This window comes from Glycine max, chromosome 7 (assembly GCF_000004515.6).
Source record: "Glycine max cultivar Williams 82 chromosome 7, Glycine_max_v4.0, whole genome shotgun sequence".
Taxonomy (NCBI): domain Eukaryota; kingdom Viridiplantae; phylum Streptophyta; class Magnoliopsida; order Fabales; family Fabaceae; genus Glycine; species Glycine max.
In genome coordinates, this window is record NC_038243.2 from 17,490,126 (window position 1) to 17,562,214 (window position 72,089).

Consider the following 72,089-nt stretch of genomic DNA (forward strand, 5'->3'; position numbering starts at 1 on the left):
ATTATGACTTTTGAAATTTAAGACTCTCTTAGGGGACTCAAAGGTCGCACCTAATCATTGATTCGCGATGGAGGGATATGATCCAATGGTCAAGAAGGACACATCCCTTGGCTTCCAAGAGGTTCTAGAAGCCTATATAAAGGAGGGAGATTTTTCTTGTAAGGGGTTCAAGGAATGTTTTCTTTTAAGAGTTACCAAACAAGGGAAATCTAAGATTCTCTGGAAAATTAAAATTTTTCCCCTACCAAACACGGTCATTAAGAGTTAGCTTGGACTACATTAAAATGGCTATAAAGAACTACTATTTGCACACTCCTTTTATACTAATAAACTCCTGTTTATTTATTTTGCAAAACATCCCTAAAAATACACTCCCTTTGTTCACTCCTTGGAAGTTTCTTTTTGTCAAATCCTTGTTGTGGGGTCAAGCAAAGCGCAGCAAAACACACCCTCTAGAAGGAGGAAGACTTTTTTCAAGGTAACCTAGTCATGGTTGTTGGCTGCCTTGATGCTTTGGTGTTGTGACTCCTTGGTGAGGTTGTTGCTCGTAGTTGTGAATCACCATCTTGAAACGGATGAATGATCGTTAGCTTGGTTAGGGTTGCTATTGATTGGCAGTATTGGGCATGATGTTAGACATTGGGCATGGTCACTTTGAGTTGTTGTGAGTGGAAGTAGGTGAAGACAAGGCTGTATTGATCGGTGCCTATTTTTCTATTGAATGAGTCTTTATTTTTGACAAAATCAAAGGTATAAAATGACTTGTCGAAATAAGATTTAAGGGAGCATCGTTCACCATCCTTTAGTGAATGAGGGGTGTACAAAGTGAAGCCAACCATGGTGAATCCAAACTGGCTGGGGAAGGGCCTGAACGAGAGTGTATTTTGTGGAAAATTTTTGGGAAATATAATTAAAGGGGATTGCATTAGAAGAAGGGGGTGCAAATAGCCATTGTCATGGCTAGGCTATTTATCAAGTTGTCCAATACAATGCGAACATGCAATGAGCCCAATATTCCAATCTGAAGGAACAACTATATGCCTAATTTCTAAAACGGAAAAAAAAAAAAAATTCACAGATCCTTAGCAACTTTTGCTCATTCCCAAACTCCACTTCAAATTATCGGGTCTAGTCTTTTAGAAGTTAAACTGAAAGAAGTAATAAAGTATTTGAAAACGTTGTGATGGGAACATAGGCATCAGTAATTCCATACAGATCTCTGCATTTTTTTAAAAGAAATAAAATAAAATTATCATATTAGTCCTAATTATCAAAAAGAAAAGCAAAAGACCTCAAACAGAAAAAATATTGAACTAGAATTCAAAATCTATCAAGCTTAGTTAGTTGAACATGAAATTTAAACTAATTCCTATTCGAAGTGTAAATCACATTCCAACTCTCACCACACCAAGAAGGCTATACAAAACGAATATCTATGCATCTATAACTAGCAGATGAGATAAATGAAAGTGGAAGCAGAGAACAAAATTCTCATACAATTATAAGACAAGAATGAACACACACGAACATGCTTCGGACTATTTTCCGAGATTGGTAAAATGTGCATAACACAAGCAAAACACGCATGAAGGATGATAATAACTCGTGCAAGAACAACATGCAAAGACTAAAAATCATTCGAAAGTAGAAGTCTCAAGATCAAATATTTCCATGGCACATAATTCTAATTTGAAGACAAGTTAATTGTTCAATTTATTGGAGCACTATAAGAAACCTAAGTGACTGCTTTAGGCCAATCTCAGGCAAGAAAAGTGATTAATGTCCCAAACAACAGAACTAACAACATAAGGTAACTTTCCAAATTGATTGTGCTACGTTCAAGAAAAAACCCAATGAGTCAACGATAGTAATAATTTGAGTCAAGGTTTCTCACAACACCTCCTAGACATTTCAATTTCAAGATTTAATTGTAAAAGGGTTGTACTAAGAAGATAACTTACAGCAACGGTGACTCCACTACACTAATTAAATAGGACAAGACCAAACCAAACACATGCAAGGAGCTGAGGAATAATCATGGAACATCATGCTTATACGTTAAATTCAATCTTTCAACTATATATATACAAGATAAAGTGGAATTAATGTATTGAAGATGACTTCTGATACAATTCTATCCTCCAAGGGCATTGGATAAAAGACTCTAAGAAGATTGGGCCAGAGATGCAAGAGAAGACCTTAGGATTCTCATGAGCCTTAGGGTAGATTTCGGACGCATAAACTAAGTATGAGCTCACTTATCTTTGTACATACTAGATTAAGGTTTCATTATTTTTGGACCTTATATTTAGAGCTTCATAATGTAGGTAGGGTACCCTAGAAATGTAGGATTTTGCAGCCCTTGTATCTTAGGGCACCTAGACTATAGTTTTTGTATTAGGGGTAGTTTTGTAATTTCACATGCGTTAAGTGAATATTTGATGTGTGTTGGGAAATAAATTTAATTGAATTGGGAGATCTCCATGTGGAGCTTGTAGGCCTCAGATCTTCTTCATCAATGGAGTCATGTGCTTCTTGAAGTTTAATGGCAGCAGAATGAAGAAGGAATAAAGATGATTGAAGACACAACTTCAAGGAGAAGATGAGTCAAGAAGAAACTCACCACCATAGGAAGCCATGGATAAGACAGCTTGAAGGTAGGAGAAGATGAGTGGAGAGAAAGGGAGAAAAGAAGCACGGAATTTTGTGCCTCAAAAGAAGTCTGAACTTTGAAGTGTAATTCTCAAATTATCAAAGTTGAAAAAATGCACACACATGACCTCTATTTATAGTCCAAGTGTTACACAAAATTGGAGAAAAATTTGAATTTCTATTCAAATTTTACTTGAATTTGAAATTGAATTTGTGGAGCCAAATTCTGGAGTCAAAATTTCACTAATTATGATTAGTGAATTTTAGCTATGACTCAACCCACTAATCCAAGATCAATTCCAAGATTTTTCACTAAGTGTGCTTAGGTGTCATGAGATATGTAAAGCATGAAGGACACGCACAAAGTATGACTATATGATGTGACAATGGGGTGTAGCAAGCAAATGCTCACCTCCCCCTCTAAAATTTAATTGGATTGGGTTTCTCCCAATTCCATTAAATTTATTTCCCAACACACACATCAAATATTAACTTAATGTATGTGAAATTACAAAACTACCCCTAATACAAAAACTATAGTCTAGGTGCCCTAAAATACAAGGGCTGAAAAATCTGACATTTCTAGGGTACCCTACCTATATTATGGAGCCCTAAATACAAGACCCAAAAATAATGAAACTTTAATCTAATATGTACAAAGATAAGTGGATTCATACTTAGCCCATGGGCCCGAAATCTACCCTACGGCTCATGAGAACCCTAGAGTCTTCTCTTACATCTTTGGCTCAATCTTCTTAGAGTCTTCTATCCAATGCCCTTAGAGGGTAGGATTGCATCAACTTCAAAATTGCAAGCTCCTTGGAAACTTGCTCCATGGTAGGGCGAGAACGAGGACTTTCGTCAAGCAAGCATTTGTTAAGGGAGGCGATCGTCTAACTTGCCCATCAATGAAGGAATATCAAGTGTTTATGCCATGGCATTTGATGAAGATGTCAATGATGAAGAAATTATAAAATCTCCAGGGTGCTCTCCAAATAGTATTTCCAACGCTAACACCCCAAAGCTATACACATCACATTTTTCATTTACTTCCATTGTGTATGCAAGTTCTGTAGAAAAATTAATAGATATCATGTATAAAATAACATTCGTGAAACAAACAAGAAAATGTTGATAACTATATTACATGATTATTTGGTAGAAGACTGTCAAAGAAGTAAAAAAGGAATTAACCTCGAGCAGCATATCCAAAAGTGCCTACAAATGAGCTCCAACTGGATGAATTAGAACAAAGAAGCTTAGTTGTTCCAAAATCTAAAGTGCCTACAAATGAGCTCCAATTGGATGAATTAGGAAAAAGAAGCTTAGTTGATCCAAAATCTGAGACATCAGCCACATACTCCAAGTCTAAAGTAATATTCTTGGTTGTTATACCTCGATGAACAATTGGAGGTGAACAGTCATAATGCTCATAGCATAAAGCATTTTGCTACACCTTTAATGACATTAATCCTCCTATTCCAATCAAATGCAATTAATTGTTCATCATCTTTTAAAATATTATCTACACTTCCCTTTTCCAAGAACTCGTACACCAAAAATGAGAATTGTGGATGAGAACAAAACCTATATAACATCACAATGCTATGATGTCGAATTTCTATCAAACCTTGAATTTCACTTGTGAAAGTTTTAATATTGGACATTTCTCCATTTTGTACAGAATGGAGTTTCTTCACAGCAACAACTTGACTTGTGTGCAATTCTGCTTTGAAAACACTTCCTTGTCCTCCAACCCTAATGAGATGTTTATCATGAAAATCTTACGTGGCTTCAACTATGTTCTCGTATACCATTTTTCCATAAAAACTCCATATTGCAAATCAATTTTGTTCTAGTGATTCTGCATCATGGTTTTCCTTTGTCTTTGAATTTTGACAAAGATGATATGAGATTCCAAAGGCAAATAATGCTAGTATTAAAGTAACCAAATCAATGGGTAAAAATACCAATATGCCTTTGTTAGTTTTATGCTTTTGAGATTTGCCACTTGATGTTGAGCATGGGTCTGAGTCAAATATATTTGTTAAGACTATTGGCAAGTGCACCAAATTGTCACAAGTAGTAAAGTTAAAATAAAAGTTTGAGTGTCAAATCCACATGAACTTTGTTTGTACTTAGGTAGATGAATATATAATTTTCAAGCAATAAATAAATTGATTTAAAAGGTTGTGAAGAAAACAGTAAAATAAATTGAATTAAAAAAAATTAAAATAAACAAGGAAGAAAAAAAAACATAAAAGTAAATTACTTAATTACAATAGAAACGATCAGAGAAGCCAATATTATTGTAAAAGGAAATTCAGAAGATGAGAATGTTGGGAACTTAGCGTACTAGAGCTATTCTTTGATGTAATATTAATGATTTTTATCTATTTATAATTATTTCAATTTACACTTGCATCTACTTATATACTCTAACTAAGATCTCTCAAGTGAAAAAGCCTAATTTATCTATTTTCTCTCTCAAATCCCTTTGCAGAGGTAAAACAGTAAATTGCATTAAGAATAGAGATGTATAATAGGCTAAAAAAAATCAACCTATCTCTAGTGATGAATTTATTTAGATACCTTTTCTCAATTCTATTAAAAAATAACGCTTCCCAACGCTACCCCTAAAACTTATCATGCAAATGGGTGATCAGGTCACGAGCAATATAATTATGCACAAGAAAGGATAATGCAAAAGGTAATATTATTAAGTAGATAGGAAGAGAAATTACATAAAAAATAGTTGGCTACCAAGTTCCCAACAAAAGAGATGTTTAGCCTCTCATTAGCATATGAGGCTTTACAATTACAAGAAAGGAATATTTAGTAAAGGAGGAAATTAAGAAAAGGGAATGGAGGGAAGGAATGACTCCTACTGATTTCTTTTCTAACTTCTGGCCTTTGCCTTCTTTAAGGAATTGAATTCACTTGAATTTTTTGTGTGTTTTTTTTCCTTCTTCTCTCTCATTCTTTTACATATGCAGATCAACTTAGTTTTCGCTCAACCTTCGCGCTAAGCACGTTTGTGTGCTTAACGAGTATGACAGTATTCATCCTAAGCGCATGTCTCGTGCTAAGCGCACTATTAACTCATTAAAAGGTGCACCAAGTTGTCACAAGTAATAAAGTAAAATGAAAGTTTGAGTGTTGAGTGCACAGGAACTTTGTTTGTACTTAGATTGGTGTAAACCTAATTTTTAAGCAATAGACAAAGTAGAAGAGATAAGGAATTGTAAGTGAAATAAAGAGAAAAAGTAGAAGAGAAACAAACAATAATTTGAGTGTGAAAGGTGAATTCAGAATGAAAATGTGTTGGGGCCTAGCATATCAAACTACTTGTGATGCAATGTTAATAATTTTTCTCTATCTAATATTATCCCAATTTTTACCTACATTTACTCTGATATTCTAACCCTGATTTCTCAAGTAAAAGAGTCTAATTTATCTATTTTTTTCCCAAATTCCTTTGCAAAGATAAAACAATAAATTGCATTAAGAATAGAGATGCATGGATAGGCTAAACAAGCTCATTTTATTCCTAGACATGATTTCATTTGTATGCTCTTTCCCAGTTCTTTAGAAAATAAACACTTTCCAATGCCTACTTCCTAAACAGATGCATGGATATGGGTGATTAGACCACAATCAATAACAATAGAGCACATAAAATAACAAAAAAATTGGCATTACATTTAATAGATAGTAGGGATATATTACATTACAAGAAGTTGGCCGCTAGGCTCCCAATAATGGAGGGTTTAGCCTCTCATTACCATGAGAGACTTTACACTTTAGGGGTTGATGGGAATAGAAGAAGAAGAGGGATGAATAAGGGAAGAGAAGGGAAGAATGGATCTAGAAAAAGGGTTTCCCCTATTTGAGATACTCAGGCTTTGGGTGTATTTAGTAATTAGCTCTGAGTCTCGGTGTTTTTTTCTCCTTTGTTTCCTACTCCATTTATAGGCCTTAGTTAGCTTAAAATTCACGCGACCTTACGCTAAGCGCGACATCTGGGCTTAACGAGTATAACGGTGATCACACGCTTAGCGTGGGATTCGTGCTAAGTGCACCTTCAGGTTTCTTCGTGGGCCTTCTTCGCGCTAAGCTTGGGCTAGCCGCTGAGCGGAGAGTCGCGCTAGGCCTATCTTGCGCGCTAAGCAGGATGTTCCAACTTCAACTTCTTCTTCAAGGCTTTTTCTTCAAGTTTCTACATCAATTTACCTCCAAAGCACTTGTAATTTTCCTTCTTTTGAATGCTGCTCATCAAGAATTAAAATGATATTAAAATCCTCATTATTCTATTAAAAACAACAGTAAAGTAGAGGAAATCTAACTATTCTTCTCTAATTTGACTATCAATTAAACCTAAATTTCCTAGTTATCATGTGCCTTCACTTTCCTCAATTAGTATGCTTTCCCAAATTAGCCCTGCTTCCTAACGCTAAGCGTGTTGTGCCCATTGAGCTTGTGCATCGTGCTAAGCTCTTGGGACGCAGTAAGCACATATCTTCAATCACCAATTTGCTCTTTTGGGATTTACTTTACTTTTATGCTCCAATTATTCACTAAGCATCATAAATTCATCAACTTTTAATATTTTCTTCACAAAAACTTAAATGATGTTAAAATTTCAATTATTTGCACAAAAAGGAAGAAATAAGAGAGAAAAATTACTAATTCTTGTATAATTTAATCCTAAAATATACCTATACATAACTGTTATCAACATTGTCACATAAGCCTTTATTATCTCTCAATACTTTAATTGATGCATTATTAAAGGTTGGAATGTTTGGAAGTAAACCCTTTAATTGGTTGTAGGATATATCAACTGATATCAAGCTTAGAATCTCATCAAGACTGGAGAGATCACCTGAAAGATTATTGTGTGAGAGATTCGACGTTTCTAATCGGTTCAACTCTCTAAGCATGGGTGGTATTATTCCACTCAAAATTTCTCCTGAGGTCAAGACTTTGGAGATGCTTTAATTCACCAAACTTAGATGAAATACTTCCCTTAAATTCATTGTGGCTTAAATTCAAATGTAATAAATTGACCAAATTCCAAGGTTGCAAGATCTTTCAATGATGCTATTTGTACAGGGACATTCCCTAAAAGATTATTGCTATTGAGAGACAGATTGAACGAGTAGGTCAATTTACCTAAATCTTCTGGAATGCCTCTTGTGAGATGGTTTGAAGATAGCTGAAGTACATGTAAATTGGTTGCATGACTTAGTCCTTGTGGAATACTGCCTGATAGATTATTTTTGGAGATTTTAAAGCATGTAAGATTATAGCAGTTTCCCTATTTTGGGGAAAGATGGCCATAAAAGTTACTTTCACTCAGGTCTATGTATTCCAAATTTGGATAGCTAGACACCAAAATCATGTTATATTTCCAATCAGATGGTTTCTTGCAAGCCCAACTCTTTTAAGGCTGGAACAATTCTTCAAACTATGTGGTATTAGGCCAATGAAAAAGTTATTATTAGCAATAAACTTTGTCAATTTTCCACAAATGCAAATGTTATGAGGCAAATGACCTATGAAATTATTGTTAAATAATTGCATATTTTCTGTAGAAGCAAAGCTTCATGGTGAATCAAAGGTGATTCAAAGGTGTTTTGATGATAACAATGATGATGACAAAGGTGATGACAAAAAGCATAAAGATCAATCAAAGAACAACTCAAGAAAATCAAGAACAATTCAAGAGTTCAAGAATCAAGAAGAAAGCCTAGAATCAAGAATCAAGATTCAAGGTTCAAGATCTCAAGAATCAAGATAAAGATTCAAGAATGAAGAAAAGACTCAATCAAGATAAGTATTAAAAAGTTTTTCAAAACTTTGAATAGCACATGAGTTTTTGACAAAACATTTACCAAAGAGTTTTTACTCTCTCGTAATCGATTACCATATTGTTGTAATTGATTACCCGTAGCAAAATGAGTTTGAAAAAGTTTTCAAACTGAATTTACAACGTTCCAATTATTTTCAAAAAGTTGTAATCGATTACAATGTTTTGGTAATCGATTACCAGTGCCCTTGAACGTTGAAATTCAAATTCAAATGTGAAGAGTCACATCCTTTCACTTAAAAGCCTTGTGTAATCGATTACACTAATTTGGTAATCGATTACTAGTGACTGTTTCTGATAAATCAAAAGATGTAACTCTTCCAAAAGGTTTTTGACTTTTTCAAATTGGTTTTAAGTTTTTCTAAAAGTTATAACTCTTCTAAATGATCTTCTTGACCAGACATGAAGAGTCTATAAAAGCAAGACTTTGTTTTGCATTTCAATCAATCTTGAATACTTTTCCAATCATTTCATAACAATCCTTTACAAGCCTTGAATCTCTTTGAACTTCTTCTTCTTCTTTGTACCAAAAGCTTTCTGAAGTTTTCTGGTTTTCTAAACCTTGAAAACTTGTGCTATTCATCTTTTCATTCTCTTCTCCCTTTGCCAAAAAGAATTCGCCAAGGACTAACCGCCTGAATTCTTTTTGTGTCTCTCTTCTCTCTTTTCCAAAAGAACGAAGGACTAACCGCCTGAATTCTCTTGTGTCTCCCTTCTCCCTCATCAAAGAATTCAAAATGACACAGTCTGAGAATTCTTTTAATTCTTCCCTTTCCCTAATACAAAAGTGTTCAAAGGACTAACCGCCTGAGAATTCTTTTGTATCCCCATTCACAAAGTATCAAAGGTTTAACAGCCTGAGATCTTTGTCTCAACACATTGGAGGGTACATCCTTTGTGGTACAAGTAGAGGGTACATCTACTTAGGTTTGACTGAGAACAAGAGAGGGTACATCTCTTGTGGATCAATTCTAGTGGAGGGTACATCCACTAGGGTTTCAAAGAGAACAAGGGAGGGTACATCCCTTGTGGATCTTTGCTGGTAAAAGGATTTTTACAAGGTTGAAAGAAATCTCAAGGACCGCACGTCGCTTGGGGACTGGATGTAGGCACGGGTTGTTGCCGAACCAGTATAAAAACTCTTGTGTGTTTTTTTCCTTCTTCCCTACTCTTTTACTTTCCGCTATGCATTTAATTTCCGCTTTTACTTTCTGTTAAGTTTCTCTTCTACTCTTTATTCTCTTAACAATTTAGTAAAAGCCTTAAAAGAATAATTTTTTAATTAGTAAAGGTTTAGGAATAATTAATTCAACCCCCCCTTCTTAATTATTCTGAGGCCACTCGATCCAACAAGTGGTATCAGAGCAGGTTTCTTCTAGAATGGCCTCCTCAAATCCCTTGTTTCCTGAAGGAAATTCCATTCACAAACCACCCATTTTCAATGGTGAAGGTTACCATTATTGGAAAACCCGCATGCATATATTCATTGAAGCCATAGATCTAAATATATGGGAAGCAATAGAATTAGGACCACATATACCCACTATAGTAGATGTAAGCACAAACACTACAACCCAAAAACCTAGAGATCAATGGACAAAAGAAGATAGAAGAAAAATCCAGTATGATCTCAAAGCCAAAAATATCATCACTTCAGCCCTAGGGATAGATGAGTACTTTAGAGTGTCAAATTGTACTAATGCCAAGGATATGTGGGATACTCTCCAGTTAACCCATGAAGGAACCACAGATGTAAAAGGGTCTAGAATAAATACCCTTACCCATGAATATGAGTTATTTAGGATGAACCCAAATGAAAATATCCATAGTTTGCAAAAGAGATTTACACATATAATAAACCATCTTGCATCTTTAGGAAAAGTCTTTCCCAATGAAGATTTAATTAATAAAATCTTAAGATGTTTAAGTAGGGAATGGCAGCCAAAGGTAACTGCTATTTCTGAAAGCAAAGATCTATCTTCCATGTCTCTTGCCACTTTATTTGGTAAATTGCAGGAACACGAGATGGAACTTCAACGCCTCAATCAGAATGAAGAAAATGACAAAAAGAAGAGAAGCATAGCCCTTAAAGCCTCATCTTCAATACAAGAAGAAAACGAAGAAGAAGATTCAGATGATGAAGAAGATTTTTCTTTCTTTGTTAAGAAATTTCAGAAATTCATCAAGAAAAGAAGAATTGACAGGCGTCAGAATTTTAATAATGGAAGAAAATCACAAGATGATTCTCAAGTCCTTATGTGCTACAAATGCAATCAAATTGGTCACATCAAGGCCAACTGTCCGTCAAATGAAGAATGGTCGGAGAAAAGTGAAAAGAAAAGCTTTGACGAAAGAAGAACTAAGAAAGCATACATTGCATGGGATGACAATGATTCATCCGATGGTTCAGAAAAGGAGATTAATCTTCTAACCAAAGATTATGAAAGTGACGAGAACATCTCTCAAGGATGAAAAACAAGGAGAAAAAGAATGATCATCATCTTTGAAGATCTAGACACTTCAATCCTGAAAAAGGTAATATCAAAACCATTATCTTATTAAAATTTCTCTTAAAGTTGAAATTTTTATTCAAACAATTTGATTATGATGACTAACAATTCTTTATTTGTTTGTCTTTTGATTTTTTGAAATCATGAGTATATTTGCTTGATTGATTTCATCCTATTTGCATGAAATATTCATTCATTTATTTAAGTAAAATCAATATTCTTCATACTTGTGTTTTGATTGTTTTTTGTTTTTGATAAAATTGATTATCTTCATGTTTTAAATATTTTTGCATGACATGATATGTAAATTACATGATTGAAAATTATTCATAAAGTATTTTCAAATATAGTATTTTCAAATATAGTTTTCAAAACTTCTTCTCTCCTAGAAAGCCTTCTGTTTTTGTTTTCTGGCTAAAATAACCACTGGTAATCGATTACCATAATAGTGTAATCGATTACAAGCAGTTATTTCTGGCAAAGTTGCTCTCTGGTAATCGATTACCATATTTGTGTAATCGATTACGACGTGTCCCTGCACCTATATATTCAAATTTCAAATTATAAAACCTGCAACCTTTCACTCTCTCGAAAACCCTCGCCCCCAATTTTTCTTCCAGCCATATCTCACTCAATTCTTGTCCAAATCAGTCCCCGCAAAGCCCAAACTTCATCTTTTTTCAATCTCTTTCATTTGAACCGATTAAAATACTGAAAAAACTCTTCAAATGGCGGAACCATCTAAAAAGCGAAAAGGAACTTCGAGTCGGAGTCAGCGGCATTCCGGGTCACAGGAAGCCCCAATTCCTCCCTCCATTCCCTCTGGATCATTATTCTCATCAGAGGAACAACGTATACAGTACACAAACCTCTTTTCGTCTCGTTTCATTATAGACCCAAAATTCATAGATATGGAGTTCTTCTGAAATGAGAATTTTGAATGCTTACAAGCATTTGAAAACTTCAATCTTATTCCATTCATGTATCTGAAATTACCTGTCTATTCTGAATTAGTCAAAGCTTTCTATTCTATTTTAGAAATTCATGAAGGTATTCTAATGTCTGAAATCTATGGGATTAAGATGGTCATTGACCAATCCCTATTTTATGATTTAACAAAATTGCCTAGTGAAGGTGTACCTTTTGAGGGTGCACTGATTGATGAATGGAAATTCAATTTCTCTATGCATGATGCTCGCCGGTTGGTTTGCACCAACCAAGCGGATATGACCGGAAGGCTTCTTGCCGGTTCATTGGCTTTCGAAAGCCGCATCCTCCATTACCTTATCGTTCGCATCTTACTCCCTAGATCTTTAAACCTTGCTCAGGTTTCTGAAGAAGATCTCATTGTCATGTGGGCCTTTCATAAAGGTTTACAAATTGATTGGGCACACCTTGTTAGATATCGCATGCATAAGGCATTGTGATTGAATGCCTCATTGCTTTATCCTCATCTTGTTACCTTTTTCCTTCAACACTTCAACATCCCTCTTGATTCTGAACCTTATGCTCCAATCAAGAGATCATTCCTTATAGGCACTTCAGTCATAGCATCCTTTGGTTATATAAAGGAGCATGATGGCTCTTGGGTTAAGAAGGGTGCTAGAAATTTTGGTGAAGAAGGAAATGAAGAAGAAGATTCATCTCTTCTTTCAAAGATTATGGAAAGGTTTGATGGTCTTCAAACCTTTATTGGTGAAAGGTTTGATACTTTGGAATTGCAAGTGGATATGCGCTTCAATGAAATGGAGTCAAGAATGACAAAGGTTGAAGAAGATGTATCTTACATTTGTTCAAGCTTCGATCTTCCACCACCGCTGCCACCATCATCTTAGACTTATATTTTAATATTAGTACTTTGATTTTCAGCCTTGTATTTTGGCTATATTAGTATGGTATTTGAACAATTTACTATTTCCTTATTTGCATGGTATGTTTGGACCAATATTAAGTATGTTATTTGACTATGTGGAGTTTATAATTAATCTATGCATGGTTGTTTTCTTCATGGTTTTATGGTTCTTGCTTCTTGCTTCATGATTTGGTTGATATTTTTTATGAACATTGTATGGATGTTTAAATTAAATTTGTTTGATACGCACTTTGGCTTTTTGTTGATTCCAAAGGGGGAGAGAAATGGGATTAAATCAAGAATTCACATGAGTAATCAACTTATTTTTAAGATAAGCATAAATTCAAAAACAAAGGGGGAGAATTTATGAGAGTGATCGACTAGGAAAAAGTGTGTGTGTGTTTCTTGATTTCAGAAGTTGTCATCGTCAAAAAGGGGGAGATTGTAGAAGCAAAGATTCATGGTGAATCAAAGGTGATTCAAAGGTGTTTTGATGATAACAATGATGATGACAAAGGTGATGACAAAAAGTTCAAAGATCAATCAAAGAACAACTCAAGAGAATCAAGAACAATTCAAGAGTTCAAGAATCAAGAAGAATTCAAGACTCAAGAAGAAAGCCTAGAATCAAGAATCAAGATTCAAGGTTCAAGATCTCAAGAATCAAGATAAAGATTCAAGAATGAAGAAAAGACTCAATCAAGATAAGTATTAAAAAGTTTTTTCAAAACTTTGAATAGCACATGATTTTTTGACAAAACCTTTACCAAAGATTTTTTACTCTCTGGTAATCGATTACCATATTGTTGTAATCGATTACTCGTAGCAAAATGAGTTTGAAAAAGTTTTCAAACTGAATTTACAGCGTTCCAATTATTTTCAAAAAGCTGTAATCGATTACAATGTTTTGGTAATCAATTACCAGTGCCCTTGAATGTTGAAATTCAAATTCAAATGTGAAGAGTCACATCCTTTCACTTAAAAGCCTTGTGTAATCGATTACACTAATTTGGTAATCGATTACTAGTGACTATTTCTGATAAATCAAAAGATGTAACTCTTCAAAAAGGTTTTTGACTTTTTCAAATTGGTTTTAAGTTTTTCTAAAAGTTATAACTCTTCTAAATGATCTTCTTGACCAGACATGAAGAGTCTATAAAAGCAAGGCTTTGTTTTGCATTTCAATCAATCTTGAATACTTTTCCAATCATTTCATAACAATCCTTTACAAGCCTTGAATCTCTTTGAACTTCTTCTTCTTCTTTGTACCAAAAGCTTTCTGAAGTTTTCTGGTTTTCTAAACCTTGAAAACTTGTGCTATTCATCTTTTCATTCTCTTCTCCCTTTGCCAAAAAGAATTCGCCAAGGACTAACCGCCTGAATTCTTTTTGTGTCTCTCTTCTCTCTTTTCCAAAAGAACGAAGGACTAACCGCCTGAATTCTCTTGTATCTCCCTTCTCCCTTGTAAAAAAATTCAAAATGACACAGTCTGAGAATTCTTTTAATTCTTCCCTTTCCCTAATACAAAAGTGTTCAAAGGACTAACCGCCTGAGAATTCTTTTGTATCCCCATTCACAAAGTATCAAAGGTTTAACAGCTTGAGATCTTTGTCTCAACACATTGGAGGGTACATCCTTTGTGGTACAAGTAGAGGGTACATCTACTTGGGTTTGACTGAGAACAAGAGAGGGTACATCTTTTGTGGATCAGTTCTAGTGGAGGATACATCCCTTGTGGATCTTTGCTTGTAAAAGGATTTTTACAAGGTTGAAAGAAATCTTAAGGACCGTAGGTCGCTTGGGGACTGGATGTAGGCACGGGTTGTTGCCGAACCAGTATAAAAACTCTTGTGTGTTTTTTTCCTTCTTCCCTACTCTTTTACTTTCCGCTGTGCATTTAATTTCCTCTTTTACTTTCTGTTAAGTTTCTCTTCTACTCCTTATTCTCTTAACAATTTAGTAAAAGCCTTAAAAGAGTAATTTTTTAATTAGTAAAGGTTTAGAAATAATTAATTCAACCCCGCCTTCTTAATTATTCTGAGGCCACTCGATCCAACATTTTCAAGGTTGTTAAGCTTGTTCATTTCAACCGGCATGCTTCTGCTTAGCTTATTTGAGAACAAACGAAGTCGGATGAGCTTTCTCAAGTTACACTACTAAAAAAAGATTTTTTAACATCGTTAGATTTAAGTCGGTTTTTAAAAACCAAGGTAGACAAATGAACGGTGGTATTTTTGAAATTAAATTCAACGTTTTAAAAGCGGTTAGGTAGAAACCATAGTTGATAAAAAGTATATGCGATTACAAGGTCATTTTTTTACTAGTGACCGTCTTTGATTTCAAATTAAATAATAAATTAAATTTTTAATTTTTGGCCTTCCTCCGTCCATTGCGCTTCTTAGGGAAAACCAAAAGTCCCAAACCCTCCGTCCTTCTAACCTCCGTCCATAGCTCTTCACTCTCACTCCAACCCTCCATGGAAGACCCCTCAGATTCCCCACCACCACCACCATCACAAACACCCCTAAACTAAGCGCCACCTCAATGTCTTACACCAAATCCACCACCAAACCCTAATTTACTTCTCTCTTCTTCACCCCATGCACCACCACCCCACCAACCTACTACATCCTTATAGACATCCCTCACCGCCCTCCCCTTTCAAATCCTGGTCGCGGTGGGCCCCAGCGGCGCCAGAAAATCCACCCTCCTCGACATCCTCTCCGCCTGCACCTTCCCCTCCCACGACACTCTCCTCCTCAACTCCACTCCTCTTGTCCCCTCCACCTTCCGCAAACTCTCCTCCCTCCAACACGACCACTGCCTCCCTCTCCTCACCGTCTCTGGAACCTTCCTCTTCATCGTGGTCTTTTATAAATAGTGTAACACACAGTAGGGGACAGAACACATATCCACTTGAAAGGGTTAGGTTTCGGGAGAAAAAGCAATCCACTCAAAGGTAACTCTTCTCTTCTTTCCGTTCCCCTTTCGATTTCGCTTCCTTTTCAATTCGATTTGTATTTGCAATTTTGAGTTTTTGATTTTCCAGTTTCAATAAAGGAGCGTTTTAATAAAGTAGATATGGAAGGTAATTCCCCCTTTCTTTTTGAGATCCGATAAGAAATTTCCGTAATCAATTTGTGAGGAACTAATTGTCAGGTTTCCTTGGCATATAAGCAATGACTTTAACCTTAGTTGATTTATATTAACATTAATTTTTTGATTGATTGATCGTATAATTCTTTCACACATTGAATAGAAATTAAAATCCAAATTGAATTAATTTCAGTTCATCCTAATCAAATTGTTTTGTTATTTAATTATTGAATGAATAGAAGCAGGCAGATGTAAACTCACTGCTTTTGTTGCTGGGGTTACTGTTCCATTTGCTTCCATTGCTATTCAAGTACACCTTAGGAGGAGGCAATCATTCTATAGTCACTAGCACTCTTCAGTTGTTAAGAGCAAGCAACGTTGTTATGCTTCTAGCATACTTTGCTTACATCTTCTTCCAATTGAAAACCCATCGAAAATTGTTTGATGCACTAGAGGTGATGATGATTATTGATAATTTGGCATTTACTGTTTAGGCATAATTTATTTATGTTTCATTTTTACTGCATATAATTATTACATCATATTTGTAGATTAGAGAAGTAATTTATTGTCACAATGTCAACATTTAACTTTCCAATTAATAGTTATGAAGCTATATTTTAATACTTTACCTTTTGAAATGCAATTGTCACTTTAGAGAAGTCAAATTTTAGAATTAGTTACCTGAATCCATGCACAATCTTCCTCTCATAGGGATTTCTTGCACACTTCATGAATATATTGTGTCAATTGGAATGTTATAAAAAAATTTGAATGTTTTATCAGTTTACTAAGTTTTGAAATGATTAATGGTTTGTGGCAGATGTTCATTGAGGAAGTCATTGAACTTGTGGAACTGAACCCACTAAAGCATGAAATTGTTGGATTGCCAGGTGTTAACGGACTATCGACAGAGCAACGCAAAAGGTTGACTATTTCTGTTGAGCTAGTGGCTAATCCTTAATCCTGCCTAGGTTAGCTTTGCTATTCTTAGCCGGTCCCAAGCCCGGATAAAAGGAGAGGGTTGTGTTAGGCTTTCGACAGCCAACGTAAAACTTTGTCGAATCTCTATGACATGGATCAATTACGTAATAATGTGAATGCTAGGTCGTTGCCCGGAAGCAACGCGCTGTATGGCTCGAGTACAGTGTCAAAAGAGCAAGGGCCGCTGCATCGCCGCCCGGATGTAGTGAAAAGTAAGCAAGGGTTCCCACATTTTCGTGAACGGGTGTGGGTAAAGAAGCTAGTTCATGACAGGAGGATTCGCTTTGGTACATGGAATATAGGCACACTTACTGGAAAATCTATGGAAATAGTGGATGTTATGGTGAGGAGGAAGATCAATTTTATGTGCCTACAAGAAACTAAGTGGACAGGTGAAAAAGCGAAAGAATTAGACAACTCGGGATTTAAGCTGTGGTATACGGGAAAAATCAGATCAAGAAATGGGGTAGGGATTATTGTGGACAAGGAGTGGAAGAAGGATGTCGTAGATGTAAGAAGAGTAGGAGATCGTATCATAGCCTTAAAATTGGTAGTGGGACAGGACACCTTTAATGTTATTAGTGGGTACGCACCTCAGGTTGGGTTAGCAGAACACTTTAAGGTAAAATTTTGGGAGGATCTAGAAGGGGTACTTCAGGATATACCCCAAGGAGAGAAAGTTTTCCTAGGAGGGGATCTCAATGGACATGTAGGTAGCGTGGATAGAGGTTTTGAGGGGGTGCATGGGGGTTTTGGCCTAGGGGAGATGAATGGGGAGGGTAAATCCATCTTGGAGTTTTCGGAGGCTTTGGATCTTTCTATAGCCAATACATGGTTTAAGAAAAGAGAGGAACATCTTATCACTTACAAAAGTGGGGGGACATGTTCTCAGATAGATTTCTTCCTTATCAGGAAGTCTGATAGGAAGTATTGCTTGAACTGTAAAGTTATCCCGGGAGAGAGCTTGACTACCCAACATAGAGTTTTGGTTATGGATGTAAGAATTAGAGATAGGGCAAAGAGAAGAAGTCCTATGGCAGCACCAAGGATCAAATGGTGGCACTTGAAGGGTGAGAAACAAGGAATCTTCCAACAAAAGATATGGGAGGGATGGGGTGGACAATCACAAGGAAGTGCAAATGATATGTGGAACAAGACGTCCCAAGAGATTATTAAAGTGGCTAAAGAGACGTTGGGTGAATCTAGAGGTTTTGGACCTAGGGGTAAAGAATCGTGGTGGTGGAATGAAAGTGTTCAGAGCAAAGTTAGAGTAAAAAAGGAGTGTTTCAAGGAGTGGTCTAGGTGTAGAAATTCTGAAACTTGGGATAAGTATAAGATAGCTAGAAATGAAACCAAAAAGGCGGTGAGTGAGGCAAGAGCCCAAGCTTTTGACGGACTATACCAAGCTCTAGGAACCAGGGACGGAGAAAGATCTATATATAGGCTTACTAAGGGTAGAGAGAGGAAGACTAGAGATTTGGATCACGTAAAGTGTGTTAAGGATGAAGAAGGCAAAGTCTTAGTGCATGAAAAAGATATCAAGGAAAGGTGGAAGGTGTATTTCCACAACTTATTTAATGATGGATATGGATATGACTCTAGCAGTCTAGACACAAGAGAAGAGGACCGGAACTATAAGTATTATCGTCGGATTCAGAAACAGGAAGTAAAGGAAGCGTTGAAAAGAATGAGTAACGGTAAGGCGGTGGGGCCAGACAACATACCTATTGAAGTGTGGAAAACTCTTGGAGATAGAGGTCTTGAGTGGCTCACCAAACTCTTTAATGAAATTATGAGGTCAAAACGCATGCCGGAGGAATGGAGGAGAAACACGTTAGTGCCAATCTATAAGAACAAGGGGGATATACAAAATTGTGCAAATTATAGGGGAATCAAGCTCATGAGTCATACCATGAAATTATGGGAAAGAGTGATCGAACGGAGATTAAGAAAGGAGACTCAAGTTACTGAGAATCAATTTGGTTTCATGCCGGGAAGGTCGACCATGGAAGCGATTTATTTATTACGGCGGGTGATGGAGCAATATCGCATGGACCAACAAGACTTGCACTTGATTTTTATTGACTTGGAGAAAGCGTATGATAGAGTGCCTAGAGAGATTTTGTGGAAAGCTCTAGAGAAGAAAAGGGTTAGGGTTGCATATATTCAAGCTATCCAAGATATGTATGATAGGGTATCGACTAGTGTTAGGACACAGGGTGGAGAGTCAGACGATTTTCCCATCACAATTGGTTTGCATCAAGGGTCAACCCTTAGCCCCTACCTTTTTACCTTAATTCTGGATGTCCTCACGGAACAAATCCAAGAGATAGCGCCGAGATGCATGCTTTTTGCAGATGACATAGTCCTCCTTGGAGAGTCGAGGGAGGAGTTGAATGAGAGGTTGAAAACTTGGAGACGAGCTCTAGAAACACATGGCTTTCGCCTAAGCAGAAGCAAATCAGAGTATATTGAATGTAAGTTCAACAAAAGTAGGAGGGTATCTAACTCAGAGGTGAAAATAGGAGACCATATTATCCCTCAAGTCACACGGTTTAAATATCTTGGTCTGTAATACAAGATGATGGAGAAATTGAAGGGGATGTGAATCATCGCATTCAAGCAGGATGGATGAAATGGAGAAAAGCATCGGGGGTGTTATGTGATGCAAAGGTACCGATCAAGCTAAAGGGAAAGTTTTATCGGACTGCGGTAAGACCGGCGATTTTGTACGGAACAGAATGTTGGGCGGTCAAGAGCCAACATGAGACTAAAGTAGGTGTAGCGGAGATGAGGATGTTGCGGTGGATGTGTGGTAAGACTCGACAGGATAAAATTAGAAACGGAGCTATTAGAGAGAGGGTTGGAGTAGCGCCTATTGTAGAGAAGATGGTGGAAAATAGACTTAGGTGGTTTGGGCATGTAGAGAGAAGACCGGTAGACTCTGTAGTGAGGAGAGTAGACCAGATGGAGAGAAGGCAAACAATTCGAGGCAGAGGAAGACCCAAAAAGACTATAAGAGAGGTTATCAAGAAGGATCTCGAACTTAATGATTTGGATAGAAGTATGGTACTTGATAGAACATTATGGCGGAAGTTGATCCATGTAGCCGACCCCACCTAGTGGGATAAGGCGTTGTTGTTGTTGTTGTTGTAGTGGCTAATCCTTCTATCATATTCATGGATGAGCCAACTTCTGGGCTAGATGCAAGAGTTGCTGCTGTTGTTATGAGGGCTATCGGGAAAATAGTGGACACTGGAAGAACAGTTGTCTGCACCATCCATCAGCCAAGCATTGATATATTTGAATCTTTTGATGAGGTAAATATGCAGAGTAAAAAATTGTGACATCTTTATTCTCTTCTACTAACAAGTTTCTAATTTTTATTGTCAACTAAATGCAACTTTTTCTAATGAAATGAGGAGGACAAGAGATATATGTGGGGCCACTTCGACATCATTCTTATCATTTAATCAGTTACTTTGAGGTAAAACTCTTATGAAAATTAGGATATATTGAAGTGCATCTTTATAAAAATTCAGACTTATACAGGTATATATATATATATATATATATATATATATATATATATATATATATATATATATATATATATTAACTGTTTTAGAATTATACCGTTTGAGAAGCAAAGGTTTTTTTTTTAAAATCTCTCAAGAAGTTGACCAAAAAGCAAAAGCTAAGAAAAAGATGCTCTAATTTTACTTTTGTATTTATACCAAATCAGATATTTTAGAGTAGCAACTTTGCCTATGAGTGATTGGGTTATACTTCTCCAGGTATTTATACCAAATCAGAAATAGATGTACACCACACAAGTACGTCTTCGACTACTTCTGCACTACATATAATACTTCATATTCCTTGTAAATTAGTACCTCTGGTATTCCATTTCATATTAATACAATTAATTTTACTGATAAAAAAAAAATTGTGCTATTTTGCCTGAGTGATTGTATTCAAACCTGCTCTTTTGTCTGATATCTGCTAATTTTTGACCTTATCTTGCTTCCTGTGTCTGTTAGGAAGCTAGAGAAATTTCACTAACTCAGGTTCCGCATTTTAACAACAACATTGTTCTTAAATGCAAAGAGGTGACTCTCTTGTCTCTTTGGAGATATTTATGTCCTCTTTATTTTTGTTTATATGTCTGAGCTCTGAATTTACTGCACATTTTTTTTGGGTATTCGCTGGAAGCCTATGTGGATATATAAGTTGTAGTTTTTTCATCTAAATGTTACAAAATATGTCCTTAAAATTATATACTAGTTTTCTTTTTTATATATAACGCTTATAATTAATTACTAGTGAGAAGATTTGCTAAATTTAAAGACTAAACACAAATGAAAAATTTATATGAATTACAACTAAAAAAATTATAGACTTAAATATATTTTATTTCAATTAGAAAACTATAAGAATTGGCTTAAGGCTATTGCCAAAAAATAAAAGAATTATATATATATATATATATATATATATATATATATATATATATATATATATATCTTAACGGTATTGAGGGATTGAAATCTTATGTATCCCCTCACTGTATGTCTTCCCTTGAATTGAAAACTTATTCACCATCAAATTTTTTCTCATTTTTAAAAATAATATTTTTTTCTCTTAATTATTATTATTATTATTTTTTACTAAAATGTTATATTTTAACCTGAAAGTGACTATTATGGTGCAGTTTTTGACTAATCAATTATGGCCTATGAGATAACTGAGATAAAGAGTAAGTAATAAGCATAGCAATGCCACTATGTGCTTAGGTATGTCTTGGTTGATTTTGTGGCTCATAGCTGAATTATTGTGTTCTTTCTATTGTTTGTACGTTGTAGTTTAATATTAAAATTCTGAACTTGCACTTTTCTTTATGTTAAGTTATTTTAAGGAGTTGCCAATTTGTTAGTAGATTTCTCTGCAAAACCCATTAAGTTATGAATTTCTGCATTTACACAATATAGGATTTTCTTTATTTGGTTGGATAGGGGAACACGATATGGTGTTTATCAAGCAATAATGGAGATGTTTTATCCTTTTCTTGAGTTAGTTTGTAATCTTTGATAAAAGTTGATATTGTGGTCTATTGTTTTGTTTAGATTGACTAAATCCAACTTCCGAGAGCCAATAAATATTGGAAGTGATGAGATGGTTAGCATGAATGAGATGGCTGAGATTATTATTGGCTTTGAGAACAAGAATATTCCTATTCACCACATTCCTGGCCTTGAGGGTGTTCGAGGTCGTAATTTAGACAATACAATGATAAAAGAAAAACTTGGTTGGGCTCCAACTATGAGGTTGAAGGTAATAATATTACTATCATGAATTGGGCGAAAATTATCTTATTTCCACTCTATAATTTATTCCATGTCATATTAAGTTCTATGGAACAGTCATAGCTTATAGGTCAATTGCACCATGCTCAATTTATGGTACTTGTATAAATCAATTCTCCATTATGTGTCAAACTATTCAATGAATTCGCCCTTATGGTACTTGTATATTAAGTTTTAGCTTTTCTAGATGAAAATATTCGTAGTTTATACCTTGTTCTTTTTCAATTTTTCTATGAATACTTAATAGTATCTCAATTGTGATGTTGTAGGATGGGTTGAGAATCACATACTTCTGGATTAAGAAGTAGATCGAGAAGGAGAAGGCTCAAGGTATTGATATATCTGTGTATGGGTCTAAATTATTTGTTAAGGTGGTTTTTTAAGGTACTTCGTGGTGCTTAAGGTGGTTTACTGCACTAGAAGCTCTAAATTATTTGTTTTGAATTTTGATGTCTAAATAATTGATTAATAAGAAAATAATTTTTTATTCCTTATGAATATGGTATCTGAATGTTCTATAAATGAAAAACCTTGTCAAATGTGCAATGTTCATCCTGTGATGATTCTAGTAGATTATCTATAGCTGATTGCTTTAGGTGCCTAATAATTATATTTATTCATTATTACTAATATAGATAATTTTGAGTACTCATTATTAGGTTTTAATTAATTAATTAATTAATTATTACTTGATTATATGTATTCACTATGCATAATATAAATAATTTGAATCACTGATTCTCAGTTTTTATATATATAAACAATTATTAGATCAAACAGATTGATTATTTAATATGTAAATTTTTGGTTTTTTCACATCGGTGCCGCCAAGGGAAACGATGTTGAAACCACAGCTTACTACATCGGTGCTGCCACAAGAAACGATGTTGAAACCGCAGCTTACTACATCGGTGGTTTCACTAAAACGATGTAGAAAGTCATGTTTACTACATCGATGCTAGCATAGCCACCGATGTGAAAACCACAGGTTACTATGTCGTGCCTTAGAAGACAGCGTTGTAGAAATTATTGTCGTTCAACAACGGTCAGTTTTGGACCGTTGTTGAAAGTTTTTATTTTCAACTACCTTACATTCAAAAACGGTCATGCACCGATGTTGAATACCCAATTCGATCGATGTTAAAAATGCGCTTTCTAATAGTGTTACCAATAGAAGAAGGAATTTGTCCAAAGAGCTTATTTGTTGACAAAGAAAGTTTGGTAAGCTTTGTCAAGTTTCCAATAGTGAAAGGAATTGGTCCAGAGAGCTTGTTTGAGAACAAAGAAAGTTTGGTGAGCTTTGTCAAGTTTCCAATAGTGGAAGGAATTGGTCGAGAGAGCTTATTTGATGACAAAGAAAGTTTGGTGAGCTTTGTCAAGTTTCCAATAGTGGAAGGAAGTGGTTCAGAGAGTTTGTTTCCAAAGAGGCGAATAGACTCCAAAATGACCAAGTTACCTATGGAAGATGGGATTGGTCCAGAGAGATTATTCTCAAACATTGGATTGTGACAAGTAAATGGAGTTTCCCCACATTATTAGGAACGAAACCAGATAGATAGTTGCCATAAGCGTACAAATACACTAAATTGCTAAGATTTAATTTCCAATTGTAGAAGGGATTGTACCTGATAAAGATTTACCAGAAAGATCAAGTTGATACATATTTGTTATCATTCTAATTTCTTGAGGAATAGAACCCAAAAGATTATTTTCTGAAAGCAATAAATACTTCAAATTGATTAACTTCCCAATTTTCTGAGGAATGGAACCAGAAATGTCATTTAACTGAAGCCTTAATTCTGTCAAGTTGACTAACTGAGTTATTTGAGATGGAATTGGTCCAAAGAGATAATTGTCACTTAAATCAAGATGAGTGAGTTTGTACAACACCCCAATTTGGGGAGGAATACTTCCATTCAAGAAGTTGTGACTTATATTTAGAATGAGGATATTTGGAAGTGATGAAAAATTGAGAGTTTGAAGTGTACCCTTTAATCTTCCAAAATGTGTAAGATTTATGTTACAAGAAATTCCAAGCCAATTGCAAGAACTATTGCCACCCATGAAGATAGCAAAGTTTGACTTTGATTCTCAAGGCTGGCTTTCCACTTCAACAAAGCATTTGCTTCATCAGTTTGTTGTAATGTGAGTGAAGCAGAGAAAGCAGTTGCATGGAGAGAAGTGGACATAGTGAATGCACAAAAGCACATTGCAATTAGAAGAAGCCAAAATGATGGAAGATTCATGGATTGAAGGGTCGGAAATATGAACAACATTGGTGTGGTATAGAGTGAATTATTGTAAGTACGTGAAGTTGCTTCAATTTTCAGAGATTTATATGCCGTTCATGCCGTTGGGATGTTGCATGTACGTATTCACAGCAAGTCACGGACACGAGAACCTAAGTCATGAAAGTAGCGCTGAAATGTTCTGCCTCCATCCACCCATCTTACGTGGTTAAATAGATTAAAAAAAAAAAAACTCTCTCCGGCCCGGTATGTAAGTAACAAAACTTTTTTATTTCTTTTTTCTTAAATACTATTTTATTTTTTATGGTAAATACAATATCAAAAAATTTAAAATCTTCCCACAACATTTTTAATCAATTAAACTAGGTCCTTTGATTTTTCATTTCAAATATAAATAAATTTCAATTATTTCTGTCATTTTTAATAAAATTATTTTCAAACTATCTTTTCATTTAATAAGATCAAATATTTTTTTATACATATGAAATTTCAATGAAAAATAATTTTAAAAAATTGATTAATTTATTAAAAATAAAACAATTTAATGAATTTAACTAATTTTTTTTAATAAATATAAAAATATTTTTTTCTTCTTATAATGGAAATCGGAGTGAGTAGACATAATCTAGAATTTCACATCTGAAATTATCCTAATATCATATTGTGTTCAATGCTTTTTATGAATGAAATATTGGTTGAATATTGTTTTTTTCTCGGTATAAATTTATTATATTTTAATTTAATTATATTAAATAGTAAATAGCTTCGAAATTTAATGAAAGTTAACTTTGGAATATAATAAGTTAGTGAAAAGTTTAAATAGTTAACCTGTGTTTCAAGTTTAAAAGCAAGAGAAAATTAACTTTGATTTGGTTGTTTTCTGTTTCAATGTTCCCTGAAAATAAAAAATGATGATAGAAATATGTTTGGTTGGATTTCTATTTTCAGTTTCAGTAAAAATATTTTCTCAGACGAATCAAAAATTGAAAATAATAAAATTTCATTTTTAGTTGAAATCAGAAACCTCATTTTAAGTAAAATGAAAACGTGGTGGTAATGAATGTAATTTTAAACAAATCTAAAAATACATTTTCTTTTAAAAACGTATTTTCAATATTTTTATTTCTTGAAGACAGACAACAAAAAGTCAAACCAAACATATTTTCAAAATTCTAATCTTTTAAAAATAAAAATATTTTTTAAAAAATGAACAAAAAATAAAAACAAAAAATAAAAATACAAACCAAATACATTCAGACACAACAAACTCAGCGCTCCAATCACCGTTTTCCGACAGATTTCGTAGACTTCTGTTATTATTACGGAAAGCTCTCGTGTATTGCAGAAGCACTTTTTTCTTAAACGATGAAGAGACCGAAACAGGAGCAAGCTACACGTTTTACAACAGCGTGAGGCTGAAATGCGTGAATCTTATACCTCCATTTTTCAGGTCAATATTAAGAAAGGATGTGAAAGCTGCAAGGACTACAGCTTCGGCAATGACGTGATTTTTCTCGTCCTAAATGTGTTCCCAAACACGCACATCAAATGTGTATCCGATTTTTTTCCAAAAGCATACTTACAAGTTACAATTACAAATTAGGAAATTAATATTAAATTTAATTAAAATTTCTATAATTATTTTATATTTGACTTAAATATGTCTAAGATTTCTTGATAATTAAAATACTTATTTTTATTATTGAATTTATTAGCGCTAACAGTTATGCTCTGAAAAATAAAAAATTAAAATTTTATTCTAAAATAAATAAAAAGTGCGATAAATTTATCATATCATTAAATTTTTTGTTCAATTATGTCAAATGACTATACCTACGTGACACTTTTGATATTGGCATATCAATTTTTTGTTGTCGCATGTCATTTTCATAATTATTGTGTGTCATTAATTTATATGATTATCATGTGTTAAAAAATTCACTTTTTAATTTGATTCTTGAATTTAACAATTTATTGTCATTAACTTAATTATTTACTTGATATTTTAATTTTGCTAGGACGGGGAGGGTTTAAAATTTGGGGATAAAAGTGTAATGATGAGTTTCAACAAAACTCCAGGGTCACTAAACATAAAACTTATACACCACTTTTTGTCCAAGCGGTGTATAAACTCACTATTAGGAACATTAGACTGCACTTATCCAAACAAGCTGTGTATATCACCTCCATGTTTTATATATACACCATTTTTTTCAAAAGTGTCATATATTGAAAATTTTCATAGTGGTATTGTTATTTTAATCTCTAAAAGTACTTTCAAATTTTTAATTAAATCTTATATTGTATGAATTATGAGCATAAGCATTATCGTATTCTTTCACTTCTATTTTTTTTTGTAATTTTGTCATTTAAATTATACTATAAACATGAAACTAATTTATAATTATATAACAATAGTTAGCATTAAATTCAGGACACCAATGACAAGATTTTATAAGGTTCCAAATCAAATTTTCTATCTAAATCAAATTATTATCTTATATGTTATCAATATGTGTAGAATGAGATTAAATAATTAATATATTTTATGGAATAATGTCAGTGACGAAAAGAAAGTTAAAAAAACTTGACAATCACAAAAGGAAAAAAAGAATGAAAGTATTAGAATAAATAATTGTTAGTGATTTCAAATATAAAATATAATTTTTTATTTCTATACTTAATAATTATTTTTCATTTAATTTTTATCATCATAAATAATTGTTATAACTGTAAACAAATGTAATTGACTATCATTATGCTAATAGTTTATATGTAACGCGAGACTTAATTTAAAATTCAAAAGTGTTTTCATATATCAAAATGATCCTACATAGTTAAGTTATAAGACTAAAATATTATTAAGTGACTAAATTTAATGACTAAAATGACATCAAATTATTAAGTTTAGATACCAAATTGAAAAGTTAATTTTTTGACAAGTGATAACCACATAGATGATATGTAACAATCATATGAATGACACATTGCAATCGTCAATTGTCACATCATCACCATAAGTATCATGTAGGCACAACTGACTAAGTTAACAGTAGAACTAATTTGTTGCACTTTTTACATATTTAGAGACAATTTTGATTTTTCATCTTTAAGAGACCTAACTATTTACGCCTAATTACTAAGTCAATGTTATTTACCCTTAAAATAAATAGTGTTTTTTGGATGAGCTCTCACTATCCCAACTACTAATTAATAACTAATTTATTGAGGTACTGAGATTCATTCAAAGTCATCACCTCTATCAATAGACACTCTTCAATAAACATGGGTTTGGAAATCGAACCCCTAACCTAAATATCTTTCAATCTTGTCACACCATGTTGGTAAACGATAAACAGTGTAACATTAAAGAGATGGTAAATGAGAAATTTTATTATGAAATGGAGGATAAAATAGAAAAAAATAAACTATAAACATAAATGTTATTTCAATTAATATTTCATATTATGTTATAAGTGTGATAAAATTGTATATAAATTCATTTATCAAATAAATTCATTTAGCTTAAATAACTTGTGAAACACATTTTAAGTCAACCATAAGTTAGAAGAGTGACATTAACTAAAATTCTACAAACAATCACACACATATACAATTATTAGGGGGCAATGGTGGTAATAACAACGACAATTATGATAGTGCTGATAATAGTGACAACAATTGTGATAGTGATTATGATGATTAACGACAATCTTAAATAAGAGTAACGTGATAAGCTAACATGGGGTTGACCCAAATGATTAAAGATCGATAACGAACTTTTACCTTCTTTATGGATGTGGGTTCGAATTTTGTTCTTACCAAAATCCGGAACTATGACACGTCAGGATGGACGTAGTCAAAGTGGACTCCAGAACTTCACACGCTGGCTTTGAGGATGACCTTTGTTGAGAGGACAAAAGGAGGAACCTATAAAATAAAGAATTCCGACACTCAAGTAAGAAATGAGTTAGGAGATAAAAAAAAAAAAAAGTGGTGTGATTATTGAGATATTATATAGAATGTTAAATGCTACAAAAATGACATTCTACATTTACGTTCTAAATTTGTTGTTTAATAACCGATGTAGAATGTGTCACAATGAAATATTTGAAATTTAAATTAACTATTTTACATTGGTTTTTGTGGAAGCAAAGCTTCATGATGAATCAACAATGATTCAAAGGTGTTTTGATGATAACAATGATGACAACAAAAGATGATGACAAAGGTGATGAACAAAAAGCTCAAAAGATCAAAGAACAACTCAAGTGAATCAAAGAACATCTCAAGTGAATCAAGAACAAGTCAAGAGTTCAAGAATCAAGAAGAATTCAAGACTCAAGAAGAAAGCCTACAATCAAGAATCAAGATTCAAGATTCTCAAGAATCAAGATCAAGACTCAAGATTCAAGAATAAAGAAAGGACTCAATCAAGATAAGTATTAAAAAGTTTTTCAAAACTTTGAATAGCACATGAGTTTTTGAAAAACCTTTACCAAAGAGTTTTTACTCTCTGGTAATCGATTACCATATTGTTGTAATCGATTACCAGTAGTAAAATGAGTTTGAAAAAGTTTTCAAACTGAATTTACAACGTTCCAAATATTTTCAAAAGGTTGTAATCGATTACAATGTTTTGTTAATCGATTACCAGTGTCCTTAAACGTTGAAATTCAAATTTAAAAGTGAAGAGTCACATGATTTCACTCAAAAGCTTTGTGTAATCGATTACACTTATTTGGTAATCGATTACCAATGTTTGTTTCTGAAAAATCTAAAGATGTAACTCTTCAAAAAGGTTTTGATTTTTTCAAATGGGTTTTAAGTTTTTCTAAAAGTTATAACTCTTCTGAATGGCCTTCTTGACCAGACATGAAGAGTCTATAAAAGCAAGGCTTTGTTTTGTATTTTTAATCAATCATTCCAATCTTGAACACTTTTCCAATTCATTCAAACAATCCTTTACAAGCCTGGAATCTCTTTGAACTTCTTCTTCTTCTTCTTCTTTGTACCAAAAGCTTTCTGAAGTTTTCTGGTTTTCCAAAACTTGAAAACTTGTGCTATTCATCTTTTCATTCTCTTCTCCCTTTGCCAAAAAGAATTCGCCAAGGACTAACCGCCTGAATTCTTTTTGTGTCTCTCTTCTCTCTTTTCCAAAAGAAGGAAGGACTAACCGCTTGAATTCTTTTGTGTCTCCCTTCTCCCTTGTCAAAGAATTCAAAACGACACAGTCTGAGAATTCTTTTGATTCTTCCCATTCCCTAATACAAAAGCGTTTAAAGGTTTAACTGCCTGAGAATTCTTTTGTATCCTCATTCACAAAGTATCAAAGGTGTAACAGCCTGAGATCTTTGTCTTAACACATTGGAGGGTACATCCTTTGTGGTACAAGTAGAGGGTACATCTACTTAGGTTTGACTGAGAACAAGAGAGGGTACATCTCTTGTGGATCAGTTCTAGTGGAGGGTACATCCACTAGGGTTTCAAAGAGAACAAGGTAGGGTACATCCCTTGTGGATCTTTGCTTGTAAAAGGATTTTTACAAGGTTGAAAGAAATCCCAAGGACCGCAGGTCGCTTGGGGACTGGAGGTAGGCACGGGTTGTTGCCGAACTAGTATAAAAACTCTTGTGTGTTTGTTTCCTTCTTCCCTACTCTTTTACTTTCCGCTGTGCATTTAATTTTCGCTTTTACTTTCTGTTAATTTTCTCTTCTACTCCATATTCTCTAAACAACAAAAGTAAAAGCCTTGAAAGAGTAATTTTTAATTGGTAAAGTTTTAGGAATAATTAATTCAACCCCCCTTCTTAATTATTCTGAGGTCACTCGATCCAACAGTTTTTATCTTAACTGATGTAAAATGAGTCATTTTATATCAATTCATAAAAGAATCAATGTTGGATGTGTTTTTCTTAACTTTTTTGTGACTTTTTTCCTACTTATAAGTAGAAGCTAGGCCAAACAATATATACAAAAGCTCTAAATATTATAAGGAGATTAAAAAATCTTTTAAAAAAACTCCTTGAAGGAGCTTCTCATAAGCTTACATGGAGCTTTCTTGCCATGCTCCACTTCGAATCTCATCCGTAGCTATTTTCTTTACTTCTTACTTGCTTTTAAATTCTAATTGTGTTCACTGCTCCATTTTTTTTTCTTTTCCTAATTAAATCCTACGCTCTACCTATCTGTAAGTAGTACACCACACTGCCAGAAACAAAAATAAAAAATATACCTGCAACTGGAAGTTAAGTTCGCATCACTAGAATTTTATGCCCGCTAACCCAAAATTTATTCATGAAAATAAAAAAGAAACAAAAACATGGGGGCATGAATAATTTCATGCAACATCCATGTAAATTCAATCAAATCAACTTACGTAATAGAAGTTACTTTGACAACATGTTGTTTCAATCAATTTAACCAAAAAATACAAGACAATATAATATAATAAATGAGAGGTTTTAAAATTACACCACTTTCACATATAATTTAGTTATATAAAAATATATATAACAAAACATGCAAATATTTTGCGGAACATGCTCATCGCAAGATACCTAGCGCAACATTAATTCCTGAATAAATTAATTTGTAAATTGGTACTTTCAACGCAATGATCAAATATTGATAATAAATTTTGTCAAATAATAGTCTTTCTTTCGACCGACTATTATTCACATGAAAACATCTTATAATTGTCACACATTTATCATCACAAGTATAAAATATTATTTGGCCAAATTGTGTCTTCCTTTGGGCCGAACACAATTCGCATAAATAATTTTATACAAAAATCTATGTAATTTTAATCAAATCAATTTTTACAATAGGGATTACTTAAACAATATATCGTGTCAATCAACTTAATTAAAAAAATTACTAGATATGCAAATAAATGGGAAGGATCAGTTACCCTAAATTAACTTCAATCATGATAGCACAAAAAAAAATATATATAAAACATTAATTACGACAAGTAAATATCATATTTAATGCTATCATTTATTTATACTTAAAATACCCCAAGTAAATATTGCATCTTTATTTTGTTTCTTTTGCTGAGAACACCCTTAGTTTTTCTTTTTTTGTTATGAGGGGTCAAGCTTAAATGAGTACTTTCATATATGTCTTCTACGAACTCTCTTCCTCATGCACATAATGAGATATAAGCTCATTAATGGATCATTTATCCTTCTAAGTGTTATAGTTCACTTTGAATTGTTCAAAGCGTGCAGAAAGTGAGATCAAAACTAAATGCACTAGCAGGTCTTCACCAAGCTCTAGCATAAGTGCTTTTAGTTTTGATGCCAAGTTAGACATTAGACATTTTCATTATGTACTCCCTTATATAACTTTTCCCCTCCCCTTTTTTTAACAAAAAAGATAACAAATAAAAAAAACAAAAAACTACATGCACAAATAACTTCCTTATATATATTATGAACAATAGTCATGAAGAGAAGTTGTTCACAAATCCAAATAGCGATGCCAAAAAAACAAAATACACCCGAATTTAAATCAAATATCCAATTTACCAACAATTAATATGTGTTGTTCCAAAAATAAAAATTGGGTTCATATAACCAAAGCAATACAGGTATAATTGGAATCAAATAACTTTAAATCCCAATAATCTAACAGTAATGGCGGCTCTGATACCACTTGTTGGAATTTTAGAGGATCCTTATGAAATACCAATATAATCACCAAGAACACATTACATTAGATTATCAAGAAGAGTTTTAGGAATACCTGAATTCATAATGATTGATCAAACAAACGCGGCGAAAACTGAATCTGTAGGTGATTTCTTATATGTACTATTCTTAGGATCTAGTATGAAATGGATAACCGACTAACAACCTAAATGGAGGCTTCATGGTTCTTCCTCAATCGGAACTTCTTTATTCCTTAATAGGACCTTCATAACTCTTCAACAGGGAGAAGAGAAACTATATGTGATCAGCCGGTATATTGAGAACCATAGTCTTCTTATAGCGTATTAACCTAATATGGTTCCCATTTAGGAGTCCAACTCACTTAATTTGATCAAATAAAACAAAATCCACTAATAATAAATAATTAATATAACTGTCTTATAATATTAGTCCACATTAATTATTGGAATAGAAAATTCTAACCGATCAAGCCCATGAAAGAAAGTACAATCAACAAACTCTCAAATTAAACATACCTATTCTATTTCAACTAAAATCAAGTCTAATAGAAGTGCTAGAGAGTCCCACCAAAAATACCAACATTAGAACCCTCATAATTTGTTAATCTATCCGATTAGTTGTTGCCCTCGCTATAAATATATGTCACTATGAATCTCATGATCCTAATTTTGTCCAAGCACATGATTATTGAACAATATATAATAACTTAAGTCCATGATTTTTTATTTAATATTTAAATTTATTTAGTTAATATTATATATATTATTTGTAAATCATCGTTAACATAAAAATCTAATAGTTAAAATAATTATGATTTTTTGTAAAATAAAATGTTTTAAATATTTTTAAGCTTTTAAGCTAAAAAAAATAAAAATTGACAAACAATTTTTACTTAATTTTTTTAAGCTCTAGTTTCTAACTTAAATTTAAAAGTAACTTTTAATTAAAAAGTAAGCTGAGTAAAACATACCCGTAAGACAATCAAAACTACCTCCTTATCATCATGATTTATAGGATAAGAGAGATGATCGTCTAACTTGCCCATCAATGAAGGAATATCAAGTTTTTGATGCTATGGCACTTGACGAAGATGTCCTCAATGAAGAAGTTATAAAATCTCGAGGGTGCTCTTCAAAGAAAACCCATAAAATCATTATATTCTTGGTGTAAAGGGGAAAAGGAATTAACCTGAAGCAGCATATCTAAAAGTGCCAACAAATGAGGTCCAACTCGTTGAATTAGGATTAAGAAGCTTGGCTGTTACAAAATCAGAGACATGAGTCATACTCCAAATCTAAAAGAACATTCTAGCTTGATATATCTCGATGAACAATTGCAAGTGAACAGTCGTGATGCATAAAAAAAAATTAAACAACAATAAAAGTTTATAACACAATAAAAAAATACATATTTCAATTTTTTCAATGTCATCCATGAGCTCTTCAATATCAGTTGTCCATGGAGAGGATCAACACCAATTGTGTATAAACCAATGCTTCAATTGTCTTTTGAGGAGAGAGCTTTCATAACAATTAAGCACTTTACCTCATGTCCTAAAAGGAAACTCTGACAGACCCACAATCACAACATATAATGATGATCGAAACAGAGAGGAACATGATGCAGTTTCGCGGCACAGAGAAAAGGCTCGAGACGGCGAGACTTGCTGAGAGAGGTGTGAGCCTGAGGTAGGGGTTCACGACACAGAGAAGAATGGACTGAATAGTTAATAATTTAGGATTTTAGGTTTTCTTTAGTGGGTTGGCACTGAGAAGGGGTGTGTCGTTTATTTACAAGGCTATAGGAAATACAATACAGTACAACATGCATTGTACACTTTGCGATTCGCTTTGGATTGGGTCGGTTCCCGAGCCCCAAACTGAAAACCCAATCGAATCACTCGATTCAGGGAAAAACAAATTCAAAAAAAGGTTTGAGTGCTGCTAGGTGCACCCAGCAATTATTGTGAAAATTCCTTTAAGCCCCTGAGTGTTATTTTTAAAAAAATAACTCTCTCGCCTCTCTCTCTCCCGCGCACGCGTCTTCTTCTTCCTCCAACTATTCTGCTTCTTCAGTTTTCTGCTTCTTCAGTCTTCCTCGGACCCTTTGCAGCTTCTTCATTCTTCTTCTTCTTCTTTGCCGCCATCGCCGCCATTGTTGCCGTGTTTAGGAGGAAGGTGTGGGTCTTCGCGTTTGTGGTTGTTCTTCGTGTTTGTGCTTCTTTTCGTGTTTCCGCTTCTTCTTCAAGGTAAGTTTGTCGTTCGTGTTTTGTTTTTTGTCGGCGATGGCAGAAACCGCTGTCGGGAAGTTTCTGGGTCGTTTACGGATCAAGTGATTCGTAAAGCATATTAAGTAGTTTACGGATCACTTGATCCGTAAACTACTCACAGCTTCATTTTATTTGAAAAATTGCCAATTATTTGATATATTGTGAGCTTTTTTTTAAATTAGGAATTTTGGTTATTAGGATCACCTCTGAATGTATGCTAAATATTTGATAAATAGTGTCATTTTGGAGAATATCTACTGTTTCAATTTGATTTAATGCGAATATGTAATTGCCTTTGATGTAATTGCCACTTAGAATTGAATGTGGTATCGGAAAACTAATTCAAATGCCTAGACAACCTCAGAAAATTAAGTTCAAAAGTAACATGATTAGGACAAATCCCTAAAACTTGATTAAATGTTGATCCTTGAGAGAAAAAGGAAAATGGGAAATCATTGCTTCACCTAACTCACCTGCCTAATGTCTATGAATTTCTTTTGCTCCCTCTAAAGCTCAAAGGCCTGCAATCATTTCATTCTTCAAAAAGCAGCCCAACCTCCTTTTGCTTTGAACAAAGACAATGAATTTTATTCATGTCTTAAAAGGAGAAAACATTCATTATCCGGTGGTCACACTACTAACTTCAATTTCAACGTTCACAACATATTTAGGACTAGCATTATTAGCTTTTTATAGAACTGGTCAACAAAAACATATTGGTCAATGTGGATTATTTCTAGATAGAATGCTATAAGGACAATCAATTAGTGTATATAGAAAACATTTAGAGAGAAAGTTTTATGAGGGTTCAGAGAACAATTAATCCAAATCCTATAATGATTGCAACTTTTACTAGCTGTTCTTATTTCTATTTCAGACTGAACATCAATATTGTTCTATATATTAATATATATTGTTCTTAGATGGAATTGTCACAAGCAGTATAACAAGGAATGGTCCTAGTTGTGGTAGCCAACAAGGGAGGGAATTGACATTGATATCATAATGAAGTGAACATGTTATGGCAATTGAATTAGTTTAATGTAGTGGGTTACTTCTATTAGAGTCATCCAAATTTGTACATTTTAGTAAGAATTTAAGTCTTCTTCTGCACTTGTTCAATTTAGCTATTTTATTCCTTCACTCAATCCTCTAATGGGTTTTATTCTAGCTTTGGTGAATTATAAAAATAGAACAAAACACAATATTGTGTTGAGAAATGGTATATTTTGATTCTATTTCGTTTATCCAGACACATCAAACACTATCTTAGCATTAATTCCTAATTTTCATTTATCCACACACATCAAACACATCAATCCTGGTTTGATTCTATTTCGTTTATCCACACACATCATTCCTTCATGAATCATTGTTTCTCAGATTCATAAAGCTCAGCAAGTTTCTCTCTAAGCATTTGAGATGCTGTTGACCACTAAGCATTTGAGATGTTGTTAACCATTATTTATGCTTAGTTTGTTTATCCACACGCATTTGAGATGTTGTTAACCACAAAACAACACCTTCCTGAATCAAGGTCAATACCACTAAGCATTTGAGATGCTGTTGACCATTGTTTGTCAGATTCATAAAGCTCAGCAAGTTTCTCTCTAATAAGTAAAACATATGATAAAACAACAAGTGGCCATTAGAGTAATTGAATTGACTCAACCAAATGCTTGAAATTTGAGAAAATGAAATGAGTGATGGATTTTGCGGTACTCATTTGCAGATCATGGTTAGGACTAGAGGATTAAGTTGTGCCTTAGGTCAGGTAACTGGCAGAGGTGTGGGCGGAGGAGATCGTGATGATTCTGATGATGCTCCACAGCTTCGACGGCCTACTGCATCCGCACGGAGGCAGCGAGTCACTGTGACTACGGATCACGTCGATGAGCCAGTCATCCCTGCGTCAGAAGTTTAGGATGACCCGATGGAGGCACCAACTGCTGTAGAGAACATTCCTATGGACACAGGCACAAAGGCTGCTGAGGATGAGCATGAAGGATTTCTGGGTGGTCCGAGCGAGCAATCCGTGTTGACCCTGTATGCGGATCACATTGCTTGCAGCGTATGGATGAGAGAGGTATTTATACTATTTATTTTTAGTTACTTGTAAATTATACTTTATGATTGAAATTAGTTTTCCTTTAAATAATGATTTTAACGAATTTTGCATTCCTTTATACTTCAATTCAGCAGCGTCCTGAATTGAAGCTATCCTCTCATTGGAGGAAGGTCCACAGTTTAGGCAGGCCTGCCCCTGCCATTGAGGGACTTGTTGCTGGTACAGGACTAAGTCCTCTGATCGCATGTTCGGTAGACACCGGCGATCGGGGACTTTTGTCCGCGTTTGTGGAGCGGTGGCACCGGGAGACGTCTAGTTTCCATCTCCTAGTGGGAGAGCTCACCATTACGTTGGACAACGTCTCCTCGCTTCTCCATCTTCCAGTGATTGGTGACTTACACGCTTTTGAGCCCTTGCACGTGGATGATGCGGTTTAGATGTTGGTGGACTTGTTGATGGTCTCTCCAGAGTCTGCTAGGGCTGAGACAGCCCAGTGTCGCAGACCGTACGTACGCCTGCAATGGGTACGTGATATATATGAGCGCCGATGCCAGGCAGGTCATTAGACAACTGCGGCTCGAGCATATCTTCTTCACCTTCTGGGTTGCACTCTGTTTGCTAAAAAGAGTGCAACCAATGTCCATGTTGTCTACTTGGAGGCCCTTCGTGACCTCAGTATGACGGAGAGGTACGCTAGGGGAGTGGCTGCTTTAGTGCATATGTACGACCAGCTGAACAATGCATCTATGAGCCACAACCGACAGCTTGGCGGTTACATCACATTGCTGCAGGTAACAAATATGTTTTTTATTCGTTCAACCTCAACAATGTTCAACTTTAAATTTTGTTACACTTTCATTATTAATGTTTATAATTTTGATGTTACATCTGTAGTGCTGGATTTACGAGCACTTTCCGTCGGTCGCGGACTCCACTGCTGATCAGGAGTACGACGAGGATTCTCCACGTTCGTGTAGGTGGATTGCGACCAAGAAGACCGTGAAGAGCATTCGTACGCCGGCATACAGGGATCGCCTGGACCGACTCCGGATTCCAGATGTCTGTTGGATCCCTTATGGGGAGCACCGGGAGGTCCGGGACTTCCACGTCAGATCGTGCTATTCCGGTCTCTTGCGCTGGGGGCCTGTTGCTATTTATTACCGACCAGAGAGGATCGTGTGGCAGTTTGGCTACACGCAGATCATTCCTGATCCTTCTGTCGATTCATGGGTCTCGTATGATGATATACATGATAGGTGGATGCACTACGAGGATCATATCGTACCAGCATGTGAGGTGTGCGTTGTGCCAGGGGCGTGTTCCAGTGACTACATGGACTGGTTCTTCCGCATCTCTCATCCTTTCATGACATCAGGCCACACATTAGATCCTTTGCCTCATGGTCACGCCCCACAGCCCTGAGTCGTCCCTCAGGCCCCGCAGACGGGTATCCCTCACGTGCCGGAGCCAGGAGCATCGTCTACATCTGCGGAGGAGCCTAGACATGCAGTGGTAAGTAATACTAATAATTTACTTCATTTACCTCAATATTTGCATAATAATTTGTGTAATTAGTTTGTTTTGTATGTAACAGAAAGTTTGTGATGACATTGCTGAGAGGTTGGAGCACCATCTGAGTCTAGGGGTGGTCATGCCTGGCTCATCGACACATGAGGTGATCGAAGAATTCCTCAGATTAGCCAGGAGTGTGACACAGGACCATCTAGTATACGTTAGGTGTAGACGCAGGCGGCGCACTGATCAGGCATAGTTTATGTACATATTTTATATTGATATTTCATGTATATACAGATATTGTACATGAACTCATTTCATGAGTATTGTTGGTTTTATTTATTTTCATTACTAATGTTAGTTTTATTTATTTTCATTGATTGTGTATTCCATTTGTGTCTATATACACGTGTGTTATTAAAATGGTCTAGTTAACTTAGTTATAGTATATGTAAATTATTATAAATGGTCTAGTTAACTTAGTTTACCAACTAATAAAAAATAATTTGAAATATAACTTTAAATATAATTGAAATAAGGAAGTTGAAAAGGGTGTAAAAAAAATTAAACAAAAAATGGACATCATTCGTTATCTAAGATCCTTATTTTATATAACATACTAATATTTTTAAATTCTCTTATAATTACTATTTTCCTACTTATACTAATGATCATGTAAAAAAATGTATTATAAAGTAGTTAGTATTTTAATTTTTAATATAATACTAATTTTTTTTTTATATTCATTATAATATTAATAATGATATGATTAATTATAAAAATAAAAAATAAATTAATGATGATGATATTAATTTTATAAAATTATTATTATCTTTTATGTATTTATTGATTTTTATTAATATGTATAAAATAACCTTAAACAATATCTTTAAATATGTTGTATAGTTAATAAATTATTATTTTCTTCTTCTTACGGATCAAGTTGATCTGGAAGTTACGGATCAAGTTGATCCGGAAGTCTCTTACGGATCAAGTTGATCCGTAAGTCACTTACGGGTCAACTTACGGAACAATCCGTAAAAGGAAAATCAAACAAGGACAATTTCGCCATTTTTTTAAAATGTTGGATGCACTTAGCAACACTCAAAAGGTTTTGATATGTTATCAGTTTTTTGATCCATTCTTGGTTATTTTTTTGAATCTGTTCTGAACATCCCTAATCTCATGTACGAGAGTCCATTTCTAAGCTTTAGAAAAAGGTATGCCTTTAACTCCAAGTTCATCTTGGCTTTATTTTTAAGCTTTTTGTCCTTAAGTGAAAGACAATTATAATATTTTGGCTTTATTTTTAAGCTTTCTTGTTGTTTCTAAGTTTGTCTTTAATTATTACTTCATACACCGTGCAAGTCATGAAATGAAACACAAGACATAATACACTGATTACAGTTTATTAGGTTATCTGGTCATTTGGGTCAAGGGTTGTTTGTTTTAAATTAAAAATAGAGGTGTGCGCAAGGTTTGAGGCAATTGCAGAAGTAACCATTGTAGCTAGTTGCTAGTGTCATGTAAGTTATGCATGACGTATGCATGCTTGATCATTATGTCTTAAATTCACATGAAGCCAATTTCCATTTGTGATATGTACGTTGTATTACTTAGACATAATTTGTTTTTACAGGTTGCAAGGCAACTATCAGAATTTGAACGGTAAAAAATTTATTGGCTACAAGCTAATTTGAAAGTTGTACAAGTACATATTGCTTCTTCCTTTAGCACAAAGTTGGAGACATAATTAGGATTTATTATGTGTATTTGACTATAGCCAAGAGCCCAAAAGGGACTTAATTTTCTACATTTGTATGTGCTAATTCAACAAAGTTTGTGATATATATTATTCTCTTGTGTGGTTGTGATATCTTTTTACATGGATTAGAATAAATAAAACGTGTTAGATAAATATTATATACTTTTACTTTACATCAATGATCTAAAGGTATAAATCTAAAATGATAGTTTTTTAGAACGGTTTGAAATAACCGTTTTAAAAAGATCATCACGTTTTAGAGCTAATTCTTTTGTGTTAGTGACAAAATGGGGGAATAAATAAAATACAATAATAGTTGGTGTATTTTTATTTTATGGAGTTTTAGAAATGTTAAGCACCTGTTTAATTTCATTTACCATCCGGGAAAAATAATGAACAAAATTGACAAGTAGATAAAAATCATAAATATTCATACAAATTACTCAACAACTTAGTAAATCTATACTATATAGTTACGACATTAACAAAATGTTAAGAAATAATTATTGCATATGTAAATCAATAACTACTTTTTTTTAAGTTATTATTAGTTTTTTTAAAAAAAATCTTGTAAAAAACTACATTCTTAGAAGTTATTATTTGTCAAATAATTATTTTTTAAAAGTTAGTAAATATTTAAATAATTGAAAAAGAAAATAATTGACGCTGCCACCCCTCTTGCAAATCCCTCCTTGATTCAATGGCCTTCCTGCATCTCGCATTCGCCACTTATTTTAAATTTTTTTTGTTTCGGATATTAATGTGACAATGCTTTAGACTTTTAAGGATCAAAATAGTGTTTTACTCGTAAATTTTTATGCCTCGTTTCTAAGGGGAAAAAAAAACAGAACTTCTCAAATCCATATCAGTTTTTGCAAATTCAAAAACACTTTACACATAATTATCGAATATGGTCTTTTCCCGGTTAAAATGAAAGAAGGAATAACATATTCGTAAACTCAGTGACGGGAAACCGAAACATAGACATCAGAACATCAGTTCATTTCTTTTAAAAAAATTCAGAACGGATCTACATCTTCTCCACACTCCCTGGCTTTCTACTCCAAACTCCAAAGTAACCACGATCATCTCAAATTGTCATAATGCTCCTAATTATAAAAAATGAATACAGATGATCTCAAACTGAAAATACTGAATCGGAATTCGAAGTCTATCAAGGCCAGTTGAATGTGAAAACAAAACAAATTCCAATTCAAAATATGAATCACGACCTTGAAGGATGTCACATTATCAAACTCTTGCCACACCAAGGCCTCATGTATGGGAACAATGTGTTCAAACAAGCCCACAACAGTGAACTACAAAAAGGAATAACTAAGAAAATATCTATGCGTCTATAACTAGCAGTTGAGAGAAATGAAAAAATCAAAGTGGGAGCAGAGAACAGAATTCTCAAGCAATTATTACCATAAGACTGTTAGGATGTGGGACATGGTTATGCCTTTTTCTATGGAAGGATATGATAGAAATGTATGATAGAAATGATGGGAATAGGAAGAGGATGAGTTTTCAGAAAATTGACACCTTAACTTGAATTGTGTTTATCAGCTTCTTGACTTACATTACATGGTTTGCTACAACTTATACTTTTATATACGTTATATAGGTGATTTTTACACACTTTTATATTACTTAGTCCTAGAGTCTTCTAGACTCATCTATCATCTACTATTCATCTCTATAATGTTCTAGGTGCTTCTATGACTTTAGATAATAAGATATTTTTCTACATCCATCAAGAAGTTTCTACACACTATAACATCTTCATAGGTGTAGAACTCTTTAGATAATGAGCCACCAATTATACATCTACACTTTTCTAGATTAATCTTCAACAAAGACAACAGTGAACACAGGCGAACATGCTTCAAAATATGTTTCGACACTTGATAAACACTACACAACACAAATATAGGTATCCACACCAAGGTTTTAAATATTGGTTACAATTTCATCGTATTTGTTGATATCGCAGCAAATCATGGACTACTGCAGCCGATGGGGTTCCAATTACGGTCGCAAACATGTAAACAAATCTTGATGTTGCGGTCCAAATCACGGTCGTGGGTCATTTTTTAAAATCTTGAATTCCACACCCTTAACCAACAGTAAATATCGAGTACAGTCCTTTGCAGCCAAACTGAAAAGTAGAACACACACAGAAAGAATGATAGCAGAACACACAACAACAAAGACTACAAATCATTCCAAGTAGAAGTCTCAAGATCAAATATCTCCATGACACCTTCTAATTTGAAGGCAAGTTAATTGCTCAATTTAAAGGAGTACAACAGGAAATCTAGGTGACAGCTTTAGGCCAATCTCAGGAAATCAAATTGGTCAATGCCCCCAAACAACACAACTAACAGCAAAAAGGAACTTTCCAAATTGATTATGTACAATGAAATTAAATTTTAAAAAGGTTGTACTAAGAAGAGAATAAAATAAGAAAAGCTACAACAATGGTTAATGAAATACACTTATTAAACAAAACAAGACCAAACTAAACTCAGATACAGGGAACCAAGGAATAATCATGGAACATCAAAAGAGTAACTAGCAAAAATAGAATACATTTGTTCTGCAATTACATTAACCTTCCAGTACAGTGATAAAAAGACAAATTAAAAAGCCAACTTGGGAGGAGTTGTGCTCATGCATATTCGGTTAATGGATTGAAGATGACTTTGACATTGCAAGCTCGTTGGCAATTTGCTTCATGGTTGGGCGAGAACCGGGGCTTTTAGTCAAACAAGCATTTGCTATCCTTACAATCAAAACGACCTCCTTATCATCATATTTATAGGATAAGAGAGATGATCGTCTAACTTTCCCATCAATGAAGGAATATCAAGTTTTTGATGCCATGGCACTTGACGAAGATGTCCACAACGAAGAAGTTATAAAATCTTGAGGGTGCTCTCCAAAGAAAACCTATAAAATCATTATATTCTCGGTGTAAAGGAGAAAAGGAATTAACCTAAAGCAACATATCCAAAAGTGCCAACAAATGAGGTCTAACTGGTTGAATTAGGATTAAGAAGCTTGGTTATTCCAAAATCTGAGACATGAGTCACATACTCCAAATCTAAAAGAACATTCTGGCTTGATATATCTCGATAAACAATTGCAGGTGAATAGTCATGATGTGATAGAGGACTATCCAAGGAGGAAGAGTTTGGCTTAGGTAGATTCAACATGAATGAACCAATCACTTGAGCAAGGAGTAAGATAATTCAAGAAGAGTTTGGCAAGAGACTAAATTCTCTCATGGAGGAAAAAAAAGACGAAGTAAAGTTCATTTATTTTAGCAAACTTTTAGAGTAAGATTTATTTTTGTTTTTAATTATATTTTTGGGCCTATTTTTGTTCTTGTAATGGGTTGTTACCTTTTTTATTGTTATTTATAAGTCTTTTAATTATTAGATTAGTTAGTGGACCTTGGGCCTAATTTAGGATTATTAGTAAGACTTATAAATAGATTCCTTGAACACTCTGTTAATGATTTTTTTTTATGAAATTTTCATATTAGACACAGTTAAGAGAGTGTCTCTCTTGGTTCTTATGTGAAACCTTAGGTTCTTATCAAAAAATTCTATTCTTTGTGGTGAATCATCCTCAACTTGTCAATCTCCCAAGATTGTGGCGTTGTTCTCTCCATTTCCTTCTCTAATTCCGCTTTTTCCTTTTATTTTTTCCAATTTCATAGAGGCCCAAATTGGTCTCCCAGTTTGCTGAAGCTAGAAATTAGATCCACAAATCCGGATTCCATTAATTGGTACCAGAGCTTTGGTTCTTGAAATTAGGTGTCATCTATCCTTTGTGTTTTTTATTTCATGTGTGGTTTCTCCTTTGTTTGATCTGTCACTTTTTTTTGTTTAACTCTATATTATTATTTCATCTTCCTTTGTTTTATTTCTTTGAGTCTATCTTTCTTTTCTATACTATATCTAGTATCTATATCTTGTTATCCTTTTTTTTATAAATATAGAATTAAAATTCATGCAAAAAAGGAAAGAAAGAAGTTAAAAAAAGAAAGAAATCCAATTTTCAGATTTGGAGGGAAAATTATGTTACAGTCTAGATTTGGATTTTCCCAATCACATATTTGCATTCAAATTTGAATTGTGTGCCAAAGAAAAGTGCAGAGATAAAAAAAACAAAAGAAGAAAAAAATGAAAAAAAAAAGCAAAAGAAAAGAAAAACAAAATCTGCATTCAGAGTCTTTCTTGTTTTTACATACTTCTCTTTCAAAAAAAAATATTTTGTTGGTTATTTACATCTAGTATAGTTTAACTCTAGGAAAATTCTTTTGATTATTCTAGAGTCTTTTGGTTTGTCTTCCTTGGCATTCCTTTCATTATTTTTGTTTGTCTTTAAAATTCCTTAGTTTTGTCTTAGAGTATTTCTTTTCTTGGCTTCTTGAGTTGAGTTTTGATTTGTGACATATTTCACATTGAATACTTCTTGATTTTGAGCTTGAAGGTTCTGCATAAGAACTAAAAAGAAGCAAGAGTGGTAAAAGACAAGAGTGCATATTACAAAAGAAAAAAAGCCTTGAAAGAGTGATACACGAGTGAACTTGAGTGAAACACTAAGTTGAGTGGTGAGATCCTATTCTATTTTTTACTTGTGCACTAACTTTTCTTGTAGGTAAGGCTTCTACAAGTGGAGATGCTACTCCACCATCTCCAAAAACCACAAGGCTCATGACAGAGATGATTAAACTTGGTGAGCAAATAAGAAGAATGAGTTATGAAGATGAAGAAAGGATGGAGAGAATGAGAAAGGAGAATGAGGAGAGTTTGGGAAGAATACACAAGAGTAGTGAAGCTTTAAGTGCGAGGATTAAAAATATAGAGCAAAGAAGAGAGGATTGATCATCTAAGTCTTCTAATGAAGAATATGAGGGGTATGAAGAGGATGAAGGAGGAAGGAGGAAAGAGAGGTATAGAGAGAGAAGAAATCATAGAAGATATGGAGGTAGACAAAGAAAGGAAGGATTGAGGGAGTGAAGGTGAAGATCCCTACTTTTAAAGGGACTTATGATTCAGAAGTGTATCTTGAGTGGGAGATGAAGGTCGAGCAAGTCTTTGCTTGCTACAACTACAATGAAGAGAAAAAGATCAAATTGGTCTCCCTGGAGTTTGAGGGATATGCCTTAGTGTGGTGGAATCAAGTGAGGAGTGATGTTGAGAGGATGAGAAGGCCGTTGATTAATACTTGGCAAGACATGAAGAGAGTTTTGAGAGAGAGATTTGTGTTATCCTATTATGGGAGAGACCTTCACAACAAGCTCCAAAGACTAATTCAAGGAAATAAGAGTGTGGATTATTATTACAAAGAGATAGATTTCCTTGATTAGGGCTCAAATTGAGGAGTCTCAAAAGGCCACCATGGTAAGGTTTTTGCATGGTCTCAATAGGGAAATCCAAGACATCATAGAGTTGCACTACTATGCCTCTTTGGAGGATATCATTCATCAAGCCCTCAAGGTGGAGCAGCAATTAAAGAGGAAGCAATCATACAAGAAGTCCCCCTATGGCTCTTCAACTTGGAAAGATAAGGAGACATTCAAGAAGGATGGAGAATCTTCATTCAAATCTCATGAAAAAGGTGTTGCCCTTGGTAAAAATAATTCTAAACCTACTACTACTTCTTCAAAGGCGAATTCTATTAAATGTTTTAAGTGTTTAGGAAAGGGTCTTATTGCATCCCAAAGTTCTAACAAAAGGACTATAGATGTGCTAGGTAATGGGGATATCACTAGTGCATCTTCTTCTAGCTCTTCTAGTTCTTCTAGTGAAAGTGAAAGTGAATGTGATGTACAGTCCTAGGAAGGTGATTAGGAGGTTAATGGGGAGTGTGTGTAAGGATAAAGATGAAACTCAATGGGATAACATTTTTCATACTAGTTGCATGGTCATGGGGAAAATATGCTCTTTGATTATTGATGAGGGTAGTTTGCACTTATTTAGCTAGCCAAAAATTGATTGAAAATCTTGCCTTGAAAACTTCCCCTCACCCTAAGCCTTACAAACTACAATGGTTGAGTGAGAATGGGGAGCTAGTTGTAGATAGACAAGTTTTGATATGCTTCTCCATTGGAAAATATGTGGATGAGATACTATTTGATGTAGTCCCTATGGAGGCTAGCCATCTCTTACTTGGAAGGCCTTGGCAATATGATAGGGATGTTGTCCACAATGGTGTCACAAACAAATTTTCATTTGTACATAAAGGGCAAAAGGTTACCCTTAAACCTTTGTTTCCAAGTGAGGTTTGTGAGAATTAAATAAAAATGAGAGTGAAAAGAGAACGAGAGAGAAAATAAAAGAAAAACAAAAGTGATGAAAAGTGAGAGAAACATGAAAGGAGAGAAAAGAAAGAACAGAGTGGAGATAAAAAAAAAAGAGTGAAACTGCAAAAAATGAAAATCAAGAGAGAAAAATACAAAGCTTGTTCATGAGAGAGAAATAGGTGAAGAGAATGATGCTAGCTAGGCAACCTATGTATTTACTAATGCCTCATGATTATTGTTTGTCTTCTATTACTAGTTCTTTGCCTATAAGTGTGGAAGAATTATTGAAGGAGTTTAGGGATGTCTTTCCCAAAGACACCCCTTATGGGTTACCTCCTTTGAAAGGGATAGAGCACCAAATTGATCTCATTCCAGGAGCTTCCCTACCAAATAAGCCAACATATAGAAGCAATTTGGAAGAGACAAAAGAGATCCAAAAGCAAGTGGAGAGCTTGATGGAAAAAGGATGGGTGAGAGAAATCTTGAGTCCATGTGCTATGCCCGTCATCTTGGTAAATCAAACTCTATCTCAAATTCTAAGGTATGTGGTAGGTAAGAATTTGAAAGCTTGGGAGGAATGCCTATCCAATGCTGAATTTTCTTATAAGAGGGTAGTAAACTCTACTACTTATTCTCCTTTTGAGGTAGTTTACGATTTTAGTCCATTGTCCTCTCTTGATTTGTTACCTTTACCCAACACTTCTACTATGATGAATAGGGATGGCTTTCTAAAGCCAATTTTGTTAAGAGTTTGCATCATAAGGTGAAAGCACAAAATGAAAAAAAGATTGAACCATATGCTAGATATTCCAATAAGGGGAGAAAGAAAATGGTTATCAAACTAGGTGATTGGGTTTGGATTCACTTGAGAAAGAATATGTTTACTTCCCAAAGGAAATCTAAACTTCAAGAAAAGGGAGATGGTCCTTTTCAAGTTTTAAAGCGCATCAATTATAATGCATATAAAATTGGTTTACCACTTGACTATGGTGTGAGCAACACTTTTAATGTTATTGACTTGACTTTTTATGATATAGGTACCTTTGCCATCAATTCAAGGGCGAATTTTTCCCAAGAAGGAGGGTATGATAGAGGATTATCCAAGGAGGAAGAGTTTAGCTCAGGTGGACTCAACATGGATGAACCAATCACTTGATCAATGAGTAAGAGAATTCAAGAAGAGTTTGGCAAGAGACTAAATTCTCTCATAGAGGAAAAAAAAAGAAGTAAAGTTTATTTATTTTAGCAAAATTTTAGAATAAGATTTATTTTTTGTTTTTAATTATATTTTTGGGCCTATTTTTGGACTTGTAATGGGCTGCTACCTTTTTTATTGTTATTTCTAAGTCTTTTAATTATTAGATTAATTATTGGACCTTGGATCTAATTTAGGATTATTAATAGGAGTTATAAATAAACTCTTTAAACACTTTGTTGACAGTTTTTTATGAAATTTTCAAATTAGACACAGTTAAGAGAGTATCTCTCTTGGTTCTTGTATGAAACCTTAGATTCTTATATTCTTTGTGGCGAATCATCCTCAATTTATCAATATCCCAAGATTATGGCGTTGTTATTTCCATCTTCTTCTCTAATTTCGTTTTTCCTTTTATTTTTCCCAATTTCATAGAGCCCCAAATTGGCTCCCTTGTTGAAGCTAAAAATTGGATCCGCAAATCAGGGTTCGAGGGTTCCATCATAATGCATTTAGCATAAAGCACTTGCTACACCTTTAATGGCACTGATCCTGCAATACACAATTGCTTTTTCATCATCTTTCAAAATCTTGTCCATGCTTCCCTTTCCAAGAATTCATACACCAAAAATGAGAATTCTGAATGAGAACAAAATCCATATAACTTCACAATGTAACGATGTTGAATTTTTGCCAAACCTTGAATTTCACTTGTGAAAGCTTTAATATTGGACATTTTTCCATTTGGACTTAATGGAGTTTCTTCACAACAACTTGACTTGTGTGCAATTCTGCTTTGTAAACATTTCCTTGTCCTCCAACCCCAATGAGATATTTGTTGTCAAAATCTTTTGTGGCTTCAACTATGTTTTCATAGACCAAATTTCCATCAAAACTCCATATTGCAAATAGATTCTGGACTGGTGATTTCGCATCCTGGTTTTCTTTTGTCTTTGAACTTCGACAAAGATGATGTGAGACTCCAAAGGCAAACAATGCTAGTATTAAAGTACCCAAACCAATGGGTAAAAATACCAATATGCCTTTGTTAGTTTTATGATTTTGAGATTTGTCACTTGATGTTGGGCATGGTTCCAAGTCGGAGACATTGCCACACAAACCTTTATTATTTCTCATATGAGTTTTCAATCAACTCAACTTCAAATACAAGGATCTATATCAACCTAGACAACCTTAGTTTTGCAAAGTTCAAGATAGGGTAAAATAAACTTCCTTCTTTTATTTTATTTTGTTATACACATTTTTGTAACATTCAGCAAACAAAATCGTTAGTTTATTCTAATTCTTTGATTGATGCAGTTAAAAAATTATAAATTTTATTCTAAATAACTACTTTGTAGAAAAAAATGGAGCAACATCTATCAAATAAAATAATTATCTTCTCAAAGTTCTTCCAATATTGATCTTGACAAGAGAATGTAATCATTGCAAGATATAATGTCCATGAAATGAGTATGAGAATCACAAGTATGCTAACCTACCATGACTTTCATATTCATAATACTTTATTTTTTCTTAGTTTTAACATATAGAAAATAATAAGATAATGTGTTCACAATTCATGTAACAACAATCAATGAGATTGACGATACGTTTGGTTGGAATTATGTTACATGTGAGAGATGCCAAAAGAAAGTTACAAAAGAGGAAAATTAATACACTTGTAGAGAATGCAAATAGCCAAATACCCAACAACAAGGTTTAATTTTTATATATAATGAATTACTTTTTATAACATAAATAAATAAATAAATAAATAATTTAAAATCTTTTTTAGGTTCAAGATACAATTGAAAGTCTCTCATGACACTGGTGTATCAACATTCACAATGTCCAATCGAGATGGACAACAAATTCTAAACACAACAACATCTGAACTCCTTCATACCCAAAATGCAATCAAATAAGACTAACATACCCCAATATTGTATACCTATTGCAAACACTTTTATTTTTGAAATCATGCTCACAACTCACAACTTAAAGGAATGATTTCAAACCTATGCCGTCACAAGGACTTTTATCCCAAAAAATATCATTCAGCATGATCCTCTCCTCAAAGAAATTAAACATGTTAGCATATTTATAATTCATTTTCATTTTTTGTACAAAATATTAATAGTTTCATCCACTAACTAATATTTTTATTAAAAAAAAAAAAGGAGTTCAATTCACCACAACCAATATCATTAGATGAGTCAGGTAAAAAAAACTAATTTTAAAGCATCCAACAAGTCAAAAGATGCATCTTCATCATCTAATGAAGAAGTTTATCAAATCTCATAAAGTCCATTAAGAAAAGGGTAATAAACAAATTATCACAAGTTAAAGTCCAAAGCTACAACTATCCAAGAAGTCAAAAGATGCATCTTCATCGTCAAAAGAAGAAGAAAGTTCATTAAAGAAAAATGTGGAGAAACAATATGTCATAAGTAAAAGCTCAAAGTTGCAAGCATCCAAAAAGTCAAAAGATACATCTTCATCATCAAATGAAGTTTATTTAATCTCAGAAAATCCATTAAGAACAAAGATGAATAAACAAACTGTTCTGACATCTTCTGATGAATAGTCAATCTTACTTCAAAGTTTAAAGAGAAGCATAACAAAGAAAAAAAAATCAACAGCAGGTCACAAGCGAAAAGAAATAAATTAAAAAAGTTTATTTAAATTAACAATTTTCGGTGTTTTATTCATATCATTTTTATGTTTTTTTACCATTATGGTTGACTATTTTTCTTTCATGAAATATATTTATTTGGCTACTTTATTATGTCAATTTCACTTTATTCTTATATCGTTCTTATAAAATTTATACATAATGCTTACTTTTATCTTCACGTTAACCAACTTTATGTTGGAAATAAGGCTTTTATGTTTAGGAAAAGTGTTTAGGAATATTGGAGACTTTGAATAGACACTTGATAGGAAGGAGAATTCTTTATGGAGGAGAGAACTTTGTATTTTTGCTTGATACAAATGTGTAGGATTACATCTCTATTTATACTACTCTAAGGAGAACTCTAGACACACTAATTCTAGAGAGTTCTCAACTCTAGAGATCCAAAGAGTATTCTAGAGAATATTACAACCATAAGAAATATCTAGACACTCCAAACACTACAAGAATTCTCTAGAAACATGACCCATAATTACTTAAGCCCAAAATAACTAAGTCCAAGGAACCAAATAATTAATTTGGGCCCAAATCAAGTTTATATTTCAACATCCCCCCTTAAACTTGATTTGTGACTCCAAGCATACTCCTTAGCTTCACGAAAGTTTCCAACTTAAGTGGCTTTGTGAAAATGTCGGCAGCTTGATCTTGAGACATCACATACTTCAACTTTACCTCCTTCTTCTCAATGCATTCTCTTATGAAGTGGTAACAGGTGTCGATGTGCTTACTCCTTTCATGAAAGACTGGATTCTTTGCCAAAGCGAGTGCTGATTTATTGTCAACACATATTTCCATAGGTTCTTCTTGTGGCATTTTTAACTCTTTCAACAAGTTCCTTAGCCAAATTGCATGACAAACGCATGATGTGGCAGCGACATACTCGGCTTCACAAGTTGATAGTGTGACTATTGGTTGCTTCTTTGACATCCAAGTGAAAGCAGTATCTCCCATAAAGAACACAAAACCAGTAGTGCTCTTTCTATCATCCAAGTCTCCACTCCAATCGCTATCACTATAGCCAACAATGTCATAATTGTCAGAAGAGTAATAGTGCAAGCCAAAGTTTGTTGTACCTTTGATGTATCGAAGGATTCTCTTTGCCGCCTTGAAGTGAGTTGTGTTTGGAGCTTCCATGTAGCGACTTACTACTCCTACAGCATAGAGAATATCCGGCCTTGTACATGTCAAGTAACGTAAACTTCCAACCAAACTTTTGTAAAGAGTTGGATCCACATTCTCTCCTTTTTCATGCTTGCTCAACTTGCTGCAACATTCCATCGGGGTGCCAACTGGATTGGCGTCATCCATCTTGAACTTCTTAAGGACTTCTTTGGCATAGCCTTCTTGGGTGATGAAAATTCCTTTGTCTTCTTGTTTTACTTCGATGCCGAGATAATATGTCATGAGCCCCATATCCGTCATCTCAAATTCATTTGACATATCTTTCTTGAACTCTTCGAACATGCTTGGATTGTTCCCTGTAAAGATCAAGTCATCTACATACAAACACACAATCAAAATATCTCCACTTTGCGCTTTGATATAGAGTGCATGCTCATATGGACACTTGATGAAGTTCTTGTCTTGAAAGTACTTGTCGATTCGAACATTCCAAGCTCTCGGTGCTTGCTTGAGACCGTACAACGCCTTCTTCAACTTCAAGACTTTTTCTTCTTGCCCTTTTACTTCATAGCCCAGTGGTTGCTCAATATAGACTTCTTCTTCGAGAAAACCATTCAAGAAGGCTGACTTCACATCCATTTGATAGATCTTCCATTTATTTTGGGCTGCCAAAGAAATGATCAGTCTAATAGTTTCAAGACGAGCAACAGGAGCAAATACCTCATCATAGTCAATTCCTTGTCTTTGACTATAGCCTTTAGCCACCAATCTTGCTTTGTATCTCTCCACTTCTCCTTTAGCATTCTTCTTTGCCTTGTACACCCATCTTACTCCAATTGCTTTGTGTCCTCGTGGAAGTGTAGTAAGTTCCCACGTATCATTCTTCGTGATTGACTTGATTTCTTCGTCCATGGCGTCTTTCCACTTTATGTTTTCCGCCGCTTCTTGATAGCTTAGAGGCTCACAATCACCAAAAAGACAAAAGAGGTTAATGTCGTTTAGGTTTTTGGTTACCTCATAAATCTCTTCAATGCTCCTTAGTCGCGGTGTCCTCTCACTTGAACTTGTTTCATCCAGCCTTGGTGTCGGTGAGGCAGGTGGTGTAATATGTTCCTCTATGATTGGTTGTTCAATTTCATCATCTTCTTCAAAATAAGGAAGAAAATCATACTTATCTTCTTGAACACTCCAATCCCAACAATCTTCTTTGTCGAACTCCACGTCGCGACTTATGACGATCTTTTTACTATTTGGATTATAGAGCTTGTACCCCTTGGATCTTGAGTCGTAACCCACAAACACGTACTCCTCGCTTTTATCATTGAGCTTTGTCCTCTTTTCGTTTGGAACATGGGTATAGGCAATGCTTCCAAACACTTTGAGGTGAGAGATCCCGGGCTTCCTTCCACTCCATGCTTCTTATGGTGTCTTCTCATGCACGCTTTTTGTTGGGGAACGGTTTGTTAGGTAAACTGCACATGCCACTGCTTCAGCCCAAAACTCCTTCGGCATCTTCTTGCTTTTGAGCATGCTTCGCACCATGTTAAGTATGGTCCAGTTCTTTCTCTCTGCTACTCCATTTTGTTGTGGCGATCTTGGCACTGTCAGTGGGCGACGGATTCCATGGTCTTCACAATATTTGTTGAACTTATTTGAAGTGAACTCTCCTCCTCGATCAGATCTCATGGCCTTGATGGAAAGACCACTTTCTTTCTCCACGAGGGCTTTGAACTTCTTAAAGTTTTCAAACACTTCTGATTTCTCCTTCAAGAAATAAACCCAGGTTTTTCTGGAATAATCATCAATAAAGAGGAGAAAGTACTTATTCTTACAAAATGAATTGGGTTTGATTGGTCCACAGACATCGGTGTGTATGAGCTCTAGCGGCTTTGTTGCTCTTGTTGTTGATTCCTTTGGAAAACTTTTACGAAATTGCTTCCCAATTAGACATCCTTTGCAAAGTTGGTCTGGGTGGTTGATGCTAGGCAAGCCTCTCACCATCTCCTTCTTCGCTAAACGTTCTAGACCGTCGAAGTTGAGGTGCCCGAACCGTAGATGCCATAGCCACGAAGAGTCGGTATAGCAAGCCTTGAGACACTTTGCCACATCATTTTGAATGTTCAAGAGGAACATTCTATTCTTTAACATAGGCACCTTAGCAATCAAGTTATGTCTACAATCTCTTAAGAAAAGACTATGTTCTTTCAAATGGATGTCATAGCCTTTCTCTAATAATTGTCCCAAGCTCAAAATATTATTCTTCATGTTAGGCACATAGTAGACATTGGATATGAATTGATGACTCCCATTCTTCAAACGTATGAGAATTTTACCTTTGCCTTTGACTGGTATCTTTGAGTCATCTCCAAATGAGACATCGCCAGTTGCCGCTTCATTGATCTCCACGAACATGCTTTTATCGCCGCACATGTGGTTGCTTGCGCCGGTGTCGAGGTACCACTTGTTTCTTTTCTCTTCAAATTTGTTTTGGCACGCGAGTAGCAAAGTTTCTTCTTCTCCGCCTTTTTCTTCTACAAAGTTAGCTTTCTCTTCAACCTTCTTCGAGAATCTACACTCGGATGCATAGTGACCAATCTTGTTGCAATTGAAGCACTTGATTTGTGATTTGTCATACCTCAACCATGAATTTCCTCTTCCACGACCTCTTGTTACTTGTGGATTCCAACTTCTTTCTCCATTGTTGAATTTGTTGGAGTGGTTGTTGTAACCACCTCTTCCTTCTCCTCCATGTCCTCGTCCACGTCCACGATCTTGGCCGCGACCTCGTCCTCTTTGGCTCTTGTAATTTGCATAGTTTGCTTCCTTTACGTTGAGTTGTAGTAGTTGCTTCGTAGCCTCCTTTTGTTTAATTTTTCTCTTTTGTTTTTCTTCGTATGCTTGTAAGGAACCCATGAGTTGCTCAATAGTCATGGTCTTTAAATCCTTGTTTTCTTCAATGTTGGTAACAATGAAGTCAAAACTTGGATTTAAAGTTCGAAGTATTTTTTCCATGACCTTCACCTCATCAACATCTTCACCATTTCTTTTAAGTTGATTGACTACGACCAATACTCGAGAAAAATAATCAGAAATTGACTCGGACTCCTCCATAAACAAACGCTCAAAGTCACCTCTAAGAGTTTGAAGACGAATCTTTTTTACCTGCTCAACTCCTTTGTTGCAAGTTTGAAGCTTATCCCATGCTTCTTTGGCCGTCGTTGCGTTGGATATCTTCTCAAATGTATCTTCATCCACCGATTGATAAATGAGAAAGAGAGCTTTCTTGTCTCTCTTTCTTGACTCCTTGAACGTCTCCTTTACACCTTGGCTTAGCGAGGCTTCATCTTGCTCCTCGAAGTCATTCTCTACGATATCCCACACATCTTGAGCTCCTAGTAGCGCCTTCATCTTGATACTCCAATTATCATAGTTGTTCTTTGTGAGCATCGGCATTTGGAAAGGAAAACCTCCATTCGCCATCTTTTGAGGATCTTGAAGCTCTGATACCACTTTGTTGGAAATAAGGCTTTTATGTTTAGGAAAAGTGTTTAGGAATATTGGAGACTTTGAATAGACACTTGATAGGAAGGAGAATTCTTTATGGAGGAAAGAACTTTATATTTTTGTTTGATACAAATGTGTAGGATTACATCTCTATTTATACTACTCTAAGGAGAACTCTAGACACACTAATTCTAGAGAGTTCTCAACTCTAGAGATCCAAAGAGTATTCTAGAGAATATTACAATCATAAGAAATATCTAGACACTCCAAACACTACAAGAATTCTCTAGAAACATGACCCATAATTACTTAAGCCCAAAATAACTAAGTCCAAGGAACCAAATAATTAATTTGGACCCAAATCAAGTTTATATTTCAACACTTTAGTTGAGTGACCAGCCTCCAATTTTAGACTATTCCCTTATAAATATATTCATAAATAAAAAATATCTTAATTTATACATTATTTTTTTATCTTCTTTAATAGAAAATGATATAAAATATCATTAACAATTATATTTTTAAATTTAATTCATCAAACAAATAATTTATTTAAATATTTCTTTAACTATTTATAAACATGCCCAACAGCGCGAGTTTGTGTCTAGCTAGGCTACATTAGAGTAAACGTAACACCATTATCACACGTGGCAGTAGATAACCCTGTTATTTCCATTCACTCAAACTATCAAACTAACATTGTTAGTGAATGAGACCAAATAGTAGTACAGTATATTTATAAGAATAAGAGACCAAAATACGAAGTTTTAAATTTGAGTAAAATCAATGTTTAATATACTTAAAGGACTAAAAATTTTAGTCTTTTTTAGAGTGTGTTGGGAGATTACAAAAAAAAAAAAAAAAAGGCAATGGGATGCTAGGGTTGACTGAGAGAGTGGAAGGGGGCGGTATAGGGAATGAAGGGCAGTTAAGTCCATTTGGGGTGTCAATTTTTAATTATGGAGTGCATCGCCAAGTAAAAATTAAGGTGCATTAAGTATTTGTCCTCGTGATGGAGTGACCCAACGTAACATATTGGGCCTACGCTTTGCCTATAATATTTCATTTTATAGCTGTTTTTTTTTTTCGTGAAGATATATGACAAGAGTTATGAAAAGAAATACTTTATAGTTGCACTCCTTTACCTTCATCTGATTACTACTAAGATAGATCTTAGATTACTTGCAATTTACATGGTTGTGAATTACAAGTTTCAGTTGGCCGACGCAAAATGCAATTACAAAATGTTAGGGACAGGTTACGTGATGTAATTCACTATTTAAATCCATGTTCATTATTTGTGATCACATAAAAATTTCCTTCCTAATTGTGTGGACCAATTAGATTTATAATTAAAATTATAAGTTGTTAAGATTTGGTAAGAAAGAAATGGTGAGTTCAGCATGACCATTCAGTGAATCAGTGTTTTTGGACTTAACTCCATGATAAGATTCGTATAAGAGCTATTATTGATTTAAATTAAAATAGTTTGTAAATATAATTCATTTTAAATTAACATAATTAAAAAAAAATCAGTACTTTTGCTATATATACTCCCCTTCCCTTTAAAGCAAAACACCTAGCACATGCATAGTTATTTTTTCCAAATTTTAAATGATTCTGTTTTCAATTTAGAAGTCTCAAATTCTAAAATTTGAACCTATCGTGTGGCTGCTTCTTAATAAAATAGATGCTAGTGGGTTGCAAGCTAGGCCATTGGCATTACTATGTTATGTCTAAATCTCCGTGATCTTTACATTTGCGGAATGTTGGCAGAATATTCCTTTGGGAAAAGATTTAAATATATATGACAAAGCAATAAAGCATGTTTGAGAAAATATAAAAAGGACAAAGGATCATACCAACTTATTAATCAAAGTTATATTTCGTTAATTTCTCATATGACCCTTTCCCGTTGGGGATTATATAATTAAAGGACGATGGAAATGCATAGAAGCTGCAAATTAAATCCTTCGAATCCAATAAAGTGCAGTGTTGACTTCTATTTCGAATCTCTTTAATTTATGCAATAACCAAACTTTCGTTGCGGCTACTTGTCTGCTTGTTGATGTCTGCCACGATATGTGCAATCCACTCGTGCAATAGAAAGAAGAGAGGAGGCAAACGATGGTGGGAAGACATTGAGAGCGAAATTGGAAGGAGAAGGGGAACAATCTCACTTGAGCATTCAAGAGCTTCCAATCATCTTTTAGAAAGAAAAAAAAAAAACCCTAAGCTTTTCACAAAAGAGAAACACTATATTTTTGGAATCTTTAAATCTGCTGGGAATTGATTTGATATCATTAGAAATCAAATTCTATATTTGAAAATCAACACCGAAAAAATACATTCAAATAGACTTAGAAATCAAGCACTATATGTTTAGAATTAGTTATAAATGAAATTAATTTGGATTTATTTAGTTAAATTATTTAGCAAAAGTAAAACGGCCAATGCATATAAGGAAAATTCACATTAGTTTAATTTATTAAAATTGTTGTTGATTCACCTTTTTTTTCTTTTGTATGCATATATCAAGATCACTTCCTGATTAACAAGCATAGATCGAGTACAGACTACACTCTTGCAAAAATATAAAGACAGTCAAAATAGAATTTGCTTTTTTTAATTTTAATAGTCTTTTCCATCGATCATGACAAATCTTATCGAATTTGATATAAAATAGTTAAAATTGTGATTTTAAAAAATTAAATCATTTCCTATTTTCAACATTTTGAACACGACTTTGATTTGTAAATCAAATCAAATATTTTATGAACACATAAAAAAGCTCATTTTTTTACATTTCAAACACAAATGTTTTCTTTTTCTTTTCTTTCATCCTGTTTTCAACTCATGGCCTGTGCTTTATTGCCAACTTGGATGATGTGCATCAGCTTTAATTATCTTTGGAAAATGAAGGTAGCTTTGTCACTATTTTAATTATTTCCCTTTTGCCTTTTCTCTTATCTTGCTCCTAGTTAGGGGTTTGTGCATGAGACAAGAGGGTGCTTGATTACCCATCAATGGTTGACTGCAGGTGTGGAAAATTCACCAACCTTCCATTAGATGATGCTTTCATGTTGCCAAACACTTTGATTGCAAACAAGACATTGGTGTGCAATATGGGAGTTAGGAAAATGCAATGAGTTAATATCTTTCTCCACTAAGGTAGGTAGCATCTTTGGACACAGCATCATCAGATAGTGCCCTAGTCACACAAGCATAAAGCTACAAGAAAAGGTTAAGATGATCAAATGAGTTTAAAGCCTGCTATAGCAAACTAGGTAAAATAAAAAGAACATGGAATCATAGCCAAGCGCATGTGAAAAGTAAAGCTAAGATTCAAGTGTTAAAGAGGAAAAGAAAAGTGCATTCCATCGTTTTATAAAATGGGTTGGTTTCTATTGTATATACTAAAATACAAATAATTGTGTCTAACTTTAAGAAGCTTCAATGAATTGAAACTCAATTTAAGTTGAGTTGTGCATGCAAAATTGGGGTGATACATCATTATGATGTAATCACTAATCATATACAAAGAAATATATTATTGCTAGTTATATAGAAGCTGAACTTTTATGTCATAATATAAATATTTCAACATAGACTCGATTTTCTGTGAAAATAACAATTTGATGACATCTCTTTTTGTGAAATAGTCAAAATGAAATCATAGTTAATAATGCCAAATTCTTCATTTCCAATCAATTGTTCAAGAGATTATCTAAATCAGAGTTCCTGCCACTAGAATAGCAACATGTTTTACTAAGCAGGCAAAGAGATTGAAATTGTAAAAACTTGTCCAACAATAGATTGTGATTGATTTAGCGAGCATGAGCTTCTTCTCATGCAAGAGAATTAGGTCCTACCAAGATCCAATTCTTTCAAATAACCTCTCAAAAAGTGAATACAAGGTCACGTGGGAGGGTGAAGCATTGTGAGGCTTGACAACAAGATAGAGTGGATGAGGACATTGAGGTGAGAGTGGGTGTGAGTGTGAGGGTGGAGCCAAGGAGTGTGTGAAGAAGAGTGTATAGTTTTGTTGGGCAGCTGTCTTTTGTCTTAGGAATGGGTCAATTGAGCATAAGGGGACCATCTTCAATGTCAATTTTCGATCCATCCAAATAATTTTTTGTGAACTCCCTTAACCTCTCAAAGGTTCTATTAGCACAAGTTATATAGTACCTCGGTTTCTACATATAGATGTTTCACAAAGTCAAATTCACAACTATGAAGATGAACTTTTGCATGGCATAAAGCACTATGAGAATTAATATTTAGAGACTTATGGTGGATTGAAACCAACAACAATCACAAAAGTCTTATCTAATTAGATGAGATGAATTACATTAATGACACGTTAAACTCAATTAAAAGATACACTTTCATAGATATTATTCACTATAAAATATATCACTCTTAACAAACAAATATCTAAACTAGGATCGAAGCTAGACCAAGATGATAGAGGAGGTCAAGTATAAAAATTAAAGTTCATCCAAAATATACATTCAACAAATTTCATGCAAGAATTTTATAATCATATATTTTAAAACTTTAATTACATTAGTAATAAATCAAAATATTAATAAAAAAATATATATTTACAAATTAAACATTTAATAAAAAAAAAGATTATAATGTCGGTCATCAATTTCACATGCCACAAAAAATCTTCGTAAATTCATAACAAAAATTGTCATTTACATTAACAATAATTTCTTTAGGAAGATAGAGTTCCTATTAATAATTATCTAACAAAAATATATATATATATATATATATATATATATATATATATATATATATATATATATATATATTAAATCAAAATAAACTATGTTACTTACCATATTATCTTTTACAACTAAGAATTCACTTTCCAATTGTTGAAAAGTAGAAAATTAAGAATTTTGTGTTGTGGTAACTGTAATTGGCCTCGAAACAATTTGACACACTTTCTATGCATATGAATATCAGTTTGTGTTCTGGCAAGTTTACATATAGCATATCCGAACCCACACACTCAAGAATATACGAAGAATAGTATATATTAAGAAAATAAAATATTTATTATTGTGTTTCAAAATTTAAATTATCAATTTCTTGACAAATTCGTAAGTCTGAGATTTAAATTTTGCAATTTTTTTATACCATTTGACCTGCTTTAAGTCTGAGATTTCGGTTTGGAAGTTTGCTATTCTTTTAATACCATTTGAGCTACTTAGAGTGCGTTTGAAATTTGAGAGAAGGAAAAGAAAGAAGAAGGCAATTTTTTATTTTTAATAAATATTTTCTAATATGATAATGTTTCAAGATAAAATCACAAATTAGCATAAATTTAATATTCTTTTATTTTCTCTTAATTTAAAACTAAAAAGATTTTACTGTCCCCTTCTATTTTCCATCAAAACCAACTCCGATCCCAAACATACCTTTAATAATTTAATTCAATCAATAGTCGGAACAGTCCTTTAACTATAAATCTGTAATGGATCCTATGTGAGGGATGGCTATCCATTCACAGCTAAGCTTAGAGGACCCAACTAGGTCGTTATTGAGTCAAATAGTACTGTTACACTGTTAGCAAGGAGTTCTTCTTTTCCATATTTCTAACCAAAACTTTTCTTCCTCATGAAAACATATTAGACATTAAATCGTAGGGTGTCAAGAAAGAGAAAAGTAAGTTTCTTTTGGTTTAAACCGCAAGTTTATCGGACACAATCGTGTTGCAGTTGGATTGAGTTACTATTTTTGTTACATCATAAAAGCATACATAAAATATTTATTTGTTTTATTTATTTATTTTTACTGTTGGCCGAAGTGTTGACGCATCTCCAAAATTGCCCTTATCATAATTCATATCCAAGTGGCACCCACCATGTATTATGCTCCCTCAAGTAAAAAGGGTCCTTGTAATCTTCTCCTTTCATGCGTCAAAGACTATACTTTGACAAAGGCACTCTTTGCTTTGATCATAGAAAATTCTGATTTTGCTTCTGTGCCCTCTCAATAATTACACTCTTCTATAAGGTAATATATGGACCATTAATTAACAACCTATGTACCCACAATACTATGGAAAAAATTGAAGTGCTACACGACACACGACTCATGCCCACATTACCCCAAAAAAAAAAATCAAAGTGATCTCATTATTCACCATGACTAAACAAAGATGATGTTTTTGAAGGTCGAGGGATTAATTGAATAGACTGATGGAAAATGAAATTTGGGCATATAGTATCCATAAAATATTATAGAAACCTAATTGGCTTCTCATCGCTGGGAATTATTTCATTTGTACAGCAATATGCAAAAAGTACTCTCTTCAGCAAACAGATAGGGGGGCATACCCCATTGAAGCTGCAAGAAAAAGTAGGATGAGGATGAGAAGCACAATTTCCTGAAAGATGCTGAAATATATTAAGTTCATATATCTTGTTGATGGAACATCTTTTTTGGCATGCTTGTGTAAGTCTTACGACAGTATTGTGTGTGATTAATCATCATGGAGACCAAAACTCCAGCGTTTACATTTTCCATTGACATTCTCTTTGTCCATGTTAAGAAAACTCAGTTCACTTTGCTTGAATTCACATTGAGATAGGAAGAGAAGAGAGATAAATGATTGATAAAATTACTAGTATGATGTAAAAAGAATAAAAAGATATAACAAAATATATAGAAGTGTTCATGGGATGTTTGAAAATTTTAAATGTCTAAATATCACAACTCTTTAAATTTTAGTAACAATTGTGATTTTGTCGTTATTCTTTAAGACCTTTACATTACGAGTAAATGCAGCCAAAGCAGTCACAATGTGTGTGTGATGAGACCAAAAACTTTTACTTTGCAGTCAAAATTACAGTTGCTGACAGTTTTTTAAAATCATGCTAGTTATTATAATATAATATATATATGGGTGAAGAGTTAAATTTTGGTTAAGCACACAAGTAAAAGGTAATCAACCAAATTAACAACCAATCAAGCATTCATAGTTGGTAATATCTCTAGCAACATACTTGGAGGAAAAGCTATACTTGTACCTTTGCATAGTATACCCACGGTAAGAGGGCTCCATGCATATGAAGAATGTCTTGCAAAAGACATATCCACATGGCTAGCTAGCAACCTAGCCTATATGATTATCCACCATAAATATAAGCACACAGAAAGTATAACTAGTACAACATACATTTATCAATGAAACTGTTCTGGCTTAGTACGTAGCTTCATGTGCAGGTATAGCAAATGCACTGTTTAGTCTCTTTTGATCTCATCATCTTAGCCAATGTCCATGAATTCTGACAAGACCTACAATTATAGGCTATGATTTCTCCAACTCTCAGAAGGTAATGATTTTCAAATTTTAAAATTGTGTCCACAAACAAATTAATCATATAAATTTAGCTAAGACCGCTAAGTCCAAGAAATGCAAAACTATTGATCAATTTAAAACTTAATCAAGATTTTAAGTCTAGCATAAGTTGGTGACATTTTCTAACATATCTAACGATGAAATAATTGTAATATTTGATTGTGCGGAGCAGCAGCAACGTGCTGATAACATAGAATGGACCCACATGCTTCTTTGAGCAGATATATTAATTCGATCTGTGCATATGGCTCCTAACTATCCTTAGATGTTTCTGCACTTTGTGACAGTTTTCTGTTAACAATATGCAAGACGTTATACGATTTTAGATGTCAGATCAATTGACATGTGCTCAATAAACTCCTTGATCCCTCAGAACCTGCAAGTATGCAACTAGAGAGAGAGAGAATGATCAACGTTCAACTCTTACATTATTATTAAGGGAAAAACTTAGCTGTATTTTTTTAAGTACTTTTTAACTTTTTTCAAATAAAAATTAGAGTTTCTACCTCAATCTTTATAACAGAAGTTTATATTAGAAGTCAATATAAAGTATTGAATTGAATCTTATTCAATTCTAATTAAAAAAAATTATAGTTACACAATAATGTAATTGCTTATTGCGGTACTTGCAGTGATATTCCAACTAGAAACGAAATACGTTACTACTAAAGAAGTCTAGCTAATTAGTTAGTTGAGTAGGAGCTTAAATTATTATAAACTTTGATACTTGTTTTTTATTCTCAAATAAAAAAAAAAAAAAACAGAACATGTTACTTTGTTTATAGCTTATTATTTATGCTATATATGATAAGGATCGAATGATATATCATAAAGTAATTGGTAATTGCGGGTGTGACATTCAAACTATAGAGTAGAAAGTGGACACGTTACAAGCACTGTTTACTAAACTGAGATTTGTTTAGCATATACTCTAAGGAATCGCAAGTCATTGCAAGTTATATTCTAAGGAATATATATAATTAATGATGGAATCATTGAACGTGGTCAAACTAAGGTGGGAACAGGAGTCCTGAACTGATATAACATATGGTGTAGAAAGGGGACACAGGGTTAAGGGGCATGCACGCATTAATTATTTTGCACGTTAGTGGAGAAAACAAGGGAGTTGAAGGGAAAGGTAGTGGATTGGGATGACCCACATGGAAACGCTAGCTGAATGAACCTTTTGAGAATCATTTTGACATTGTGTGTGATGACTAGAAAGAAATAGAACCTCTCTCTTTCACAGAGGCAAATCATCAAACACGTTATTCGTGTAAACGGGTTTAGCGAACCATGTCAAGCTTGTTGTTTGTTGCCAAGATGTGTAGCAGCACCTTTTTCGGCGTGCAGCTAGGGCTGAGCGTCTGAGCATTTGTTTCCCTTGCGACCCCATTTCAGTAACCCTTGTTCATTCACCAACTCTCATGCAGAAATACTACTCAGGCAAATTTTCTCTTTATATAATTTTATTGATTTATTTAATTTAAGATTAATAATAGTATAAACTTAAGAAATGCATTTAATAATTTCATTTTCTTAAAACTTATTATGATGGACCTCGATCTCTAGATCATTTTGGCAAATTTAGTCAATCACGATAATTAAAACTCAATAACTAAGCTCCAAAAAAATATTTTCGTTACCAATGGCAATTTTTGTCACTAATGTTGGCGTCACTAAAATTTCAATGGTAAATTTTAAAAACTACATGTAAATTATTTCCTTATTGTTGTTAAGTTTTTAGAGCTAGCTTAATTAATGGGTTTTCGACAATAGTCACAAAGCATTGAACCATATTACAGGAAGATTTTATCCGAAACCTGAACCAATGATGACCTATTATCTTTGTCAATGAATGGTATAGCAGCTATCAATCCAAGTTGTAAGCCTCGAAAAAGATCTGCATCACGTAAATATGACATAGTATCAATTATATTAATTAATTATATAAGGTCAAATGATAACCATCTTAATTTTAATGACAAAACAAGTCTTTAAAATAAAGAAATGATTATATTTTGATATTCAAAATTTTAAATACTCAATCAATAAATTTTTTATTTCTTTCTTTCTATCGAATTACATTATCAATCATATCAATTATTTATTTTTCATTTCTTTCTTTTTCTGTCAAGTTATCGACAACTAAAATATAAGATATACACTGATGTATGGAGCATATATTGAGAGTGTGTACGTGCACCAGACTTTAAACAAATATAAAGATATACGTAGTATAATTAATTTTTTCCCCCTGTATTTATAATTTGATCCCGCTGCATTTAATTTTTTAGTTGTCTGTGATTTTTTTTATTGACTAATTTTTCTTTATATTTTATTCTTTTTACACTTTATTCGATTGGATATTTTATTTTTTTATATTTTCTATATACATATAATAATAAATATATTTAAAAAAAACCCTAACTTACTTTGAATCCTAAATCCACTGCTAGAAATGCATACTATTATACATATACATATATATATATATATATATATATATATATATATATATATATATCCGTCTGTATTTAATTATAAGACATTGTTTACTATATAATATAGCTAAGCATGTGGGACTGCAGGAGTTCCCTATATGAATCGAAACCAGTTGCCAAAGCAGAATATCTTTTGGGTGTTCACATAACTTGTGTCTGAGAGAGACGCTAATAGCCTAATATCATGATTAGTTAAAGAAAAAGAAGGATAAAAAAAATTGTGCATAACGATAATTTTTTAATTAAATAAAAAATAAGTTTTTTCAAAAAAATAATTAACTCTTTATAATCGAATTTTTTTCTCTTTTTCTTATTTTCTCGCATTTTAAACAATTAGTGAGCAAGGGGCTCGTATGTATCTATTGAATATTAACAATGGTGGTGATTAATTGATAATCATCTATATGTTTGACTTTTTCCCTGTTCCTCGAGTTGTGATCATCAGTCACTTCTTAGAAGATCCAAATCTTATTTAGGATCCAAGAATCCACCTTAAAACGATTCTGTTCCAAATTTCTCCCATGTGTGAAGTTAGATTCCGATCACATAAATCTGTGAGCTTAATTTAGTGGGTTTGCTTGAATGAGTTGCGTCATGATCCAATTAACGTACTAAGCATCTAAATCCTTTTATGCATACCGATACTTCGAAAAAGAAGATCCTTTAGCATTAGTCAAAGATCGCAGCAATATTTGTATGTTTAGATAGAGAAAAAGTTGTACTTGGGCAGGTGAACATTTTGGCCATTCAATAGTACCTAATGAAAACGAAACACCCGAAAGCATGACCGAGGGTGCTAACCACATGCACTTTAATTCTATTCATTAATACCATAGTAGAAAAATATTACTACTATATAATATTTTCCAAGATTGAATTCTCCACATTTGTCTCTCTCTGACCTTCTTCTCTTTATGTGTGTGAGTTGTGTATGTTATCTAAATGTAACTAACATAAATAAGATCTGTATAGAAAGTTGAATAGATTTAAATTAAGAAAAAATTGAAAATAAAAATGGAAAATTATTTTACTTTTTCAATTCTATTATAAAGGAAATTTTATATATATATATATATATATATATATATATATATATATATATAAGGCACTAAGTGTGAGTATTAAATTAAGAGAAGTGGTAGAAAATGATGGAGGGAATAATGATAAATAGTGTGCTTGGAGTTGGAATTATCCCTCTTAGACTTTTCTTTTCTTTTCTTTCTGCTTTCTCTCAATCCGTGAGTTTTAGCTATAAATAATGGTATTTGTTGAGTACGTGCTATGTCATTTTAGCCGTTGCACGTTGGTGCACATTCTTTCCAATTCTGAAATTGTTCAATAATATGATAACAACGTTTTTTTTTGTCAGCTAAAAATTCATGTATTGTATATATTGGTACCAGTAGTACCGTTTCAAATTACATCAACAAAAGATCAAATAACATTTAGTTCCAACTACCAGTGATCACAATCAAACAACGTAAAAAGCTCAACGTGTTTCAGCAAATATTATATGTATCGCTCATTCCAGAGAATCTTAATTTGAGTTATAAGCAGCTGAAGATCTTTGTGGTCAATTCTTTCTCATGGTTAGCCATGAGTACTGTTCTAGAGCTTTCTACTTCAAGAATATTAGCTTGGGTAGTTTTAGAACACTATTGTGGATTTCAAGTGATAATTAAGAAACTTGATGTGTTTAAAGTATTCAAAATATCATGTTTGGTAATTAAGTCAAACTTTTGAGCAGTACGTCATTGCCCATACTCCTTAACATTTCTCGAATCTTGTTCTATATATTAGTAGGATATACTCAAAATGCTTATAAATTGGTTTAGAAAGGCTCAGTCTCCTTGTATGAAGACGGGTCAATTTATTCAAAGAATTTTTTATATTTATTTCCTTTAATAACTTTTAATGTGAAATTCACAACATCCAACAATTGAATCGTGTGATATCTTCTTGGTGATCATATATATATATATATATATATATATATACTTAAACCTTAAAGTTTCAAACGTTTTATCATTGGAAGGAAAATATTAAATATTCTTAAAAATTTAAGATAAAGATTATATTTGACAACACAATCTAATTAGTTCCAAATTCTTTTTAAAAAGTTGAAAAACTCATTGTTTCATAAATAATTTTCTTAAAATAACTTCTAGACTTTTTTAAAAATTTACTTGAAATAATACGTTAGCTTCTAATTTCTAATTTTTTATATCTTTTTATTCTTAATATATTTATCAATTTTTCATCTTATCATTTTTAAATAAATTATAAATTTATTGTTTTTTAATTATTTTATATTTTTCATTTATTTTAATAGTTAATTTTTTTGAATATTTTATAATTTAATAAGGAATTTTTTTTAATTTTTAACTATCATCTTCAAGTTAACCTTTCAATTAATTTTATCCAACATAACCTAAATTAAATATTTTAAAAATAAATATACTGAATTTTTCAGTTGATTTGAATATGCTTTCCTGTAATAAAATTATTTTTGTTCAATATTAAAAAAATGTCACATCTCTTGATGACACTCTCACACCACTTGGCTTATTATATAATATCGCGTAATCATAAAATGCTAAAGAAATTTGGTGCATGATAGACTATGATTTTTCATGTTTGGCCCATCTTCTGAACAATGATTAACTTGTACAACTCAATTTGATTCCTGCTAATTATAAAGGGTCCACTTCTGCATGGGAATGCATGAATCTATATACCTTGCTGAGAATTTATAGACCGAGAATTTAAGGAAGATAAATAATTAAATATTATTGATGAAATGTTTTTATATTTTTTTATTATGCTTTCCTATTTATTTTTATCATATTTATTTCTTAAACGCTTCCTTTCTTTCTTTTTCTTTGATAAAATATTATACAAAAATAAGTTACAATTAATATTGCTCTTAAAGATAATAACGAGTTAATTACTTACCACTTACACGATCTAGAGAAGTTAAACAAGTATGTAAGTATATAACAATCCATTCAACAAGCATAACTCAATTTACATAATCCTCCTCCAACTGAGCATGTCAAGAGACGAGTTTGATTAAGTTGAGTTGTCTATTGATTTTTTAGTTAAAAATTATTTTATTATATTTATGTAAAGTCAAAACTAATTTATACCTAATAAGAAAAAGAAAAACAAAAGAGAGAAATTTTTATATATATATTGTTCAAGTATAATAAAATAATTACTTTGCATTGTTCAAGTATTTGATTATATATATATATATATATATATATATATATATATATATATATATATATGGTTTACTGTCCAATTTTTTTATATAAAAAACACAAATTGATTATCCCAAAAAATGAAAAACATGTCTCTATAGTTCTTTCTTTTTTCCACCTACCTTAAAAATAAAGAATAATTAAAGAAGGAATAAAAGTCAGAATATCCTAGCTTTTTACCCTTTTTTAAGACTTATCCATGTTTTCACGTGGCTACTGATTCAATATATATAAAACCTAAGAAAGACCATTATGGGGATCTGAAAACCCTCCCGTCCCACGTATGGTTCATCTTTCAGTTCCCACTTTTCACCTTTGATGTTTCTAATCAATTGTGTTCCTACAATTTATAGTATATTCTTCGTTCTAATAATTTATTTTGTTAAAACTTAATGGTTAAAATTAATTATTTATTATAATCATTAGATTTTAAGAAAATAAATGATTACATGGAATGTAAGTTTTCTGTATATTTATTTGTTTTATAAAAAAAGTTATAATTTTTGTTTTTATTTTAAAAGAAATTATGGTTAACTTTTGACAATTCGACGCTGAGTGTTAGATGAGTATTTATACCATAAACTATAACTAATAATAAGGGTGTAATATTATTTTCTTAAGATTTCCATCAAAAGTTATATAGTGTAAGGAATTGCATTTAATACAATCTTGAGTTATGATATTAAGCTCATCAATTTCTTGAGGTAATGTTGCTTAAATAGTATTAATATTTTCCAAAGTGTCATGTGAAGATTTTGAATTCATGACTTCAATTTACTCTAATTCCACTTGTTATTGCTAAATCAAAACCTTATTACTAGGTCAAATGTTATAATTGATTGTAAGTGTGCAGTGTAACTTTGTTTCTTTCAAAATTCTCACAGCCACATATAATTAACCAAAAGAGATACGGACCCACACCATAGCCTTAGGGTAACCCTAACCAAATAAATTCGACTCTTAGATTTTAAATTGTTATTGTTATTAATTGTAGTTGCAGATGGAGACTTCAAAAATTATCTTAAAATTAATTTTGGAAATTAAAAGTAAGTATGATTAATGTAAATAAAATGAATTATGATCAAAATGCGATAAAAAAAATATTCAAAAACTTAATTTAAGATTTAATGAAAATTCTTTTACAGACATTAAAATCTTAGCCACCTTATTAAAATGATCCAACTCGCCCCACCATAATCAATACTCTTCTTTGTTCTTTCCCTTAATAATTATAATCAAATCCTCAACCTGTTCGTTTGTGTTTGTGTGTGTATATAATTTGAGAAGAAAGGGAAATATTTGAAAAATAGGAGAAAATTATGCAAAGGATAATAGTAATATTGAATAAAGGTAGTTATAATAGAAGTGAAGAGTAACTAATCTTAATTATAAGAAGGGCAGCAAAAAGAAGTCAACTCTAACTCAAATAAATTCTATGCATGTGTTGTTAGGATTTGAATTAAAAAAAAAAACTATATACTTTTTGGAGAGGCATTCGCAAGGATGCAACTTTCACACAACTTATACAATTAAAGTATGGTCCACAGCTACCTGAAAATTCGTTGCTCAACGCTGAACATCTAAATTATATGATTTCGATTCTGTGTTGAACTTGAAGTACGTAGAATTCATTGGTTTAGTTGCATGACAAGCGTAAATATAAATTTGAATTATATGATTAATAAATCTAATACATACAATAATTTGTAATGTAACAAATCAGACTATCGATCGTTCACATAAGTCGAAATAGTTGAGAAATCTAAGTATAGAGAAAAAAGGTGTACAATTTGTTAAATAAAATGAAATTTTAATTTACAGGTTAATGACTAGACACTTCAATTAGTTTTAAGATAAATTAGTATAAATATTAAAGAAAAAGGATTATGCATTAATAGTATAAAAAAGTTTTACATTATCATTCAATTAAAAATAAATGTCTATGATAAATATATTAACTTTTATAAAAGTATTTAAAAGTTATATCAATGATAATTTGTTATTAGATAATAATATAAAATTATTTTTCATTATTAATACATCATTATTAAATTTTATATGAAAATATAAAATTAATCTAGTCATGAATGGAGAAGAAAAAAAAAGGAAGAGATCACGGTTCAAATACTCTTGCTAATAAAAATTAATAATACTAGTCATTAACATTGATCCGTTGATAAAAAATCATTAAACCCTATATATCATGTGCAACCATCTTTTTAATTGTCTCGTTTAATAGCTTTATTTAATTGAGATTTAATTGTGAAGTTTAAAAAAAAAAATCTTTATAACTTTTTCTTGAAATTTCCTTCTAAAAATATCTTTTAGACATAGTCGTTTGTACGTGTTCTTCGTTTATTTTTTTTTATATTTTTTTTGTGGGTTAGCAAGGTTGTGCATTAGCCAAGGCCCCACCTCAAAAGGCAGACAACTACTTAGAAGCATGATCATGCTTAATTAAACACAGGCGTGCAAGCTTCTAAGTCACTGAAGGCCCAAAGGCCTATAAAAAGAAAGAAACGACATTTTTTCAATCTAAACCTTTTTGTTTTTTAGTTTTCGAAATTTACTTTTGTGAGTGAGCAAAAGCAAGTGAGAATACTACAGATTGGGGAAAGTGTGAAGATCGTTAGCAGGGTTGAAATTTGTAAAGATTTATCTCCTTTTTATTCATTATGCTTTCTTATGTGATTATATGATTCCCCATGTTTGTGGCTAGATAAATCCTTTAAGCTAGGATTGTGATGTAGCATGTATCTATGAATCGTAACTCTGTCTATTTTAATTAAATTCTTGTTTATTCAATCAATTGGACTATTGTGTTGAATTTTTCTAATTTGGGACTGATGATTCAAAAACCTAATTAATTATTTGTTGGTAACCCACTACTCTTAATTAATTGACCCACACAGTAATTGAATTCTTGTGACATTAATTTTGAACAACCTTGTTATGAGAATTTATAATTAAATTTACAAAAATTAATTAACCTCTCTACACTTATCCTGCCAACTTAGGTCCTAAATGCAAAGATAATTTCGTAGTCACAACCATAGGCATCTTATTTGTCAAAACTCACTATTTTTATACCTTGTAATTTCTATTTACTTTTAGGTAAAAAAAACTATTCTCAATTGTAATTCAATTGGACCGCTTCTAACTTTATTTATTTGGTGATCTCTAGGGTATTATATTCACACTCTAGGTCAATTGTTATTGTTGTATATGGTACACTTACCATTAAGCACAATTTTCACGCATCAATCTTAGGTTCAGCATCACACACCTTCATTTGTTTCTTGAGAAAACACCAACTTAAAATAATAAGACATAATGCCCCAATGAGTTTTCTAAGGACTCTACATATAGCTATGTTAGGCTCTTTTACCTAAAGAATCTTTTCCTTATCCGGCATGACTTGCCCTCACTAAATCTCTTGTGAATCTTTCATATCTATGATTGAATCTACATTATTCAATTGTTAACGTCTTTTTTCTTCTCCTCATCCATTCTTTTAAGCATTAAACTAATTTGCTTTCTTTATCATCTTAGGATTTTATTTTCGTTATTAATAACTTCTTTCCATAACTAACTCTAGTTGACTAAACCATTCTTATTTTTAGACCTTGTCCTTCTTCCCTCCAATACTTAGAATTGCCCACTATATATGAGTTTGAGACTACTAGAGCTCTATAATACTCTTAACTTCCACCTCAAGTAAACCTTTATATTTCTCTTATTAAAACAATATTCTCCTATTATATTAGGTTCAAATAAACCTTTGGTCTACACTTAAATTACTAGGGCTTGCACAATCCTTTTCTAAGAATAACCTCTTATCCACCCTTAAAAAACACTTTTCGAACCCTAACATATCCAATGGTCAAACCTTTTTATTTATTTTACTTATATCCACAAGTGGTGGCAGTAATCAAAGTACGATGATGGTGGAATGATGGTGACGGTGACAATGACAATAGAAACCATGGTGGAATGATGATGGTGATAGTAATAATGGTGGTGGAAAAGACATTGACAATGATGGATTGATCGTGGTTGTAGCATCGATTTTCTTGTTTCTTCTAGTTTGCCAAGTTTGGGTTAGTCACAATATGAAACCATTGAATTGAGCTAAGTTTGCAGGCCAAACCACAAATACAAACTAGATGTAATTTCATCAAGTTTAAGGGTCATTTTAAATAACTAAATTGAATC

The 72,089-nt window shown here is 33.1% G+C and overlaps 2 protein-coding genes and 2 long non-coding RNA genes across 7 annotated transcripts; all 4 read left to right on the top strand.

The window, feature by feature from the left end:
- Positions 1-15,282: 15,282 nt before the first annotated feature.
- On the top strand, positions 15,283-16,944 carry LOC121175123 (uncharacterized). 2 transcript variants are annotated; one of them, XR_005892213.1, is made up of 3 exons: positions 15,283-15,845; positions 16,222-16,437; positions 16,876-16,944. It is a non-coding gene; the product is annotated as an uncharacterized lncRNA (long non-coding RNA). The 2 variants fall into 2 exon arrangements; XR_005892212.1 differs by having other exon boundaries at positions 16,806-16,938.
- Positions 16,945-20,129: 3,185 nt separating this feature from the next.
- Positions 20,130-22,830, top strand: LOC121175122 (uncharacterized). 3 transcript variants are annotated; one of them, XR_005892210.1, is made up of 6 exons: positions 20,130-20,286; positions 20,389-20,453; positions 20,764-20,802; positions 21,010-21,078; positions 22,093-22,300; positions 22,602-22,830. It is a non-coding gene; the product is annotated as an uncharacterized lncRNA (long non-coding RNA). The 3 variants fall into 3 exon arrangements; XR_005892211.1 differs by having other exon boundaries at positions 20,392-20,453; XR_005892209.1 differs by having other exon boundaries at positions 20,130-20,453.
- Positions 22,831-36,464: 13,634 nt separating this feature from the next.
- LOC102664774 (protein MAIN-LIKE 1-like) lies at positions 36,465-37,036 on the top strand. Its single transcript, XM_006584215.1, has 2 exons — positions 36,465-36,617; positions 36,731-37,036. The coding sequence occupies exons 1-2, from the start codon at positions 36,465-36,467 to the stop codon at positions 37,034-37,036; spliced, it is 459 nt and encodes a 152-aa protein (XP_006584278.1).
- Positions 37,037-38,021, top strand: LOC113002147 (protein MAIN-LIKE 1-like). The gene is made up of 3 exons (XM_026129106.1): positions 37,037-37,123; positions 37,226-37,390; positions 37,494-38,021. The coding sequence occupies exons 1-3, from the start codon at positions 37,037-37,039 to the stop codon at positions 38,019-38,021; spliced, it is 780 nt and encodes a 259-aa protein (XP_025984891.1).
- Positions 38,022-72,089: the final 34,068 nt, after the last annotated feature.

What these genes read in the sequence shown, in the direction of transcription:
- LOC113002147 (XM_026129106.1), top strand. Translation starts at nt 37,037, where the DNA reads ATGTTGGTGGACTTGTTGATGGTCTCTCCAGAGTCTGCTAGGGCTGAG. An exon ending in CGTACGTACGCCTGCAATGG is followed by an intron (nt 37,124 to 37,225) that starts GTACGTGATATA and finishes TTTGCTAAAAAG; the next exon opens with AGTGCAACCAATGTCCATGT. An exon ending in GTTACATCACATTGCTGCAG is followed by an intron (nt 37,391 to 37,493) that starts GTAACAAATATG and finishes TTACATCTGTAG; the next exon opens with TGCTGGATTTACGAGCACTT.
- LOC102664774 (XM_006584215.1), top strand. Translation starts at nt 36,465, where the DNA reads ATGGAGGCACCAACTGCTGTAGAGAACATTCCTATGGACACAGGCACA. An exon ending in GCAGCGTATGGATGAGAGAG is followed by an intron (nt 36,618 to 36,730) that starts GTATTTATACTA and finishes ACTTCAATTCAG; the next exon opens with CAGCGTCCTGAATTGAAGCT.